Source organism: Crinia signifera, chromosome 6 (assembly GCF_055691185.1).
Source record: "Crinia signifera chromosome 6, ASM5569118v1, whole genome shotgun sequence".
In the NCBI taxonomy this organism is placed as follows: Eukaryota; Metazoa; Chordata; class Amphibia; order Anura; family Myobatrachidae; genus Crinia; species Crinia signifera.
Window position 1 is genome coordinate 234,228,115 of NC_139222.1, and position 72,089 is coordinate 234,300,203.

General features: G+C 43.2%; 3 protein-coding genes and 1 non-coding gene across 5 annotated transcripts in view; 1 reads left to right on the top strand and 3 right to left on the bottom strand.

The window, feature by feature from the left end:
* Nucleotides 1-8,717: 8,717 nt before the first annotated feature.
* UBE2D1 (ubiquitin conjugating enzyme E2 D1) lies at nucleotides 8,718-30,575 on the bottom strand. Its single transcript, XM_083149101.1, has 7 exons — nucleotides 30,347-30,575; nucleotides 15,344-15,407; nucleotides 15,203-15,234; nucleotides 14,129-14,206; nucleotides 11,502-11,607; nucleotides 10,855-10,948; nucleotides 8,718-9,638 (listed from the first exon to the last, which is right to left on the bottom strand). Exons 1-7 carry the CDS (start codon nucleotides 30,368-30,370, stop codon nucleotides 9,593-9,595), a joined length of 444 nt encoding a protein of 147 aa, XP_083005227.1. The 5' UTR covers nucleotides 30,371-30,575; the 3' UTR covers nucleotides 8,718-9,592.
* Nucleotides 30,576-51,622: 21,047 nt separating this feature from the next.
* LOC146014186 (5S ribosomal RNA) lies at nucleotides 51,623-51,741 on the bottom strand. Its single transcript, XR_014447139.1, has one exon. It is a non-coding gene; the product is annotated as a 5S ribosomal RNA (ribosomal RNA).
* A 2,156-nt stretch (nucleotides 51,742-53,897) lies between these two features.
* Nucleotides 53,898-65,174, bottom strand: DNTTIP2 (deoxynucleotidyltransferase terminal interacting protein 2). 2 transcript variants are annotated; one of them, XM_083149103.1, is made up of 7 exons: nucleotides 64,968-65,174; nucleotides 61,997-63,870; nucleotides 60,008-60,146; nucleotides 58,315-58,410; nucleotides 57,143-57,307; nucleotides 55,705-55,814; nucleotides 53,898-54,440 (listed from the first exon to the last, which is right to left on the bottom strand). In XM_083149103.1, exons 2-7 carry the CDS (start codon nucleotides 63,862-63,864, stop codon nucleotides 54,347-54,349), a joined length of 2,472 nt encoding a protein of 823 aa, XP_083005229.1. In that variant the 5' UTR covers nucleotides 63,865-63,870; nucleotides 64,968-65,174; the 3' UTR covers nucleotides 53,898-54,346. The 2 variants fall into 2 exon arrangements, with proteins under 2 accessions (XP_083005229.1, XP_083005228.1); XM_083149102.1 differs by lacking the exon at nucleotides 64,968-65,174 and adding an exon at nucleotides 64,826-64,961.
* Nucleotides 65,070-72,089, top strand: part of TFAM (transcription factor A, mitochondrial) — a 13,036-nt gene continuing 6,016 nt past the window's right edge. Inside the window, exons 1-3 of the mRNA XM_083149104.1 lie at nucleotides 65,070-65,366; nucleotides 68,894-69,078; nucleotides 71,367-71,437. Coding sequence (XP_083005230.1) covers nucleotides 65,290-65,366; nucleotides 68,894-69,078; nucleotides 71,367-71,437 — 333 coding nt within the window. The 5' untranslated portion in view covers nucleotides 65,070-65,289. The remainder of the gene's footprint in view (nucleotides 65,367-68,893; nucleotides 69,079-71,366; nucleotides 71,438-72,089) is intronic.

A 72,089-nucleotide genomic window follows, 5' to 3' on the forward strand; every position in this document is an offset into this window, starting at 1 on the left:
TAGGTGAACACTTAAGGGGCATACACACGTTGAGATGCTGAGCTGAGCATCCATGCTGAGCATTCTAGGGAAGGATGACTTCCCTTGAACGTCCCGGTGACTAGATCGCCCATACACAAGTCACGCTGTGTGTATGGGTGATCTATGCTAACCAGTGTTCTGGGTAGCACAGGCTGGCAATTTGACTAGCTCTTGACTACATGCAGTCAAAATTTAGTTAGGGGATGTGCAGGACTGCGCAATCTCCATCGCTATGGGGCATACATATGGAACGATCCATGCTTATTTTCTAACCGGCTATAATCGCACCATGTGTTTGACACTTTCAATTATTGATAGTGATCACTAAGGAGACATTGTTAATTTGCTTTCATTTGTTTGCCATGCTAATAAAGTAGCCTGTTGTTAAAAGAAAATTACTTTGTGACCGTCATTTTGATGGTGTCAGAGCCAAAAGTGAAGCACGTAAGTAAGTATTTCAAGTAAGTAAGACCGAAGAGACCAAGCGGCTGCCAGTGGATGCCACACAGTCATATCTGAAAGTATGTGAAAGGTTATGAAAGGTTGCTGTAGAACTGAACAAGGAGTTCTGCAACAGGGAAGTTTGAGTGACTGTAATACTGCACACAAAGGGCAATATTAAATTGGTTTTCACCAGAATTTCAACTCGCTAGCCCCAGGCTAAACCTGAAAAACATGAGCTTGATATGCATAAAAAATCAATCACTTGAATAGTGCACTACAACCTCCCCTCATTTAGACGGGGGATCAGGTGCAATATAACAACTGAATACCACCTAAAATGTTAGATTGAGCTGATCTCCAGCACTGTGCTACCTGGGTCTGTGACTGTATCACTGCCTAAGGTAGGGAAAATGGCTCTAAATTGCACACTCTTCAGTAATGAAAGGTGCCATCTGCTGAGAATAAAGTGGTACACACAGAGACAGAGGGGGCGCAAATGCACTATGCGATCATTACATGACAATAGAATATATCATAAGAGGTTGTTGGTATATCATTGGCCAGTGATATTGGCCTGCCCACCAATTGTCCAGGTCACCTCTTGTCGAGCAGGTCCCCAACACTATGGGGTCACCATCTGGGGCGCAGGGAACCCCGAAACATGATCCAGCCAAGGACCCCTTCAGGGCATAACAATAGAGAATAGTGATAGTAAAGTGATGAAATTATAAGTATGACGGTCCCTACTATGTGTTCAGAGGTAGAGACTGGAGCAGCGTGGTGGGAATCACTACCGGAGATGACAGGCAACAGAGGTGTCTTGAGAGGATATTGCATGCAAGGTACCACATGCGATACCACGCCCTAGTGGATGGGGGCATTTAGAGTTGAGAACCACTGGTCTAGACCAACATTGTTGGTTCCAAATCCAAATATGACCATATGTTTTTGCAAGGGCTTCAGATATTGCCACTTTTAGGAGACTTTATGAAAGAATGAATGAATGAACACATTTTATACAGTATAGCCAGAGAAAGAGGGAAATAGATTTACAGAGTACATATGCACCATCTGCTTAATCTCCTTGTATGTCCTTGCTTATTTTATCTGGACAAAAAACACAATTTCTAAACAATAATTTGTCAGTTTAGGGTTTTGTTTTTCCATGACATCCTTATTGTCCCTTTCGTTTCAGTGATACAGATCTGGTTTCACTGCCAGTTTGAAGCAGTTTCAAACAATAGATTAATTGTGGTTGTGTGTAAAGCCCACAATCGGGCAACACTTTGAGATAAATCAGTTTACCATAAAATTCAGTCAGTTTTGAAAGATCACATTGTTTAATGATAAAAAATATATAATAACTAAAATTACATAAAAATACAATCACAGCCAATGACAAGATGTCTCCAATTTTTTTTTTATGTTTTAACATATAAACTCATTGAAAATGCTAACATGTTAAATGGAGGGAGGTAAGAAGGAAGTGGGGTGGGGGGAGGGGGTTGTGGAATGTACATACAGTCAAGTTATTGATGTAGTACATCATATAATAGAGCAGTGCGGCACTACTGTAGCAATGCCAGAGGCACATTAATAAAAAATGAATAACCGTAAATCACATACAAAAGGACACAAATAGCAGTAGGCTCTTCCTTAAGAAAATGGGTCCACCAATTCAATGAGATCCCCTTATTCAATAGTAATGCTTGCCAGTCTGCATGAAAATTGCATCATGTTTATAGCAAGATTATTATCAGATACACTATACAATGATGTGTAAAAGCTCCGATATTTGTAGGTGCCTCAGTGGTGTCACTATCAGGTGTGTGGGCAGCACCCAGTTGACACTGAAATGCTGACTCTTTCTCAGTGACAGAAGCCTGGTTCTGCAGTGTGACATTCTCCTGCAGCATTCAGCTCCTGTCACAGAGGCGGAGCAGGCACTAGTCTCCAGGGTAAGGCCAACATCTCTGGAGTGATGCAATAAGAATATCTGCAAGGTTACATACCTGGTGACGTTTCTGAGGTACAGAATCTTGGGTGCCAATGGACCTCTCTGTTCCATAAATGCTTGAATGGGTTCATGTTGGCGTGAACGTGGGGCCTATGCCATTTGTCAGAATTGTCCAGATCATTTTCCATAATTGTGGGGGTACATAAAGTCCTCAAAGATGGTCACTAGCATTGCAATGCTACTGGTCAATTACATGTTCAGGTGACCCAGTGGATGAAACCCATACTACAGTACATATAAACACACCTCACACCATTATAGAACCACCAGCAGCTTGCATGGTGCCTTGTTGACAACTTAGTTCCATGGGCTCTATGCTAATCGCAAACCCTACTATCGGCCCAAAACAACTGGAACCATGACTCACTGGACCATAACGCATGTTGCCAGCCCTTTGGTGACCAATTAGGATCATCATGAGCCCAGGTGAGGTCCTGTGTCCAGTCTAATAGCATTAACAGGGGCATTCTGGTGGGTCTTCTGCTGCCATATCCCAGGGATGCTGCACTAATCAGGTAGATATGCAGCTGGTACCTCCTGCATTTAACACACGTGACAGTAGATCGAGGAATGTTGAACATCTTTGGAAAAGTAATATCTCATTTGTCGCGCATAAACTATCATGTCCTTTCACCACAGCTTTGTGGTATAACCTACAAGCACCTTTACATACTGCTCTGACTTTTGGCACTTCAGATAATACTATATTTGTCAATCTTTTCTGCAAAGGATTGTGTACAACCAATTGATTGATGAATTTGTGTGGTCACATGTTCCAATCTGATGGAATGATACAACATATGTACAATGCATTTTGCGAACATGGTACCGCAATGATAAAGCGTGCTGTCATGTGGAGGATCCTGCAGTGTGTATGTGAAAACAATACACCGTATTGGCCCATAGCTAGATCGCAGGATAATTCAGGTTTGTACCCAGCTGTATTTTATGCTATAATCCAGCTGGTTTCATTTTATCACTGAATTGTAAGACTTGTAACAAGGGCAGGTTGGGCTAAGCTTGTTTGAAGGGGATAGGGTAAGGAAAATGAGTAACACTTCCACTAACAAAACACATATTTCCACAATGAGTAATTGCTAATGACCTCATAAACTGCATATATTTACCTACATATCATATTCTTGTTTTCTGATGCTAAAATAAGAACTCTACATTATAAACGGCTCAATGAATGATTTGCCTGTGGCAGAGTTTGCTGATGTGAAAGGCGTGATTACCAACTGACAAACTATAAACATATGCGGTTATAACAATAGAAAAGCACACACTGACCTTCTACCTAGATTTACAATTATAAATGACCACCTATTAGGACAGATGTAAGGTCCAGTTCCACCAAAAGGGAAGAAAACATTTGGCTAGATAGACAGACAATAAATCGACAGGGTCAAAAGGTCAGGATTAAAAAAGATGGACACTTGGAAAGATCAACATTTTACATTTTATTGGTGTCAGTGTCGACATCTGGTGACATGGACCTTCAATTAATGTGACACGTTGCTCGCTTTGCTCAGCACACTTTACAGATCCAATTGCAATCCACGTGGATTATAAAGTATGATAAAGTCCAGAAAATAAATAATCTACTAGGGATGATGAATCCCGGGATTGACATCCTTAATAAAGAAACAACCCATCCCCCGCACATTCTCTTTCATGGGCGAGATGCCAGGAGCCGAGGTACGGGTTGCGTTTTTTTTTTTTATTAGTGATGTAAATCCCAGGACTCCTAGGATTGAGCATTTTCAATCCTGGTTCCGGGATTGAAAAAAATGCTCAATCCCGGTATTCCCGAGATTGACATCCCTAATATAAAAAAAACGGTACTTATGTAATATCTGGGCTTTTTCTTATGAGACCGCGTCCACTCAACACGCTTCGGGCACGGTGGCTCGCCACACTATATAAAATCAACTCCATGCGTAGTTGGATAGTAGGAGTATGAAAAAATGGGGTGCATTTAACATGGGAGCCCAGATAATACATAAATACCAAAAAAACAAACCCAGTACACCCCCCCCCCCCCCCCCACACACACACACACACACACACACCGACCGCCCGCACATTTACTTACATGGGTAGGCATCTGGAAGCAGGGCAGACAGCAACGGTGCCTCTGGGAGCAGGAGGGCAGCCGCAGGAGAGTGGGAGATGCGGCCAGGACTCAGAGGTGTGGTCTGGAGCTGGGATGGTTGTGTTATTGTTGCGGCAGTGCCACCTGCACAGCGTGGCCTCTGACTGTCACAAAGTGCAGAGCCGCACGCCAGGGTCGGGAACAGCTAGGCAGCATACGATTGAAATCCCACCAATTTTGAGCCACATACTGGGATCCTGGAATTAGCCACCCTACTGTCAAACTATTGACAGTATATCTAGAAACTGAAGTTCTATTAATCAAAACCAATATATACTGTATGTGTTTTGAGTTGTACAGGTTGTTTATAGATTTCTTTAAATATTTTGACTATACACTGACAGGCAACAAAACTGAAGTGCCACTATGTTACAAGGTATATTGCATCTAGTGACAAGTCTAATTTAGTAGTGAAAAAAAAAGGGCTGTACTTTTATCGGTCGACAGTCATTAGGTTAACATGCTCAAAGGTCGACAGGTGTCTAGGTCGACAAATGCGTTAGGTCAACATGGGTTAGTTCGAGATGTTTTTTTTCACTTTTTTTACCCAAATGTCAACATGTACACTGTCCACATTGTACTCGCTAAGCTCGGCACACTATTTTATTCTCCCACCACACCCTAGCATGAAATACCGCCTGTCGGCACAAAAAAGTGAAAAACCCCATGTCGACCTTTTGATTGTCAACCTAACGCATGTGTCGACTTAGACACCTGTCGACCTTGTCCCCTGTTGACCTAGACTCATGTCGACCTTCTGCCATGTCAACCAAGACACCTGTCGACCTACCAGCATGTTGACCCAACAGTGTCGACCCATCGACCGTATCCCCTTTTATAATTTAAGAAAGCATCACAAATCTAAGACACTTGTATCAAGCTATTAAAGATGTTTTGTTATTCCCAAACTCGCACAAAGGGGGTCAAACCAATTACGTATGAGTTTAGATCATGAATGCGTGCACCCAAGAAATGCCAATTCCTGGTACCCGCTGCAAGGTAGCACAATCTACCTACAAAAAGCAACCTTGGAATAGTACACAGTACCCCCAAAAAAAACTGGCAAGAGACAGCAGGACCATGTAGCAGGCTGTTCGATACTAAAAAGGTGGTCCTGGAGGTTCATAAAATATATACAACTTCTGCTTTTTTTTGCACTTTTCAGAGCTTATCTCTGACTTTCTCGATTTTCGAGGTGAGCTCGCCTGATTTGTGGTTTCATTTTGCTCTGGTCGAGATGACCAATTTTCCAATTGTCGAGAACATTTGGGTGAGATTTTTCTGGATATTTTCATCTGCCTATTTAATGTGGATTATTGTTTAGGTGCTCGACTGCTTCAAGCCAGTTTCTCACCTTTTTTTTTTACTCGCCTTTCAGGAGTCGTGATAGGGTACTTTAGATTTTCAAATCTGCCCAAAAGCATGCCCATTCCAAAACCACAAGATTTTTTGTTTATGCAACTCTTCCCAGCTCATATTTTTTGGATTTTTTAATACCATTCATTCTGTGGTTAACTTTACAAAAGTGATTTGACTGTTGTGCAATTGCAATGCATACTGTACTTCAGATTTTCAAAGTTTGTTGCTGGAGCATCTATTTCAGCAGCCTTCCAGAAGCATGCTTGAAGATTACTGGATATTATGAAACAGCTTATGATCAGTATAGTAGTTTAATAAATCGCACAGTACATATGCATCTCTAGGATAGATTAAATTCCTTATAACCTTATACATTTCAATGCTATTGTAATATGGGATATACTATTTAACTATTGTACTGAATAGTTAAATATGGAAGCTTGACGCTCGCTTAAATGGTGTTTTTTAAAACTTGTTTCTTTCCTTTGAAAATGTTGTCTGTGCACTTTACAATTGGAGACAAAGGTGATTAAACAAACTGGGTAGATACAAACCGACATGTAGGAAGAAGGGCCATGCTCACAAGCTTACATCTCAGGTGAAACGAGGAAATGCCACCAATCTACAAGGTACATGGGTTTATAAAGTATCTGTCCAGGCGAGAAGGAGAGATCGGCACACCTTCAACTCACCTCATTGGTCAAACATCAACAGGAGGAGTCACTGATGATTGACACTGAAGGAGGCAGAAACTCGGATCGTAAAGCTGCATTAAACAATCAAAACAAAAAATGCAAAACTCGACTAATCTGACTATTTCTTATGGGATTGAACACCCCCAAGTCTCTGGAAAGAAGGAAGATGAAACACTTACAGTAAGTATACTTTTGCTTGAGTTTCTCACAGTGTCTTCTGTTGGGGATAACTAGCACAGGGGATATTGAATACCCTAGTCAAAAGGAAAAAAATGTTTACACTTATGTATAGTGAGTTTTGAAGTGGGCGACGAAGGTTACACAAGCTACAGGTGACCTAATATTGAGGCATCACTCTAGACCAGGCATGTACAAACTGTGGCCCTCCAGCTGTTGTGAAACTGTGGCCCTCCAGCTGTTGTGAAACTATACATCCCAGCATGCCTTGCCATAGTTTTAGCATTCCCTGATAGCAAAACTGTGGCAAGGCATGATGGGACTTGTAGTTTCACAACAGCTGGAGGGCCATAGTTTGGACATGCCTGCTCTAGGTACTTGGATAGGTGCCCTAAATGGATATTGAAATGTAAAAAAGCACAAATGGGGAAAGCAAACGACCTCCACCCAGGGTTGAAAAAACAAAATCAAATATGGACCCAACATTTTTTGGCCAACCACGTAACTTATCAAAAGTAGAATATGTATAAAAAAAATTTCACACAGTCAAAGTACACACTGTAGAAGTGTAAAAAATTATGTTCTCAGAAATAAACCATTAATAATTCCATGACAGGCTGTTCAATCCCTTTTTCTTTTAAGAAATAATAAACAGATATTGGAACTTTTAACTTCTAAAGTGTCACTGTTGTCAGGCATAGATTTCTCTTGATGGCATCTCTCCTGAGGAATCAGACTGCTGTCTCATTAATATCTGCTGAACAGTCATCAATTCTTTAGTAACTAGCACGTTATGAATATCAGTCATTAAGTGCCTCAATGTCATCATGTTTCCTAGTAACAAGAGCAATTAATTCCCTTGAATAAATCTGTTCAAACTACAAAGAATGTTGGTTAGGACAAGGCACACTTGAAGTGTCAGGTAAGACGCCGTACTTATCCATTTTGGAGGTTGCTAAAACTTGAGGCTCCAAGAGAAAAAACCCTGAAATTATCTGGCTAATGTTTTTCATTTTTAAATATCTGGTAAGCCTAGTTGTGTACATTACTGGTTCCCAAAGTACCCCCAACAGTTCACGTTTTCCAGGTCTCCACACAGAATCACAAGTTAATAATTAGCTCCACCTGTGGATCTTTTAAAATGTGTGAGTGAATAATAAGTACACCTGTGCACCTGTTGGGTGACATGGAAAATGTGAACTGTTGCGGTATTCGAGGACCAAGGTTGGGAACCAATGGCATATATGTTAGCAAATGAAAAATTGCCTATGTACAATATTATTGCTTATCTTATCCAAAAATGGAGACTGTCTTCCAATTAACCACTGCAGTTTGACATCGGAAACAGTATTTAATCTATCTACAAAATCTCAACACTTGACTATAGCATTAAATTTGGCAATTTCCAGGTGGAGGTATAGACAAACAGTTGTGCACTGATAAAATTAAATATGATCATTCAGATATGATGTAAAATGTAATGTCAAAATTATTCAATATTAATACCAAATCCCCATAATGCAAATGACAGGGTTGAGAAAGCACCACTCTGTTCTTCCAAAAGGCACTGAATGATAAATGTTTAATACAGAAAAACCATAATTTTTTGGGAAAAGCAACCAACGACACGATTTGTTACAAAATACTAAAACAGAGCTAACATTTTGGGAAACATTCAAAAAGTTTACTTTAAAAAAAATACACAACTTCGACTGTCCTAGTTTCTTCAGATGACCATATAATAAACTTTATTATTTAATAAGGGGTTTGCTTCTGAGGGATGAGACCAATATGAAAAGTCTTAACTGGAATTTCCAAAGCAGAAAAATCAACCTCCTCAAAGAAATAGTAGAAAATGCATCTTTTATTTGTATGGAAAAAGTGACAGTAAGATTTGTAAAAGTGATTTGTAGTATATATTGCCCATATGAAAAATCAAACTAGAAAAATAAAAACGCGAAGAGCAAGAAATAAACAGATACATGTTTTTCTTCTTAGCAGTGCAATTATTTCACATTGCAATAAACTGGTCAAGTACGCAACAGAATAAAAAACAAGAACACAACGGTTTCCCTACAATTAGCATATTAAGAATTACAGTGCAAAGATCATTTGTTTTTAAGAAATCTGCAATCATTGTTTCTATGATGGTGGGTGCTAAGCGGCTTCTTTTTTTCCTTTAGGACTAGTCGTTTTACCTTGACAATACTGTGCATAAAAGAAAAAAAAAAATCAATCTAAAAATGAGTTTACTTACAAAGTTAAATAAGATATATTTAGACTATACAGTAAAAAATACAAATTAAATAGTGCTCTAACAGAGTGAAATCTGAACACAGATTTACAAAATGAAAACCAACTGTTACATATGAAGTATTGATCAAGTTCATTTAAAAAAAAAAAAAATCTAGTCTGTCGAGTTGCTTTTAATTCTGCATTAGGATTGCGTATTGGAATAACATGCAGCGATCCAGGTGTCTTAAAAACAGCATCAAATGTCTTTTGCAAAGTACACAAAAACTTAAATTATACTTTTATTTTATCTTCGTTTTTTTTGGAATTTGTTTTTCTCTTGAGAAGTATTTAAGTGTACAAAAAAAAAAAAAATCAAAAGGGTCTTTCACGGTCTCTATAACAGTAAACTGTGTCCGGTTTCTTCTAATTTTGAAAAACCTAGAATTTACAGTACACTGGATTATACGAAATCATAGTTTCACAAGTTTACATTGCATATTTCTGAGTCCATTCTCTTGCTATTCTGTTATATCTGCAATAGAGAGGGGGAGAAGAGGCATTCAATAAGAACATTAGTTATAATAACTATTACCCATGAAAATATAAATGTTTGGTAGACAAGCAGCATGTGCTAATGGCTAATATTTTTAATCATGAGATACCACATATTTAGAAAGGTTCCATATACTTTAAATGGAAATCAACTCCCTCAGTAAACAGTAAAATAGTAGAAATAGCAGCGCACAAAGAAAAAAACCTGGAACGATTGGATTGACTTTACATTTTATATTAAACATGTTAAAAATATACAATGTAATTATTATACCATTAAAACAAAATTTGCTATTTGCGAGCAATAAAATTGCTTCTACATTAAAAGCAGCACTGTCCTGTCTGTTCCTATTATGCCTGAAATATTATGAACCGTCTCTGGATTGTTTATAAGTACCATCGATACAGGACTCTGAATTTCATGCAAGTAAGTTGAAAAAAAAAAAGTTAAGTCAATCTAATTGTTCCAGAATTATTTTTTTAGCGCTGCTTTTTCTACTATTATACATGCTCTTTCTTCAGGTTTGACTAAGTCTGTATTTTAAGCTGCAGCTACCATCAGTAAAACCTCCATCTAACCCCACATCCTCTTTTGGAAGGTGGGATTAATTATATATCTCCCTCAGTACATTGGCATCGCTTTTTTCACCTTGCTCAACAACTTTCTATTCCTTTGTGCAAGGAGCAGATAATATATCCATTCCACTCTGATAACTAACATGCCAGAGCAATGCAGGCCATAAATCTAGGACCAGATTCCACATCCTGACAAAGTGTGGACATAATTGATTAGAAAGTCTGATCTGTTTGTCAGAAGCAGCCACAGATAGTTGAATTCAAGGACGTTTTCGCCAATTTGCAGAGTTTCCGACACTCGACAGCCAAAACATAGATTTCTGGCTGTCGAGTTACAGTCTAACAGAACTGCCTGAGTTTCCAACTGTCAGGACAGTGGGAATCCCAGATTCGATAGCCCCCCCTAGAAGTAACTTGGTGTTATATAGCACTATTGAACCTTAAAAAATATATATATTTAAATAATTATAATAATAATAATAATAAAACCATTAAAAAAATATATATATATATATATACTAAATTTTCTATCCGATACCACAGTAATTATATTATTATTATTATATAATGACAAATCACGTATAGCAAACTGCAGATGTACAAGTCAAAGAGCAACATACTTTTCCTTGTCTGTCTTGTAGGTCTGTGCAATGTCTGGTACTAAAGGATCATCTGGGTTTGGATCACAAAGTAAGGAGCATATGGACAACAAAACTGCAAAGAAACAAAAACATTACATCTCAGCCCTGTTATTTGACGTAAATACGATTACAGACGCTTTAGATCATATCACAAGTCTTCAAATGTAATCGCTGCACATTCACAGGAACACTGCATATTAACCCCTTCAGTGGTGTTTTTTTTTTTTTTTTAGGGAGCGCTCCCCACTGGGAGAGTTTTTTCTGGGGGGCGCTCCTTTAAAAAAAAAAAAAAAAAAAAAAAAAAAAACACCACTACAACCCCAGGGTCCGGGTAGTGCCACTGGACTGTCAGTCAGCCACTGCCCGGCCCCCAGCAACCAAGCGGTGTGCGGCGTGACGTTGCAAGGTCATGCCGAACACAGCCAGGGGAGGGAGGCAGGGCCAGGCAGCAGGAGCCGGGTAGCCGCTGAAGCTGAGTGTGGCGCTGATCTCAGCGCTCAGCAGGGCTGAGGAAGCGCACGCAGTGGCACCCATTTAGGACACATTGTAATATGCTACAGAAAGTAACCCAACAGAAATACCAAAAGGATTTTAAAAGAAAAAAAGTAAGCAGTTATGAAAGTTACCTTTAGAGACAGTTAGTGCTGGAGACCACTGTGACCGCAGAATATCAAGACAAATACTTCCATTGCTGTTTATATTTGGATGATATATTTTTGTTGTGAATGCAACCTAAAAAAAATAAAATAAATACAAACATTTAAAAAAATAACCAAATTTAAAATGGTTACTTCTGCTGAAGCAAGTATATTTACTCATTTTTTGTAATGGTTCATACACCTATAATCCTCAAAATGTGAAAATAACACAGGTACTTTTTAAATAAAAATAAAGAAGAAATAAAAAAGTGGGGGTACTTGTGAGTTATCTGGGCGCCCGATTTCTAAATCGGGTCGGATCGGGCACATCGCATCGCATCGCATGCGACCATCGGATGCGATGCGATGACCCGATTTTTCCATAGGAATCAATGTTAAAATGGACTGAGTCCATTTTAACATGGAATTCAATGGGAAAAAGGGGTCCTTTTCATACCCCTACTATCCAAGTGGGCATGGAGTTGGATATAAACCTGTGGCGAGCGTAGCGAGCCACCGAGCCCGAAGCGTGGCGAGCGAAGCGAGCCCCGCGAGGGGACGGTATTCTGTGTCCCCTCGCGGGGCTCGCTACGCTTCGGGCTCGGTGGCTCGCTACAGGTTTATATCCAACTCCATGCCCACTTGGATAGTAGGGGTATGAAAAGGACCCCTTTTTCCCATTGAATTCCATGTTAAAATGGACTCAGTCCATTTTAACATTGATTCCTATGGAAAAATCGGGTCATCGCATCCGATGGTCGCATGCGATGCGATGCGATATCGCATCGCATCTGATTGTATGCCTTAACTTAAGGCATACAATCAAAAAATCGGGCGCCCAGATAACTCATAAGTACCAAAGTGGGGGATATGAACCAGGTTATAAACTTGTGGAAAACTATTAATTTAAAAATATGTTCTATTTAAATAATTCGAAATACTCAAAATAACTATTTAATTTTTGAACAAAATGGACTCCAGATGAAGATGTGAATACATATGTAGAAATTCTGAAAACTGGAAAATGTACAAACTTTCATACCCCACTGTATACAGTGCACTGTGTTAGCCAGCCAGTTCACAAGCAGAGTTGTGTTTAATCCAGCAACACTATTCATGCAATATTTCCAACAGGATGTATGTAGTAATAGGGTCTAAGAAGTGTTACACAATCTCACACTCTTTGTTTAGAGTGGTACTTGTGTATTACCACGGTGCCACGCTTCAGGTTGGCGTTGATAGTGGGGGTGGCGTTAACAATGGGGGTGCATTTAACATAATGATCACCCATCAGGGTGCCTGTACAATTAAAAATCGGGTCGGATCGCATGCGATGCGATGAATACAATGGAAATCTTGGGCGCCGTGATAATACACAAGTACCTTTAGAGCAGGGCTGGGCAACACCGGACATCCAGATGTTAATGAACTACACATCCCAGGATGCTTTGCATTAGTTTTGCTATGTGGCCATGCTGAAACTGATGCAAGGCATGCTGGGATGTGTAGTTCATCAATATCTGGAGGACCGGTGTTGCCCAGCCCTGCTTTAGAGTTATTCAACTTTAAGCCTGCGACTGATGTCACAGTGTTCAGTACTACCAGACCTGGATAAAAGATCAACGCTCAGCCATAGTGCTGGTTTCTACAATGGCTACACCCTTCAGACTGCGCACCCAAGTGATAGGGCAATTGCAAGACTTGTTTTCCACCAGCTGCATCGCCCGCCCGCCCACTTCCACCACCCATTAGGCTCCCCCCCCCGGATTTACCACCCACCAACCTGTCTGGCTCCTGCCTTCACCACCCATCCTCCTGGCCGCACCGCACATGTAAGTAAATATCGGGGTGGGTTTTATTTTTTTATTAGGGAAACCAATCCCAGGACTGGGCATTTTCCAAATCCCGAATTCCAGGATTGAAAAAAAAAAAAAAATGCCCCTGGATTAGCATCCCTAGTCACAAAGCATACACACTTACCGACCAAAATGCCTAGCCACAGGAGCTGGTTGGCTGTACAAACAATATTGCATAGTGTGTACCCAGCCCAAATAGACAACTGCTAGTAGTGATCAAATTTAGGAATTGTCAAACAGTGACGCTCCCCTTGAAACATACAGATATCAATGGGGGTAATTGAGACCTAATGGCTCTGGCCGAGTAAGTCTCTGGTGGCTGAGCCAGCAATGACTGGTGAGCGGCTTACGAACGTTTTTTTAACATGGCTAAAATAGATTTGCAGCTGCACAGCAAACACATGAAGTTGCAAGGCCGGGATTTCACTCTGGTGAGGAGTGTACCCCAACCCAGGCCGCTGCAAATTCGTGGCCATGCGATCAGGTCTGAATTACCCCCCAATGTTCCTACGTTGGTAACTGCATTTGATCAGTAGAACAATGTTATTTTCCAATTGAAGGCACATTCCTAAGTGTCTTCATGTCTGTTCCACAACACTGTTCATGGAAACTTATAAGCTTTCAACAAAAGTAAACAGCCATGGGTGTACCTGACCAAGTAATACTCAGCTATGGCCATTTATTTGTAAATGATTGCAAACATATTTTAGACTGCTTGGACAGGTTTATTACACAAACACACAAATATAAATTCCTTACCTTTGGTGGTTTGAAGGGATAGTCTGTTGGAAACTGGATTGTGAGAAAGAAGACCCCTCCTTGATAAGGACTGTCAGGCTGAGATACAAAAAAAAAAAAAATCCTGAATAAATAACACCTAGCTGATAGACAGTGGAGACCACGACAAGTAAATGAATGATTCAGGAGGCACCTAATCCTAGTGAATTAATAAATATTGGTTCAGCTCACAATCCACCACAAGTGCCATTTACTAAGCAGTTGCTGTTCCATGTACCCAATGAAGTCTCCGGAATGGAACACTAATGCAGTGGTGTCAAACTCATGGCCCTCCTGGAACTATATGTCCCAGCATGCCCTGCCACCATTTTAGCAATCCATTATATAAAATCTGTAGTAGGGCATGCTGGGACGTATAGTTCCAGGAGGGCCATGAGTTTGACACCACTGCTCTAAGGGTAGATTCTGGGGCTACCTGGACCTATCTATAAAATAAATTGTCCTTATATTTCACCCTTAGGGCTCAGTTATGTGGTGGTGTTGTGGACATAGTTGTAGAGCAGTGGTTCTCAACCTTAGTCCTCAAGGACCCCCAACAGTGCACGATTTCCAGGTCTCCACACACAATCAAAGGTGAATTAATTATCTCCACCTGTGATCTTTTAAAATGTGTCAGTGACTAATGAGTGCACCTGTCACCTGCCAGGTGACCTGGACAACGTGCACTGTTGGGGGGTCCTTGAGGACCGAGGTTGAGAACCACTGTTGAATACCACATGTTTTATTCGGCAGGGCAGCCAGCTGCACTGGTTTTGACTATCATTTGACCATAAATAATTTGTTGTTTCGGTGCTGGACCACCTACCGGAGGCACCCCTGCAAGGTGTCCCACAGCCCCCTGGGCCTAGGCACACAGGCTGGGAACCACTGGACTAGAGTATAAAGCAAAAAAAGGAAGCACTGGCCTGAACTGATTTGGAGGCTATGCTTTATTTCCAGAGTGAACTAGGTGGGGAAAACCATAATTGCTATAAAGGATTGGAATATACACATTCTGATGCAGCATGGTAACGTTACATCATACTACATACTTACAGGTCCCATAATTGTTGCTTGCCAATGAAACACTGCAAAGAGGAAATGAGAATAGTAAACATTACAGCCAACAACAGGTTAAACAATAAAAAGGTATAAAGTAAAAAAAATAAAAAAAGAAAGGGTCAGCATTCAACTTACTGTCATCACCCACTGGTCCAGCAGAGCATTGAGCAGGAGGATCACGTTGCAAATCAGTCAACTCCTTAAAAATGGGAGAAAAGAGGCGGTAAAGTAAGCAAATACATACTAAAAAAGGGTTCTTAAAAAAAACACACCACTACAACCCTGTTTCAAGAATTACCCTCATTTCGCTACTGTGACTGAAGGTTTTAGATCACGCGTCTAAATCAAAGACAGCCTTAAAGCCTGGCCTGTGGGGGTTCCTCAAGGATTGCTTCAGGTAACCACTGCACTACGATCATGTAAATGACAAAATGTAGGGATGTTCAACTTCGTACAATACACATGCCAAAACGGTCATTTAAACTGGTTTCTTTCCTTACAAATTCCACAGAACAAAAACAAAACTTAATTACAGCATAAACCAAATTATACCTGTAAAACTTGTTAAGTGACTGAGATAGGGACTTGTGACTATTTATTTGTTAAAAGTAGCATCACTCAAAATTAACCCGTGCACCATCGCTCATACTAAATACTCCATAACAGGAAGCTTAAAAAGACTTAGGGCGTCATCTTTAAAATTGGGAGCATTCTTCCAAAATTATGAGTACACCTAAAAACAATGTTTCCTTATACAAATGGGCCAGAAGTAGTTCCTTTGCAGTAGCAGTGTTGCTAGTTACAGATGTGCCCACATACACCTATTCTCAGGTACATATAGTATCAATGAGTACTCTATAGATGAAAAGTGATTGGCTGCAGAAAAACCGTAATCCTAAATTCATAGAACACAAAAAAGGCCGTTACCATCTTCTGCCATGAGAAATTGTGATTTTATGCTAACATGGGCAGAAGCTAACCAGTGCATAGGGACGGTCACCGCTATCGCATAATTTCCTATGAATTGCGTATAATTGCTGGTAGATGGGTACCACGATCGCAAATCAGATCATGTTGCAGCGTCTGAGTGTCTCCACGATGTGCAGGCCGAACTACTCGCAGGCAGCTCTTCGGTACCAAGTAACATGACAACGGGTAACTGGACACTCACAAATAGCCATTTGAACAGCCATGACACTCACATTTATCTCACCCCTCCCCATTCCTACCCCAAATGCTAACTTCCTGTCACCATGATTCAATTAAACACGATCACCTCAAGTCTGCAAGTGCGTGCCTATATATGCTGCATTTATGGTAACTCCGGAATCACTGTCAGAAGTCAGTGAGTTGGGAGCAATATCGCGCTGCAAGGGGGGCAAGTTTGACCGCAGTGGTCAGCCTTTCTAAACACATAACTGCAACCTTGCCTCCCTCACTTATTTATTTATTTGCAGTTTCTTATATAGCGCAGCAGATTCCGTTGCGCTTTACAATAGTAGACAGTGATAAAACAAACTGGGTAACAGACAGACTTGGTGGTTAGAGGGCCCTGCTGCAAGCTTACAATCTATTAGGTATATAGAAGGGAAACACAAGGACGGGCATCAGTAATAGCATAGCAGTCCCAACAAGTTACAAGTCCAGAAGGGAAGCTATATAATACATAAGTGCCTCAGAGGGTTATGCGTGTAGAACTTAAATATGATAGGCTTGTCTGAAGAGGTGAGTTTTCAGGGAACGCTTGAAAGTTTGGAGGCTAGCAGAGAGTCTAATTGTGCATGGAAGAGCATTCCATAGGATGGGAGCAGCCCGATGAAAGTCCTGTAATAGTGAATGGGAGCTAGTGATCCGCTCAGATGAGAGACGCAAATCTTGTGCAGAGCGGAGTGGTCGAGATGGGAGACTTGTGGGAGTAGGTTAATTGAATAGACTCCTATATGCAAAGCAAGTCATAAACTTAAGAAGAATTACACAGCACTGGAATCACTGCCTGCGGGTAATGCCAGGCATATGGCGTAAAAACAAGGTGATTAAGGACACATCTGTTTAAAAAGCCTGTGTTCTTTTTCCTGGTTAAAAAGCCAGCTCCAGTCAACAGACTTCTGGAATTGGGCATGAGAAGATTTCTCCCATAAAATTAAAATTTCTCAAATACGGCTATAGTTCTGAAAACCTACTAGTAATAAATATTACTAGTTATTTTGTAAATGGCAAATTACAGGATTGAGCAGCCCATTAATGACATTACACAGACTATTTTAAAATACAATTATGCATGGGTTATTGTTATAGATCCTGTGAGCTGTATCAGGCACTCGTACTGGTTACAAATGAAAAGGGAGAAGTGGTGAGTATTTCATCATACTTTCTTCTACGGTCAGAGTGCGGAACCTGCATTATCCTTTCTAGATGCAATCACCATTTACTGTACATGACTAATAACTGCCTCAAAGATTATCTACTTCGCTAATAGAGGAATGACTACCAATGGATTCAGACAACCCTCTTCTACAGATAATGTGCACAGTACAAGGAAATAACCACTGGAAATTAATTTCATTATTTGGCCATACATAGAATTTCAATCGAATGATTTTCTCTGTGCAGGCGCATGCTGTTAGATGCATCATATGGAGAATGAACAAACCAAAACAGAACGGCAATGTACACATATGTAAGAAAGATGCATGTGGGTACGTAGAGATTTGGAACAATGGGTTCTAATGCTGGGCCTGCCTATGTTCATTGTACACATTATAAGAACATGCTGAAAGCATTTTAAGCCCAGTGTGTAGAATGCTTAGACTTCAGAGCACTTTAAAATAACCTACATATGAAGATATCCTATACCAGTGGTTCCCAAACTGTGTGCTGTGGCTCCTTGGGGTGCCTCGGGACCGATTCAATTTATTTAATCGACAAAACCAGTGCTGGTGGCTGCCAATCATAAAATGTGTACAATCAGAAGCAAATCCTGCCCTTTAAACACATAAGTGAACCTAAGAAGCACATAAACATAATCTACTTCATTTTATATTTTTGGGGGGCCTAGTGGTGCCATGGAAAAATTCTCATACTCTGGAGTGCCGTTATTTGTAAAAGGTTGGGAACCCCCTATCATATACAGTTAGAAGTTAAGGAACATTTAACATTGTATCCTTAATTTCCAGGAATTGGTTTGATCTCCACAATACAATTACAAACCAGCCATGCTGTAACACGACACATCACATCCACAAGCACTGATGTGGGAAAAAGGCTATTAGCAGCTTCACACTTCCAACCAACACATGAAACTGCAAATATATGCAGTGCAGCACTGACAGTCTGCACAGATACAGAAAATGTGCACTTCAGCAAAACACCCCAAACCTGCACGGGGAAGACTTTATCACTAATGTATGAATGCTTTTGCTTTTATTGTGTAAAGAATAGTAAAACAGCTTAACATGAGGGGAAGAGTGCAGTAGAAAGATAAGACAATATAATGGGTATAAAACACTGGTTGTACGATTACGAAAAGAAGGTAAGCAATGTACACTAGCGTGGGCCAGTTATATTGAATGCAGCATTTTCTCTACTGTGAAAACTTAGAAACAGAAATTGCAGTTCTGAGGGAGCTGCATCAATTTAAACACAGGTATGGACAGATGTTAAACTGGATGCATGTGGGTGGTTTCCCCAAAACTTTTTGATTATTTTATCATCATCCTTTATTTATATGGCACCACAAGGGATCTGCAGAACCCAATTACATAAATGAATAAGCAAAACAGTGAATAAAACAGAGGACAAGTACAGGGTACATAGTCGCATCAGCAGACAAAACTGAAATAAGTATTAGGGTAGCAAAACACTCCACAGGGTTTAGTGCTGTCCAATATGGAGAAGGAAAAGCACATGAGGGACGGGGGCCCTGCTGGTGAGCATACACTCTACTGAACAGGGCACTTTCAGTTATAATGCTCATTTCTGTACTGTAGTTACTTTGTATTTAGCTTTTTTCACCCCATCTTACAAAAAAAAAAAAATAGAAAGGCGACTCCAATTCTGCGGCTAACTGATTCCCTGTGGGAAGTTAAAATGTCGCTGATAGCTGGAAAAACAAAGTCTCTTATAAGTGCGCTCTTTTGCATGGATCTGAGAACTTCTCAGATGTAGTTTGATTCTTTTAATTTTTTATTATGGACAGGAAAGAAAAAAGAAAAAAAGAAAGAAAATCCAGACCAAGTGGAATCTGCCTGATACCTACAAGTCCGCCACTATCTCCAATCCATTGTGCCTTCCGGTACTCTCCATACATCTCTAACGCCTTTTGAACGCCTCTGTGCTAGTGAATCCCCACCCTCCCACATTATCATATATAATCTCCTACTGGAAGACAGGAGCCTTCAACTCCCATACTTTACTAAAACTTGGGATCGAGAATTGGGCGAGGAGGTTGGAGCAACCAATTGGGGAAAAAACTTCTGTTTAGCACATGCTTGTTCCTCTAGTGTCGGTGTCCGGGAGACCCAATACAAATTGCTGTTGCGTTGGTACAGGTGCCCAGATTCTCTCTAAGATGGGCATCGGGGTTCCTAATATTTGCTGGCGGTGCTCTGGGGCTCCAGGTAACCCATTTCATATATGGTGGCAATGGCCCCGCATGCTTCCATTCTGGTCTGAGGTTCTCAAACTCTCTGCGAATATTATGGGGGAACCGGTTCCTACTGGCCCACTGTTTTGGTTGTTCCAGCTTTCCCCTGCACCTCTCTCAAGATATAAAAAATCCCTATTATGCCATCTCAATAATGCCGCTAAGTCGGTCATCCCAGTAAGATGGCGCTCTTCCTCCCCTCCAACGGTTAAAGACTGGTTCAGCAAATTAGACTTTTATATGGAAATGGAAGATATTTTGTCCTCTGCGGACGACAGTAATGCAGTATTCAGAGACACATGGTTCCGCTGGATGGGCTTCCAAGACTGCAAAACCTTTAAGGACATTATTGCACCCCAACCCTCTTAACCAGCCCCCCCCCCTCTTAACCAGTATAGTAATCTCACAACAGCAGAGATTTAGAACCGTGTAAAAGGTGCGTTTACACTAGACCAATAACGATATCGCTCATTTTGCCCCTTCTGAGCGAGATCGCCTCAAAAATCGACAAGTGTCTCACTACAAACAATGAACGATATGCGCTCACACGGGTCATTAACGCCTCCCCTTCCCAGCCTGTGCATCCAGCTCAATTTGACATATCTCCAGCATGCTCAGCAGAGGAACTCTGTGACATCACTGAATGATACTGTTAATGATATTATTCAGTGTTTAGCACCATACCATAGATTAGTTTATGCCACCTCCGATGTGAAAACTGCTTTAACCCTTTGAGTGACAACTGAAATCCTCCAAATAGGAGTAAAAATTGCTAAGCACACATTTTTAGTCATCATAATGACCTGTAATGTTTACCTTACATAGAAGACATATTTGAATTCTTAAAAAAAAAAAAAAAATACCATATATATATACACACACACACACACACACACACACACACGAGTATAAGCCTACTTTTTCAGAACATTTTTTATGCTGAAAAAGCCCCCCTCGGCTTATACTTGAGTGAAGGTCCCACTTAATAAGTTTTCCCAGTTTTTCGTTGTAAAATTAGGTGCCTCGGCTTATATTCGGGTCGACTTATACTCGAGTATATACGGTACACAGAATTGGCACTCAAAAGGTTAAATTTACAGAGGCAATCTAGCTATAGAGCAATCTTGTAATCCCTCACCTACAGCATTCATCTGGTTCACAAACCAGACACTGTGCACATACACAGTATCCGTTTCCCTAGAGTCTCTCACAAATGTTACTACTCCAATATGCCAGGGAAGTAACAAGCAAGGACAGTGGTCATCAGTACTGCTGTCCATGCAAGTTACACTTTAATAAGTAGGATAAATGAATAATAATTAAAAAAAACAATTTTAGTCACATGGACCATTAATAATCCTAGCAGTGCTGCAATTATTAATATACAGGCACCTGTATTTAAAAAATAAATAAAAAAAAAGGGAATTGAAAGGATAGCTTAAGTTAAACACTAATAGCATATGTGTGGGATGGTAACAGCATGATAACAAACCCTATTTAAATATTCAAAAGGTTTTTGAGGACATATGTATTAAAAATATCTTTTTGAAAACATACTAAAAAAGGGTTATACATTTAGGATAATGTTCTTCTAGTAAACACCTATTTGAAAAGCTGCCAAAAAAACACAAAAAAATTGATATTAAAGGTTTCTTTTCCAAATCAAGAGTATTCGGTTACAGGATTTTAAACCATTTCGTACTGACTGATGAACCGATTGACCATCATCACTTGGGAAGATACGATGGTGAAAGCCCTTGACTGAAGAAAACCCCCACTTATTTTTATTTATTTTTTTAAATGCAGGTACAAAACAATACAAAACATAAGCGTTTCCACAGGAAAGACTGAAAAGGGGAAACGGTCACCTTCATTCTCCGCGCTACCATTGGAAGCTTACCAAATTAGCAGAACTCTGTTCTGTGAAATGTGAACTTAAATAAATGACAGCTCATTGGATGAAAATGCTGGAAGGTAATGGACTCCAGAGTAATGAAACCAAAAATAGCAAGGTCTGCACATCCTACAATGAGTCACTAATGTAGCAGTAAAACAGAACAGACTTGAATAATTGGTTAGAAGGCAGTACGGTGTCCTAATCAGTGGGGCTTGTTTTGCATATAAACACCACACACAAAAGGGTTTATTTAAATCATACCAATGGATCCATATACCAAAATTGATACTTAGTGAATGACAGAAAATGTAAAGTATATATTTCATTGTTTCCGGCTTTCTTTTAACTTTATGTCATTTAATTTTTTACTCCATTTCAATGTATCAGGCCAATGAATCAAGTGAAAAAGTGTCCAATCATGTAATTTCTTATGATCCCAATAAGCGGTCTTGTGCACATCAGATCTGGGGATTGTCACTGCTGCAACAAGGATTTATCATATCCCCAAGTGGAGGTTTAGATAGCATGCAATACATCGTATACAAAGCGACTGCATATGATACAGCAGCCAGGGGGCTGCCGGGCCATTTGTAGAGGCGTTGCATGCTATACCCAAGGCTAAAGCTTAAGGTGGTGATTACCTACTGTAAGAGTGACTACATCAATGATGTTTCAACAGATAAGAATGCAGTAAGAAATAGCTATGCACTCCTGTTAAAATAATGCAATTATGCACTGGAATTTTCTTTGGCGTGGCAGAGAATATTGTAGAACACAGGTAAAACATGGAGGCAGGGAAGGTGTGCACTCTTTGACATTTTTATAGTGTTCATTATAGCAGCCTGTGGCCTCCAAAATGCATGCAGTTCCTCTTCCCTGCTTGGGATGTCGCTGTCTGCTTTGGTGCTTCTAGCACAGTGTGGTCTGGATTGAGCTACAAACCAGATTGTGCTAGAAAGACCACAGCAGATAGCATCAGCCCAGGCAGAAAAGAGGAACTTTGCGGGTTTTGAAAGGTGCTAGAATCGGCTCAAAGTAGGTTCTTGGCTACTTTGCTTCTGGAACTCTGTCAATATAACGGATGGTAGTGTGTGTTTAGGGGGCCACACAATTTAAATTAATGAACTATTAGTGCAGAGATGGGAGGGTAAACAACTGGGTACTACTTAGATCAGAAAAAATAAATGACTGGGTAATTTCAAATCTGGGCTCGATGTCTGGGAGGGTTTTGTTTGCCTGTGATACCTCATACCCAATTAAATTCCACCCAATGTGTTTCCTTTACCAATATGCTGTAAAGTAGACTAGACATTGTAAGTAAGCGGTGCAGGAACGCATGGGGGGCGCATGTTTTCTTCTTGGTTCCATTGAATGGGCTGTTAGAGGCACCAGTGCATTGTATTGCCCAGAGCCTATAATTCTGTTCAGACACCCTGCCCCTGTCTCTACAGTCCTAGATCCTGTGGCTCCCTCTCCAGTATTTAATTATTAGTCTTTTTCTATTTAATTAAGGACAGTATTTTAGGTTCTCTGTACCACTTTTCTGTATTTACATTAGTTATTTGTGTACAACAGACATAACACTGGGTCTTTGTGGCACTAAAAATAATATATTAATACAGAAAAGTGGTACAGAGAACCTAAAATAACTAAAGTACTGCCATTAATTAAATAGAAAAAGACTAATACTAAGCTACTGGAGAGGAAGCCACTGGATGTAGGACTGTATACACAGGGGCAGGGTGTCTGAACAGAATTATAGGCCCTGGGCAATGCACTGGTGCCTCTAACAGCCCATTCAATGGAACCAAGAAGAAAACAGGTACTTGTTTCCTATCTGGGCGCCCAGGTTTTCTACATACGGCACCGTAATGAAATCGGATCGCATCGCATCGGATTCGGTACTCGATGATGTACGATGGCATACGATGCTATCCGATCCGATTTCATTTTAAATCGGATCGCATCGCATGCGGTGACGCGATCAACCTGATTTTTACATTGGAATCAATGTGAAATGGTCCCTGAGACCCGATTTTACATTGATTTCAATGTAATAACCCCGCAAACCCACGATTTGTATAGGAAACCCCCCCTGATGGTTTAAAATGCGCCTCCATTGTTAACGCCACCCAAGTATTGATGTCAACCCGAAGCGTGGCGAGCGCAGCGGTACGCGTCCTCCGACTTTTTCATACCCCCACTATCCACGTCGGCGTGGAGTTGAGAATAGAATAGTGTGGCGAGCGCAGCGAGACACCGAGCCCGAAGCGTGGCGAGCGCAGCGAGCCCCGCGAGGGGACGCGGATACCTGTGAAGCCCGCGAGGGGACACGGATACCTGTGAAGCCCGCGAGGGGACACGGATACCTGTGAAGCCCGCGAGGGGACGCGGATACCTGTGAAGCCCGCGAGGGGACACGGATACCTGTGAAGTATCCGCGTCCGCTCGCCACGCTTCGGGCTCGGTGGCTCGCTGCGCTCGCCACACTTTCTATTCTCAACTCCACGCCGACGTGGATAGTGGGGGTATGAAAAAGTCGGAGGACGCGTACCGCCGCCGCTCGCCACGCTTCGGGTTGACGTCAATACTGTGTTTCTGTGCAGATGTGACAAGGGGAGGGCTTTGAAGGGTAAATAAATACAGTAGTGTTACAGATGGGCCATCCTATGGGCCAACCATAAAAGCGGGAACGAAATCGGATCGCATCGCATCGTTCAATATCGTGTATGTGCATTTGTGGTATCCGATGCGATCCGATTTTTATACGGAGATTAGCATGGTGCGCAATTAACGTAGCGGGCGCCCAGATAGGAAACAAGTACCAGAAAACATGTGCCCCCATGCGTTCATGCACTGCTTACGTACAGTGAATGCCTGTTGGCAATCTGATTGGTGGATAGCTCCAACTGTTCATCATTAAGCATGGCGACAGTCAGTTTCAAAAGTTCAAAATGCGTCAACCTGTCTGAAAACATGTGGATTGGCAAAAAAGCCACCAATCCACGTGCTTTTGTTGGAGACTGGGCCAAATTTGACAGGTTTTGGTCAATTTGACAATCTCGATCCAACTTAAAAAAAAAAAAAAGTCAATTGAGGAGAAGAGGTGGGGAGGAGCAGCAGCTCACCCAGTGCCATCCTCCTGTCACTAAACCGGTCCTAGCGCCAGGTGAGCAGTAGACAAATCAGATAGTCCAACTTGGCCCGTATCCGACAGTCCAATTAAGCCGCAGACTGAATAGGTATGGTCGGATCCAGTCCGACAAATGCCTGTCGGAATGGATGAGACTTTTATTATACCCAATAGAATCTGCCCTGTCTCACCATTTAAGTGATCAGCACCCACCCTTGCACCAAGGCCCCTGGAATTGTGTGGTCCCTTGCAGCTGTCCAGTGTATAGGCAGGATGTAATGAGATCAGAGTCTGGAGGCTGTGCACGATGCTGGCAAAACTCAACTTTTTTTTTTGTTTTTTTTAAAGGGGTAATCAATTGCAAAGGAAAACTATGCCTTGTAAGTGTTTGCCCCTTTAAAAAAAAATCAAGAGAATGTCCGAGATTGGCCGGCATACCACACGGACGCAAAACTTGGAACTCATTACAGCCATTCCTATATGTTAAGATGACCTTAGACAGGAATTTTTGAGAACCACCACTATACACTCCATATCCGTTTCATTCTGCTAAGCAGGCTGAAGCTTTTAGATTAACCCCTTCCCGCCGCATGTTTTTGCCTTCCTGACAGAGGCCTTTTTTTCAAATCTGACATGTATCACTTAAGTGGGGATAACTTTTTTTTGCTTTTACTTATCCCAGTGATTTTGAGATTGTTTTCCCGTGACACATTGTACTTTAAATTAGTGGTAAATTTTGGTCGATACAATTTTTTTTTTTTGTGAAAAATACCAAAATGTCGTAAAAAAATGGAACATTTTGCTATTTGCAAAATGTTACATTTTCTGCTTGTGAGACAAATAATCATACCACTCAAAATAGTTAATAACTAACAAAGACCATATCTATACTTTATTAAAAAATCATTATTTTGGACACTAGGGGGCAGCAGCGTCTAAATTTTACACTACACGCAGTTTAACGCTGGTTTTGGCTGTTCACTTTTGGACAGCCAATCGCAGCGATCGCCCAAGACGGGGGGCAACCCTGCCCCTCCTGGGCAATGAGGGAGGATGTCTGCTGTCAGGGACAGCAGACATCGTCCCTCTGTCACCGCGTCTGTAGACGCGGTGGCACTTTTAAGTCATGACGTATATATACGTCATGTGTCGGGAAGTACATCCCGGCCATGACGTATATATACGTCAAATGTCGGGAAGGGGTTAAAAGCATTCAGATTTTACTTGAAGTTTTCAATACTACCTTTTTATGCAAGTTCAAATTCAATTGCATGTAATAAAATAAATACTGGGTTAATGCACAAGACATTATATTCCATCTTCCTTTCGGAAATAAAATTGAGAGAAATACAAGAGTTCGGAGAATTGCTTTCCTGACTGAAGGATGATCAGGAGCCCTAAAAAAAAACCTAAAACAAACAAGAAAAAACACAAAACATTATCCGGTACTTATGTATTATCTGGGCTCCCATGTTAAATGCACCCTATTTTTTCATACCCCTACTATCCAACTACGCATGGAGTTTGTGGCGAGCGCAGCGAGCCACCGTGCCCGAAGCGTGGCGAGCCCCGCGAGGGGACGCGGTCTCATAAGAAAAACGGGAGCCCCGATATTACATAAGTTCCCATTATCCTATATAATGTAAGGAAATTACATGTGGGGTGTAAAGAGATGTTTGTCTACCCTTCTGGAGATTGAAAACTCCATGAAGCCCCCAGTGTGTTATGGTAACAAGTGAATTACCACCTTTAAAGAACAATTCTACCATATAATGACTTTCTGAATGCTCTGAGCCGAGGCTGCTACCTCCTCCATAGAAGTGATAGAAGTGAACAGGACCCAGGTTGCTCGACCCGAGTTACCTGTTCAGACTGCCTAGCAACCCGGGAATAACACTGTATTTATCCCGGGTTGGATTGCCAGACACAGGATATTGGACATGGCCCTTTCACATGCACGCCGTCCTGGGTCGACCTGGGTTACTTGTGCAGTGTGGAAGGAGTACAATACAGTTCTTCAAGCTCATTTAAATGGCATATACTCTATTTGTGTGATAAACTGTGGTTTATTCTGCTACAATTATATGATTTAATTATTTTAAGTTCCTTACTCTGTGGCTTGTATGTTTTTATTTTTTTATGTTTTGTTGGACGATGGAGGATATAGTTAGTTAAAACCATGGTGCAGATTGCTTAACCATCTGAGTGCCAAGGGAATTTGTCAAAATAGGTGTGAAAATTGCCAAGCAAACCATTTTATTAACTCTAATGCTGTGTACACACGGGGGCGATAATCGCTGGGAATATGGTCGCAGGCGACCATATTGCCAGTGATTGGAGTGCGCACCAGCGATAAACCGCCGGGTGCACGCTCCCGTTTTCTGCCCCATTGTAATCGCTGGTCGCTGGAGCTTGCTCCAGCGACCAGCTAATTACCTCTGCGGCTCCCCCAGCAGAGGTTCCTTTTCATCAGCGACCATCTCTGGTCGCTGACGAAAAGGAGACACTGAGCAATATACTGCTCAGTAATATATTGGAAGCAATGTATCTCCCCCTCGTGTGTACGCACCTTAAGTGCCAGTGATGCTGTGAGATCCCTAAAATATATGTTAAAACCACTAGCGCCACTCACAGCAACTGTTCTTTTTTTCAATATCTAAACTTCAATTAATTAACTTGGCTGTATTTGTAGGCTGTTTTATCTTAAGATTACATCTTACCCATTCTGTAAAAAAAAAAAAAAAAAAGTCTGTCTATCTCTAATGGCCTCTTCTTTATTTTGTCCAAGCCAAATAGTTAAAACTGCCCAATCCTGTTTGTACTCCCCTTAGGGCCGATATATTTGTCTGTACTCTGCAAAAGGTGTGTACAGACAGTGCGATTATCGCTAGCGACTGATTTTGAATAGAAAAAATGGCGATTTTGTCCAAGTTCAATAGGATAGTCCATAGGCTCCCAAACGCGGTCCTCAAGGCACCCCAACGGTCCAGGTATTAAGTATATCCATGCTTGGCCACAGGTGACTTAATTAGTAACTCAGTCAGTCTGATTTAACCATCTGTGCTGAGCCATGGATATAATACCTAAAAACCTGGACCGTTGGGGTGCCTTGAGGACCGCGTTTTGAAACCTCTGGCCGATAGTCTGATCTAGTCAAAATTGCCTTGTCTGCACAGTCCACTTTGCTAAGCAATATGGACTTAAAAGGGCCGCGCATCAATATCGCCTGCAGGAGAAACTGTGCAATTTTAGCTAACCTTCTAGGTGGTTTTTTCACTATCTAGTCAAAACCAAATGCCAAAATCGCACCATGTGTATACCCCTTAATGGCAGAGATGAAAACTCACCAATACCTTTAAATAGTGTAATCAGTGTCAGATTTACTGAACATTAAGTGAAGGATTCTTAAGGTCCATACACACTAATACGAATTGCTATCAATACAATATTGCACACAACTTTCCTTGAACACCTGGACAAACGATCTAGTACATGAGCGATTCCAAAAAAATAATTGATATTGTCAGTGGCTACATCCAGGAGGGCGCGGTCATTAACAACACATACAGATCTTCCTGCTTGTTCAAATGATCAGTAGAATCGACGAACGACCGGCAAGAAAGCGCACACCAGCATCATGGACGATGTAAGTGATATTAAGTTCTGAACCAGTCATTATCATCCACATTGTTTATAATGTGCTCCAGTGCGTACTCAGCTTAAGACAGACCATGCCAAATAAACATATGAGCACACAATCATTTATAAAAAGGTATACTATTATATACACCCTATAATGGGTGTTTAAAAAAGGGATAATATCCAGAGTAAGTCATTGGGCACATTTATACAGCTGTCCGCTCAAGACTGAATATATACTATAACCCCAGCAAAACTGTACTAACATTTTTTTCAATGATCACTACTGAAAAAAACAACCGATGACCCGACAACTCCTTCCCCTTATACAGTCCCTCACTTAAAAAGTACAACATTCATTTTCTTCAATTACACCCATCAATATAGACTGGGAAAATGCCTGGTACTCCAACATTATAAGACCTGCTTCATAATCCATTTCAAGAATAGATGAGAAGCCAGCACTCACAATCCACTCAATAATGTAACTGAAAAGACATAAATCAAGATTACGCATCGTTTTCCAAAAGCTATGACACACCAGGATGTCAGCACATATTTCAGTGACATGGTGCAGATTCCTGGTTTTTCAAGGGTTACTCACTACACATTTCACAACTGCAGAGTGAATCACATGAGCTGCTAGGGGAATCACAGTGCCTCTGGCAGGTTGAGTTTCCCAGTGATCATATAAGTCAGCAATAAAGGCATGAGGAAATTGTCAGACGGTAGTAGGCCCAGACCAACGCAAACAATGCAGAGTGTGCTACTGACAGAATTGTGGGTGGGGGAAGCAACATAGTATCATTTTTGGTGGAAATGAGCCAGCATTTTTGAGAAAAAGAAAACCTCAGGTGTATCTATACCCAAACTGCCTATGTAAACAGATATCTCTAAGGAGTGGTCATCTAGTATCTAACAAGCATACATATAATGGTTGTGTCACTTCTGTTTTTTTGACCAGGATGTGACGTTAGGTGAGGACAGAGGCTGTCAGATGCCCTCACAGCATTTTATATTTTATCTGTAATTTATGTAGGTATAGGTTATGATATTTTATTTTAGCTGGATTGTACCATTGTGGGCTCCCTTCGCTCGCCACACATTTATATTACCCCTCCAGGTATATGTGGATCCAGTGCATGATGGGAAAAATAAACAGAAGTGGTTCTAGCTGCAACCTACATATATTATAATACATGTACATAGATCAAACCTTTAAAATTGCAATATTATTTTAAATAATAGCTATGGGGGCTCATCCCATAAATGCAATACATATCATCGTAAGCATACGCACCATTCCCATTCACTCTACACCAGCATCCTGGAGCATAGGGGTACCTGGCACTTCCTAGGGTCCCCAGCGCCCACGTGACACCATCATATGAACAGCTTCACTACAATGGTCAGGATGTGTCACCCCAATAACTCCCATTATGTGAACTGCTGTATAAAAGGACACAAGTCATAAATTGCCACATAATAATGTCACAAGTACCATGACCTAAATCAATACAGCTATTATTACTGGGTTCAGCCGGCTCTGAGTCAGTTGTAGTGTAACAATGGCCCCAATAACCACAACCCCTGTGTGCATAGATCCTGTGTACATACCAGAAACAGTAAATCCTCTGTGCACAGAGCCACCCCCCGCATGAGGAAGGGGGTATTTGTGTTACATATAGCGCTGCTGGGAGATCAGCAACACTCTACAGAGCATGACAAGGTCCAAGTCATCAAGCCCAGGGGCCCATCCGCTCGCTGTAGGGCCCTGACATGGATGTGGCTGTCAGAGGCCCCCATTGTTCCCCCAGCCGCACTTACTTTCTGTATTCTCTTCAGCGCCATTGAGCCGGCTGGTGCAATGGCGGGAGGCCGGTGGTCAGAGGCTTCCGGTCCCTGTGGCGGTGCTGTGGGCAGATGGGACGCGGGGCTGGTGGCTGTCACTGCGACGGCGGCGGCTCCTGTGCTGCTGCTTCTGATACTACTGCGATCACTGGCGGCCCGTGGCCTGACTCACTCTGGGCGGAGAGGGGCGGAGCTAGCACGGCAGCGCTTCCTTTCCTGCCGCTTTTAGCCGGTGACGTCAGCTGGGAGCATGGCGGACATTCTAGGTTCTTCCGCCCACATTTTTTTTCTTCATCAACACAACTTTATTGATATACATACTAGATTGTAACCGAGCAGTTATTCGTCTTACCTTATTATGGTTGGATAAAGGAGGAATATCAATTAAAAGGCTGAGGGGGTAATTTACTAAGATGGGAGTACTAGTTCACATGAGATGTTGCTATATGAATCTTCATCAGTGATCTGGTTTAAAATTTCCAGATTTTGTAATGAAAATTTGCACTGACAATGTGCGCGCACACACACACACACACACGCACGCACGCAAGCACACGCACATAGCATACCTCCCAACATGACACAGGAGGTTATTCTGGTTGACAGCTTTGTGGGTCATCGCACCCCCCCCCCTCGCATGCTGATTTCTTCGCACACATGCAAATGGGTGTTTAGCATAAACATCCATTCGCAGCCTTGCCTGCTGGGGTGAATTAATTTGATGGTCCCCGAATGATTTCTACAGCACCTCTCTGGTGTCTTAGATCTGCGGGTCGCTGTACGGGAAGAGGGCGGCAACTGACATCAGCTTATAATGTTTAAGTTCTACATGCATAACCCTCTGAGGCACTTATGTATTATATAGCTACCCTTCTGGACTTGTAACTTGGTGGGACTGCTATGGTATTACTGCTGCCTGTCCTTGTGTTTCCCCCTATATCCCTATAGATTGTAAGCTTGCAGCAGGGCCCTCCTACCTCCAAGTCTGTATGTTGTTACCCAGTTTGTTTTCTCACTGTCTACTATTGTAAAGCGCAACGGAATCTGCTGCGCTATATAAGAACCTGTAAATAAATAAATAAATAAAATCAGCTGCTGTCAGCTGCCTGCCCTGCGTCACTGGCGAATTTCCATGGGAATGCCCAGTGTTTTCATGCCATGAAATGCTGGGCGTTCCCATGGGCGTTACCACGGCGCTGCCCCATGCCACCCCCCCCCCCCCCCCACACCCGCACTGCTGTGTGCAAGAGGCCGGCGAATAATCAATTTGCTGTGGCCGCTCACTCGATGTGGCTGCACATGTGCATAAATGTTTATGTGCACACACAGTCGCTAATCATCGCTCCCCTGTGCGAACGTGCAGGGGAGTGATCAGACCAGAATAATCTCCACAATGCTATGTTTCCGGACTTCAGTGCCATCACTTGTTTTAAACAGGGTAACTGATAAGTAAAGTGTTTCCACACAGTAACAGAGCATTGTGTCCCTCCTGGAGAGGGTCATGTTGGGATGTATGCCTATCTCTAGTGTTCCCATGTTCCAAACCTTAACCATTCCTGCCTACTTTTTTTCACTCCTCTCTGGGAGAAGCCCAGAGAGGAGTGAAAGGGGGGCGGGACGTGGCTACGTGTTGGGGGCGGAATTAAGTTGATGTCACCAAGCCCCAACCCATCACAGTCAGTCGCGGCAATTTGGCAAAACCACGGATTGGGGGAGGGGCTAAAATGGTGCTAAATAATGCAATTTGCAACATTTTAGCTACGCCCCCCCATGGACCTATGAAATTCAGAATTTTATGCAGCGGAAAGGGGAGAGCAGGGGCTGTGGGGGTGATGCAGGAGAATTGCCCACCTTCCCAGAGGGCTGGGAGAAGGACAGCTTTGCAGGAGCCTCCCGGCCATTCCGGGAGGGTAGGCAAGTATGACCTTAACCAACCCATTGACTAGAGTTGATGCAGTGAGTTCCATTGCTTTGGTGTCCATCACTGGGACCTTACTGAACTTCTCCCAGGTCATAAATTTGCCAGGCATGTGTAGTGGCAGCTGATGTGGCCTAATTTCATACTTGCTTACTTACCTGGAGTGGCCAGGAGGCTCCTGAAAATCAGGGGGCACTCTCGGCCCCCCACGGGAAAGTACGCAAATCTCCCGAATATGGTTCACCAGTGCCCATATACCCCTGCACCTGCCCCCATCACCCTGCAGCCACCTGTGAAAGGGGCAGTTAGGACAGGGCTGATGGTATGATTCGCATTGAATCACATCATTGTAGCCACATTACCCACTAGCCAATGCTGTTAATGTCGGCACTGTACAGCCAGGGGCATGGCTACGGTGACGCAGGCATACAACTACTACCCTCCCCCCCCCTCCTACCACAGCCTTCCTCACTGATTCACGCCAATCCCCACCCCCCTTTTGACACATCCAGTCCCCTTCGTCCACCACTGTGCTGTAAAGTCAGCAGCTGTGCATCTTGTTAACTCAGGGCACTGTATGGTATAATGTAAACTAGGGCTCCACTGTGGACATAATACTATCATTCATAAAATGAACCAAGGTGCTACTATGAACAACTAATGTGGAGAGCAGTGTCGTTCTAGGGGGCCCTTCGAAATGTTGCTATGAGGCTCACAAAGTTCTGGCTATGTCCCTGCTTTAACTGGTGGGACTACAGACGAAATTCACAGAATCTGGGACCTATGCCATATTGCCTACCTTCCAGGATGGTAAGAAAGTCCCCCCGCTTTCCCCAAAAGGTCCTCCGCACCTCCCTTTTGCCGCCAACAGAGTACAAGTGGATCCGATTACACATTTTGCGCTAAATCGAGTTATCATAGCCCCACTTATCGCTATACAGTACCTACTTTTCTCCACGGTCTAGCTGGGGTGGAGCCATCATGATGTGATCATGGAGCCACACCTCCCGGCCAGCCCACATTCCCACTTGGCCATGTCCAAAGTTGGACTGGGACATGAAGGGCCCATCGGAGGAATGTAGTGGTAGGAACCAATGTTAAAGGTGTGGCCAAACTCCACATGGGTGTGACCAGCTACCACAGAGGCTAACCATTAGAGGGTGCATGGTCTGGACCCCTTGATAAACATATATATATATATATATATATATATATATATAAATAGGGAAAGAACGGGCACTCAGGGTCTTGATAGTGGTGAAACAAAGACTGTTTATTCAGTCGGATGGTCCGTCTACGTTTCGGGGTCTCCCCCTTCGTCAGGACAGGTAATAGGTATATATAGTAAATACTGTTAGCCCTTGCTCTATAGTCCTGTGCAGTATGAGGTAACACATGTTTCATGTGTAATTCAACTATACAGGCTAGAATCTAATCACTAGGAGAGGAGGTGGAGCCCCAGGCACTGTGGCCCACTAGGGGTAACTTCCCTTTAATTTTTTTCTCTACTCTTTCTATTTCCTTTTCTTCCCCTGTGTCTCGTCCCCTTCGGTACAGTTGTTGATAATGATAAGTGCTATAATGCTTTTTGCTATGCACTTCACTTTTAACAAGTTGAATAGTTGAAAAAATTTCTTTAATGCAAGGGGCATTAATTGCACGAACAAGAGACATTGGCCCTTATTCTGGTTCACTCGCAAAGGCAAATTCTTTCTCAAATGCAAAAAAACGTACGCACTGCAGGGGGGGCAGATGTAAGATGAGCAGAGAGAATTAGATTTGGGTGAGTTATTTTGTTTCTGTGCAGGGAAAATACTGACTGCTTTATTTTTACACTGCAATATAGATCTCACATTGAAGTAAAACCCCACCCAAATCTAATTCCCTCTGTACAAGTTACATCTGCCCCACCTGCAGTGCACATGGTTTTGCCCATTTGAGAAGGAATTTGCCTTTGAAGGTGAATCGGAATAAGGGCCAATTTGTATTATATGTCCAATAACCCACTCAAATAGAAGTGGTGGCTACTCTCCTTTCCGTACATGTCATTTTACTTTAAGATGACCTTTATTTGATTTTAGTTAGGAAACAATAGTTCCACATTGTCAATTCGGCGACTATATATGCCCCAAATTCTAGATATGTGCAAATTTTTTGAAAATCTTTGAATGTTTTGAAGAAATTTTAAAAAGGGTCTGTCTTAATCTTAGAGGATTTAATATGGTCCTAAAACCTATCATGGATAGATCCTCCTCAACTGTTCAGTTGAAACCTTCTTCTTCCTAGCATCATATTTTTGGTCTCGTTTTGTCGGAATATGACTTTGTTGGAGTCTATTTGGCTGGCAAAGAACCCAATGGTTCGTGATCAGGTATTTACATGTAAACCAGTCATATTCCCAGATAGAATTAGCTGTAACAGATAAATGGACTTTGCAACAGTTTAGGGGGGCTTCTATTCCGCCCATGGCGTGGTCTGATCATGCACCTTTTAGTTCGCAATGGGATGTGGGCCCTAACAGCCCTGGTACTTTGGGGACTATTTATTATCGTATCTTGAATGCAAGCAAGCAATCTCCAGTACACTGTCCAAATACAGTAGTTAGAGACCAATAAGTCAGGAGACACTTCTACGTTATAACTTTTGTCATGCTCTTTAAAAGCTACTGTACAAGGTACAGCAATTCTTTCTGGGGCGCATCTCAAAGGTAACACATCTCAAGTCAACACAAAACAGATCTGGAGTCCCGAATAGTTGATGTAGAGCAGGCATGTCCAAAGTCAGGCCCGGGGGCCAATTGCGGCCCGTGCTGTCATTTCAAGCGGCCCACAGCCTCCAGCTGGAAGCGGGCAGAGCATCAGATGTGGAAAGCACAGCAAAGGACACTAAAGGTGGGGCCCCGGCGAGCGCGCCTTTACCTTGCTGTCTGCTGCAATGAGGAAGTGCCGGCCACCACAGTCAGATGTGTTTGGCTTCCTACCCCTGCAGCTTCAATCATATGTCACCCTACTCCACAATCACAGTGACAGCAGTGTTTGGGGAGGGGGGAAGCAAGGGGTAAGCTTGCTCCCGTATAGGGTGGCCAATCTCGGGATCGGGATCCGCGGGATCCTGGGATTTGGCCCCCAAAACACCGGGATTTCAATCCCGGGATTGGAGTTTCCAATCCCGGGATTTCGGATTAGACTGCGCATGCGCAGTCTAATGCCGGGCAGCGTCTGAGCGGGTGCTCAGCAGCTGCCCGGCTTCTCCCGTCCCGGGCAGTGCGGCTCTGCGCAGCGTGGCGATGTCAGAGGTCACGCTGCTCAGGCCGCACAGGCTGTCTGCCTCCATCCTGTCCCCAGATCAGCCCGCCCAGCCGTCCTGTCCCCGGACCAGCCCGCCCACCCAGCAGCGGACCTGCCGGCACACCGGGCCACCAGCGGACCAGCCCGGGCTGTCCCCGGATCAGCCCGCCCAGCCGTCCTGTTCCCGGACCAGCCCACCCACCCAGCAGCGGACCTGCCGGCACACCGGGCCATCAGCGGACCAGCCCGGGCTCCATCACCCCATATTGCCCACCCACCCGGCCGCACCACGCATCTGTAAGTAAATATGCGGGGCGGCCGAGGTGGGTTTTTAATAGTTGGGAAGCCAATCCCGGGATTGGGCATTTTTCAATCCCGAATTCCGGGATTGAAAAAATGCCCCGGGATTGGCTTCCCTACTCCCGTAACATGCAGAGTGGAGGAGGGCAGCAGCGGGAGCCCAAGCATCTCCTGTCCTTGCAGTGCCTGCTTTGCCTCTCCACAGAGAAGGGAGGGGTGAGTGGGGGACATACAGTGAAGGAGGGTCAGGCTGGGGGACATACAGTGAATGAGGGCAGAGTGGGGTACATAGTGAATGGGGTCATACAGTGAATGGGAGTCATACAGTGAGGGAGGGTTAGACTTGGGGACATGCAATGAATGGAGGCACTGATGGAAATTAAAAGAAGGGGGGCAGGCTGGGGAACATATAGTGAATGGGGACATACAGTGAAGGAGGGGCAGGCTGGGGACATACTGTCAATGGGGGCAGAGTGGGGGACCATTCTGATGTGATTAATGATTCAAAGAATGTCAGGCTGAATGGTCGGCCCCCACACATTTTCACCTCACCAAAACTGGCCCTCATCGCAAAAAGTTTGGACACCCCTGATGTAGAGGCTAGATATAAGCGCTCTCCCTCTAGTAAACTTTTACAGGAGATTCTTAAAGCCAGGAAGGATTAGATTGTACTGGATTTAGCAAAGGTCCATAATACCTTATTTAAACGGAACCTTTTATGTCCAGGTTGATAGCGCAGGTAGAATGTTGGCATGGAAATTGAGGAGGAAACTGGCAAGGGAGAGAATTCAGCTGGTTTTCAATTCTGGTGGGATTAAAATCATGGATCCGTTGGAAGTAGCAAATATGTTTTTGCAGATTATTACTCTAAACTGTATGATTTAGTGGATGATTCATTAATCCCCCCAAATACTGTAGAGGACATTGATACATTCTTCAGTGCTCTGCACCTTCCCTCATTTGATGGTGAATCTACCCAGTTGCTAGTACCAGGTTAAAAGAAGAGGTCAGGGTGGCTATTTATTCTCTGCCGTTGGATAAGGCTCCTGGCCCTGATGGCAATATTAATAATTTTATAGTAACTATGAATACCAATACAGAACCATGAACCATGCCTGCCTACCTATCATAAGAGATATTGAGACAAAGTTCAAGCATAATAACATTAGCAAATCAGAGGTTGACGAGACTGGTTAATATACTAAACCTCTGATATATAGTATATTATTCAATTTACTGGAATATCTGTATACTGAACTGACTCTGGGCACAGAGCCGACAGTCAATTCAGATCTTTAAATAAAGCTACATTGTATAACACTTGCTAATTGAAAGGTTACAATGAATACATATGAACAGACTTGATCTTTGTGAGACAATAAAACCTATTACCCTATATAAAATCATAGGACTGATTAATCAGGCATAAAAAGGGACCAATACAGGTCTAATGAATAGAGTGCTGGGACTCACTATTAAATCCTTGTATTAAAAGGACCAATAATTAATATACAGTAGATTGGGTCCCTGACGACCAACAGTGATCCCACAGGTAACATCGGTCTCGATGTACTGATGGTAGTCACATACTAGATTGTAAACTCCTCCGAGCAGGGCCCTCTTCCCTCCTGTTGTCAAAGCTCACTTCTCTTCACATTTCACTCACAGCTCTGCTATACTCCAGCACTCAGTGACCATCTTCGTCTGCATACTCATCTCCATCATTGGCCTCAAGCCTCTAGTTGTATGTTTATTAAGTCCTCACTACTTATATTTAAGCTGTAATGTGTATTGAACTGTGGCGCTCTTTATTTGTACTCTATTTTTGTTATTTATTCAATGTTATGCCAAGTTTTGTCTCTCTGTACTGTTCCTTTGTACAGTGCTGCGAAACACTTGTGGCGCCTTATAAATAAAATTATAACAACAATAATAATAACAGATCAAAACAGGGGCTAAAATCAATAAAATTAAAATTGAATTAATTGAATGAACTAGAAGAAAAATAACACACACACACACACCAAGGTAACTACACACAGCCATATCACACTTTGGGTGAGATTTAATAGGATGAGATATTCAGAAAGTGAGAGATTTGGGAAGAAATCTCCAGTTTTTTTTAAAGCAGCAATCATTTACACTGCAAAATCAAACTGGTTTTGCAGTGTAAATGATTGCCGCTTTAAAAAATCTGTAGATTTCTTACCAAATCTCTCACTTTTTGAATCTCTCATCCGATTAAATCTCACCCTCAATCTTTCTTGTACAATTCTTTATATTTAACATATTTTGCTGAAGTCAAATATATTTTATGAAAAGTTAAAACAGGAATTTTGGTCTTACCTGTGTGGAAGTCTAGGTACACACACGCCATTTTGTGATAGTATGGCCGCCATTTTGGTTCGCAGAGTTGCGCAAATAAAGTTTCCATACCCGAGTATGTGTGACAATGTGGACCAGAAGAGTAGACATACTATCACACATAAATTCATAATAACACACTTACACGAAATGAAATATAGTTAAAAGGTTTAGAACGCCACACATAGCTTAGTTAGCCCTGCACACACCTGTCTATATCGTGTTTAGTACCGTTCCGCTCAGTTCATTATGCAAAGTATTCCGGTCATTGCGAATATGTCGCAATGTACATTGCCCGATAGTTATGGACATAATCCATATTCCAGAGACAGTTTCTGTTGTAAGTAGTTAACAAAGGAAACTAGCTCAAACCGGTTCTTATCCTTGCTGACGCCGAAACCACCAAACAAAGGACTCTTAAAGTTCACTCCCCTGCACCTGGTCAGACCAGGTACAGCGTCTAACCTCCAATCACAGTGGACCGGACATATGATCTCTGACCAATGAGAATGGCCTTTGACCTCCCCCTTCTGACCCTATAAGATAGGCGACCCGGAGCAGGCTCGGTCTCTTCGGCACATCTACTTTCCCTGGACCTTCCTACCGGACTATAGTTCATTCCTGAACGATAGTGAGCTCTGACCGGACTGCGCTTCGCTTACTAGATGATCACGGTAAACGGTTGCATTTTCACGGTATTTATTCTTATAAGTATTGTTGGCTGATTGTGTCTTGTAACTGTATTCTTTCCCCTTAGTAGAGTCTGTTTAGTATTCATTGTTAGTATATTGTATTACCTGTTATACCTGTTTATTCTTATTTCTGTAACCCCCTTTTTGTCCGTTAGGGACTTAAATACAAACCTTTTTATGGAGTTCTAATCTCCTTATTCCTATTCAGTGGTCGTGTCTGTTTATTCGCATAGTAGCGATAAGGTACATTGCGGACTCTGTCCTTTAAGGTATATTCGCAGATTAGAGACAAAGTACTGCGAAAGGATCTCGTAATAAGGTATTGGTTCTTGGTGCAAAATACACAATAAAAGGTACGCTACGCTGCGCTACGTTTTGTTCGCACGTAGTTAGGTATAAAGGGTAAGCAGGTTACGGACACATTACGTAACCTGCACTTTTCACTCATTGTCTCTCTGGTCATAATCAAATCGTCATTAACAATTGAGGGCTCGTCCGTCCGCTCCACAGTCCAGAACTCAGTACCAGGCGTGCGACTCGACCTATACCAGCAAAAGGGTGGAAGTATTTATTTGTTTCCATTGCTGGATAGGCCGAGTCCACGGCAGTGCGGGGTTCGGGAAGTGCTAGCGCTGAACCCGGAGTACAATAAGTGAAAGCCACGTGTTTTAAAGCATACCATACCTAAGTGTTTAGTAAACTGTACTTCTGCCTGCCACAAGTAGTTTAACGGGGTATAGTGTCTTGGGCTGCTTGTTTATTATAGTATATGTACCACGTGCGATAAGGTTCGCACACGTGGAATCTGTGTTTATTATAGTACATAGAGGATCCCCTCTGTGCAAAACTATAATTGTTTATTGTTAGTTACCGCAAAAACAGGGACCACGCCACGTGGCGACAAGTCCTGGGCCTTTTGCAGTAACGTAAAGCGTCTATTGTATATTACGCAAGGTGCGCGTGCACGTGCCCACATCGGGAAAGTTTCACATCTTTGTACGTGGTTTACGGATTAAGTACGGGATTTATTTCGCATCTTGATACGTAACTCTCGGACAGAGTTAAGGGATTTATTCCACATTTAGGCGCAATTACTGCGTATAGCGAAACACGAGCGCAACCTTGCAAATACACTATAGAACACGTGGGTGGCCGATTCATTGGCGGCCTGTGAACAACGCACGTACACACGTGGCTGTTCATTGGTACTGCACACGCAGCACACATAGGAACTAAAAGGTGAACAGTATTAAACCACTAGCTTTATTTAAACAGTATAGTAATATACTGCGAATAAGGCGGTGATTAATAAAAGAAAATAAGTTTTTTTCTTTTTGTTCATTTTTCATAAGCAAGCAACTCAAGCATTATTTTAATAGATTCCTATAGTTTATTATAAGGGATTTATACCTGCATAAGTATCTAGTGACAAGCTACCAGCCTGGGAAAATTTTCTGTACAGAAATATTTCAAAAATACGCATAAGACCAAGGTGTAACTAGCGCCCAGTGTGAAAAATAACTGAGGCGAACGGGTGTGTGACGGCACGACTCAGCGCAGTGTAGTCCAGTGTAGGACAGTCCAGTTAGGACCGGGTTCACGTGACGACGTGCCCATAGGAACTGCCCCTTCAGTGGAATTGATTCCGCTAGGAGGGTACAAGAAGAGATATCGGAACGCACTTGTTTCCGATTAGCTACTTTAGAAATCCGATTTTTGGGGGTATAGGAAAGCAAGTTTGTTATACCCTGGAAAAATTGTGCCGCATCAAGCAAGTTGGCAAGAAGTTCGCTGCTAGTTGAAAGACTTGGTGATTGAGTACGTTACCTCGCATTGTGGGCTCTTTGCTTGATTGCGTTGAAGTGTCGCTGTGTGGAGAAGTGAGTGGTTGGGGAGCTCTCAACTTAAATAACCCACCGATTATCTATTAAGCTGTGAACGTTTATTCCTGTAACTATGGGTAATAACGGGTCACGCTGTGATAACGTGCAAGATAGGGAGGAAGCAAGCCGGCCAAGAGGATCGGCTGCTTTTATTATGTGCAGGAAGCACGGTGAACTCGCAGTTGTTTACCAAAATAAATGGAGAAAAATGACACAAGGCAGCAAGTTAGAATTTCCCAGTGTTGGTAGCTTCGATCCAGAAATCTTATCGGCAGTAAAAGATGAAATATGCCTACTCTCCAGTCGTAAGGAGAGAGTGAAGCATATAGATATTCTTAAATTGTGGCAGAAGGAAGGACAGGAACAATGGGGAATCAAAGGTCTGGCAATACCGGACACAATCAGCCACAATAAAAATGCAACCGTTGCCGCAATAGAATCAACTCCCCCACCCCCATATGTGCCGAAGGGGTTAATGACTCATAAGAAAGACATGAGTAATAATGTATCCGTTACTAACTTGTACCCTGTCTTACCCCCTTATAAGGAAACCCGAGAGGAGAACGAGCAGCTGTTGGCACTGGCCGTCTCCCATGCCCTTAACATGCTAGAGGGAAAGGCGCAACCCACTGCTGGGGTCCCAGCACAGGAGGAGGAGACGGCTGATGTCAACAGCATAGTATTAGACACAGGTAAGTACACACAACACAGCACAGAGATAGTTGCTCCTGGGATGTTGTCCAATGGTGCAGGGGGGATACAGATCCACCCTCTGCACACAGTGGAACCTCCTTGTGGACGGGGAGACGAGGATGAGGTAATGCCTGTAAAGGATAGTGACATACACAATACATGGACACGATTGGAACGTCATTCAATCATCAAAAATTTCCCTGATCCCAGCAAAGATCTGGCAAAGTGTCAGAAATTTGTAAGGGAGCGAGGAAATTCAGATGAGCCCACCAATAAGGATTGGCGATACATGTTGAGAGCTTGCCTCCCTTCACATATAGATGTCCAGAAGTTCATTCGAGACAGTGGTGTGGAGGGCGATAAGATCTTAACTGAACAGGGCAACCAGGAAAATATACGCCTAATAAATATACAATTGGGTGTATATTTCCCAGGGACAGTTGAAAATACCCTAGGGTTCACCATCACACAGAAAGATGGTGAGTCCACCAGCGGATATTTCAACCGTGCTTTACAGGCGTTGCCAAAACACTCTGGTATCCCCAGCCCCAGGGACAACAAACATCTTAAGGGAGGGATTGTCTCTGTGCTGATACAAGGTCCTAGGGAAAATCTGAGAACCAACATAAAAACCATTCACCCCAACTTCAGACAGATGTCAGTACGCACTTTAAAGAAATCTGCTGTTGATCTGGACAAACAACTTATGACAGAAAGACAAAACCAAATGGTATGTTTCAAATGTGGAAACAAAGGACACATAGCCAGACATTGCAGGGTAAGTAACCATAGAAAACATAACACACATGTAAGTAACTGGGAGACACGATGAGGGAAGACAAGTAGGTCTCAACACATAGCCATAGCCCCACCTAGTAGCCAACGCTGCCCTAAGCATGACACACATATGCAAACAGGGAGTAGGACACACATACACCCCACATCCAGGTAACATAAGACAATATCTGAGGGAGGAGCCTCAGATATGGGTAAGTGGAATAGTTTAAATATAAAGGTTTTTTTTTGTATCTAACCCGTTAACAACATTCCCTCCTGGTCTAGGTTGTGTCAAGCAATTAGTAGCAGCAATTGGGGTAACAGGAAAAATACAGCATTACCCACTGACGAAACCAGCAGATGTTACAAGCGGGCCTCTGCATACCAAACATTTTTTTTGTTGGCTGCAGCGGCCCGAGTAACCTCCTGGGTAGAGATTTACTATGTAAAATGGGATGTGTCATCTATTGCACCCCTGATGGGGTATTTCTAGACACTCCTAGAAATCTTACACAAGAAGTGCAAGATATGCTGGACAGTCCTCAGAGGCTAATGTTGTATTCCACTGTTATAGAGTCAAATCCATCTAAGGTAGCTAAAAATTACAGCACAAATACCGAGTTCCCTTTGAACTAAAGATGGGAAGGACACAGGATCAATGGCAACCATAGCTTCAATAGAAACCCTGTTAAAAACAGAAAGTATAGCGCCCCAAAGTACAGCCTCACCATTCGAAATCTGAGGTTGAGCTGGAAAAATACCCAGTGAAATAACAAGGTTCCCAAAAGAGAACTTTTAGCTAAATACCCCTAGACACAGCCCGTAGTCACAACCACACTGGGAAACAGAAAGAAAGGGAGGGCTTATGAATCAGAACAGGAGTTGAAAAGGGTAAGAACCAAATAGTTGAGAGTCAATTCCCCCATAGTGCTAAATCCTGGCATCATCAAAATAAAAGAAAAAAAAATGTTTCTGTTGAAAATAAATGTACACATTACTGTCATTAATATTTTCTACCCTTTTTGAGTTTTTCTCTCTTTTCTTTTTTTTTCCAATTTTTTTCTCCTTCCCCTACTCTTTTGTTCCAGAAACCCACAAATCATAGATAAATAGTTCGAAGAATCTGTCGCACTCCCAGCAGAGAAATACCATTGTGAATATGCGGTACCCTGTAAAGCGAGTAGTCACAATATAGATATTTTTCAGTAAATCTTGAACAAAGTCCCAATAACTTTAAGCATTACTCCTAATGTTACCCAGGGCAACCACAGCCACCATCTTGTGAAAAACAGTCCAAGTAATGCACAAAGCATTCCCCTTCTACAAAGAATGAAAAGGGTTGTAAAACGCATTTACATATAAATAGGTGCAATCACAATACCCATGTCTTCACAGACAGATGTGGATAATCAAGAAGGAGAAACAGGCCTGACTACAGCCTTTTGCCATGGGTAAAACTGACACAAGAGACCATGTGATTTAGAATATTAGACCTGCTGAGGGGGCTACAGATATAGTGACGTAAGAAACCTGGTGATGCCAGCCTGACCAATGTCGTACTGCAGTGTGCAATTAAACCCTATTACTTAAGCACTTCATACTTGTCTACACAGTGTAGTTGCCATAGCACTACTGGTAAACAAAACTGAGAATGTGGTGTTGGGGTGTGTTTTAACTGTTTATGCTCCTCATATAGTCTGGACACTCCTAAAATTCTGCCTAAACATGTGAAAAATATTCATCAGCCAAGTTCACTAAATGGGAACTTGCATTGATGTTACCATGTAAAATGGGTAATATTGTAAACCCAGCAACACTCTTACCAGGTGTGCCCGCCAAAGGCACAAAGGGTGGAGTGGTGCTGAGGTTGCTGGAATGGTGGAATTTAGTGGGAGCCGAGACGAATGTGATTGCATGACATGTTTGAGTCAGACCTTTTGCAGCATGCCCCCAAAGGGTGGTAACAACCCATTGGAAGAGGTAATTCATTTTTTTTTTCGTTCTTTCCACAACACCGAGAGGGAAAATTGTACACTGGCTATACCGTAATAGATGGAAAAGGCATAGTAGAGGCTGAACCCATTGGACGTCTCACTCAGCAGCAGCAGTCTCATTAATAGTACTGCGAACTGAGAGAAAAACAGCCAATATTCATGCCAACTCCAAGTATGTTTGTTGGGGTAATACAAAAGATCTTAGGCCCTATGGCGCATCAGATGTTTTGTTTCAGTAGCTGGCACTCCAGTGGCGCAAGCGTTGTAAGTTTAAAAGATTCTCGACAGTCACACAGCTGCCGGACAGAGTGGCTGTTATCAAGTGTAAAAAAAAAAAAAAAAAAAAAAAAAACCACATCTTCAATGAGGATTCAGTGTCACTTGATGATGAACATGCTGGCAAGGCAGCTGGGTGAGCCATGCGCTCTGCGGATAATGTTTGTGTTCCCCCTATAAATGTCAGTATATTCACATAGTAATACAAGATTTGTGTCCCCTGCAGGAGAAGCAGTCTGGAAGCCGAAGGGATGTGGACAGGAATAGAAAGATGGACAAGGTAAACCAGTGACTCTAAGAACATGCCAAACTGTCAGGACAGAGATAGCCCATGGCCTGACTTGTCTTGACAGGGAAGGTATGTGGAAAAAAAAAAAAAAAAATTAGTCCAAAATTACTGGTGTGCCCACAGACAGGTAAGACGACAGAATCATGCCTTACTTGTCTGGGGGAAACAAACTGCAACGGCTGTTCCCACAGAGCCATCTCCACATCCCTCCTCCAGCAGGATCCTCTGCAGGTAATACAAAATTGGCTTTGTACAGTCCACTCTAGAAGCATTTAAGTTATTTATTTATCTATTTTTTTATGTATATATATATGTTGACGTTTGTGTGTATAGATATGGCAGCCCAGAAACACCCTTGAGTATGCAAATATATATAAAAGGTTTAAGTCATGTGTTAACCTTCAGGGACTGATGGTACACCCCATAATCTCTTTTTGTAGTAGTAAAATCACTCTCAGAACTCCACCTCATTGGTCCACATCGAAACATTGCTTGGCGGGCAGCCACAGGTTATGGTAATCCCACAAGGAGATCCTAGACCACAAATGCAAGTGATGTATCCACACCTGGAAAACTGCAGCAAAAGGACTTTGTTGACACCTGTTGTGAACTGTCATAACCATGAACCAGGAGATGTTGTTGTTGTTTCCCCTGCTTTGCCATATACAGGTTGCTTGATAGACCTTTGGAAAGGACCACCCCAGATCTTGTTGACCAGCACTACCTCAATAACAAAGTCGCAGAGAGAGATTCGGGTACGTTCGTCCTACTGCCAAAAGAACTGAAAACCGGAAGGTCCCTACACTCGAGGGCGAAAGAAAGAAATAAATCGCTAAGAGACACCATTTCGGGAGGACTGGAGAGCAGCTAAGGTCAAGCAACCTGTACAAGCTACAAAAAGGGACTGTGACACACCCCACTGGTAACAGGTTGAAAGGATCACTAACAAAATTTTTCCTTTCTCAGTTTTCTCTATTGTTGTGGGTCCTATTCTTGTCTCCCCCCCACTATCCGTTCTTATCCTCAAAAGCAAGGATACCGCCGCCGCCCTGCTGCCAGGCATTGGACGGACGATACAGAGTTCTGAGAGTGTGTTACCCGTCCCAGCTTAGGTTAAGGTAGAATCTATAAACTTGACACCTTACCCAGGACCGGATGTTTTAATACCATCATACTTAAAAGCATACCAAAAAGAGAGACAACAAAGAGTTCAAGGGTCTGGTGTCACAAACGATACCTACCAAAGGATGCCCTATTTGTGAACGTGTATATGTTGTAACCACCCCTGTTTTTATTTTTATCCCTAAATTGTACATTATCCTTCGTGACCCTGAGTAGATTGTTCGATAAATGCGGCCCATCGTTTATCCATGATCCTGGATCGGCCGAGAGCAGATGGTTTACTCCCCTTATATGTTTATTTCATGTATCCCAATTTCTCTGTTTGGATTATGAATTTCTGTATTGTCGTGTGAAATGTTTTGTAATGTAACAGTTTTATATTTACTGTTAAAGGGTGGACTGTGGAAGTCTAGGTACACACACGCCATTTTGTGATAGTATGGCCGCCATTTTGGTTCGCAGAGTTGCGCAAATAAAGTTTCCATACCCGAGTATGTGTGACAATGTGGACCAGAAGAGTAGACATACTATCACACATAAATTCATAATAACACACTTACACGAAATGAAATATAGTTAAAAGGTTTAGAACGCCACACATAGCTTAGTTAGCCCTGCACACACCTGTCTATATCGTGTTTAGTACCGTTCCGCTCAGTTCATTATGCAAAGTATTCCGGTCATTGCGAATATGTCGCAATGTACATTGCCCGATAGTTATGGACATAATCCATATTCCAGAGACAGTTTCTGTTGTAAGTAGTTAACAAAGGAAACTAGCTCAAACCGGTTCTTATCCTTGCTGACGCCGAAACCACCAAACAAAGGACTCTTAAAGTTCACTCCCCTGCACCTGGTCAGACCAGGTACAGCGTCTAACCTCCAATCACAGTGGACCGGACATATGATCTCTGACCAATGAGAATGGCCCTTGACCTCCCCCTTCTGACCCTATAAGATAGGCGACCCGGAGCAGGCTCGGTCTCTTCGGCACATCTACTTTCCCTGGACCTTCCTACCGGACTATAGTTCATTCCTGAACGATAGTGAGCTCTGACCGGACTGCGCTTCGCTTACTAGATGACCACGGTAAACGGTTGCATTTTCACGGTATTTATTCTTATAAGTATTGTTGGCTGATTGTGTCTTGTAACTGTATTCTTTCCCCTTAGTAGAGTCTGTTTAGTATTCATTGTTAGTATATTGTATTACCTGTTATACCTGTTTATTCTTATTTCTGTAACCCCCTTTTTGTCCGTTAGGGACTTAAATACAAACCTTTTTATGGAGTTCTAATCTCCTTATTCCTATTCAGTGGTCGTGTCTGTTTATTCGCATAGTAGCGATAAGGTACATTGCGGACTCTGTCCTTTAAGGTATATTCGCAGATTAGAGACAAAGTACTGCGAAAGGATCTCGTAATAAGGTATTGGTTCTTGGTGCAAAATACACAATAAAAGGTACGCTACGCTGCGCTACGTTTTGTTCGCACGTAGTTAGGTATAAAGGGTAAGCAGGTTACGGACACATTACGTAACCTGCACTTTTCACTCATTGTCTCTTTGGTCATAATCAAATCGTCATTAACACCTGTTATTTCTGTTTTTCTGAAGCCATGGTGGATCACTGGTACCATGGGATATTCTAGGTCCTCCAGACCGGGCACCAAGGAGTTAAACTTCTGAGAGTGCAGCTGGGCTGGCCTCCTTAATACCCTGCCCTGCCCCAGGCTAATCAGTTTACTTACTACCAAAGCCCAAGGAACAGGAAAAGGCGAAGCCGACCCACACACAAATACACCACAACACCAGAGTCTTGAAGAAACAAGACAGAGATACACTCAAACACAAAAGATAAGAGCGAAGGGTGGGCGCCCAGTGATCCACCATGGCTTCAGAAAAACAGAATTAACAGGTAAGACCAAAATTCCTGTTTTTTCCTTCAGCCTTTGGTGGACCATTGGTACCATGGGACGTCCTAAAGCAGTCCCTCAAGGGTGGAAACGCTCCCTAACTGCACTGAGGACTCCTCTGCCAAATGCTGCATCAGCAGTGGCGAAGGAATCAAACCTGTAAAAACAGATAAATGTATGTACAGAAGACCAGGTAGCTGCTCTGCAAATCTGCTCAGCAGAAGCACCCCGAACCGCCGCCCAGGACGCTACTACCGAGCTGAGTAGAATGGGCTCTAACGGAGACCGGAACTGGCTTACACAAGAAAAGATAGGCTTGACGAATGGCCGTTCTGGATCAGAGGCTGGCCAGCCTCTCTTACGCCCATCATAAAGAATAAACAAAGAATACTTTTTCAGAGAGCCTTGGTTCTCCGAACATAAAGGCGTAATGCACGCACAACATCTAAAGTAACTAAATCCGAATCCTTGGAAGAAGAATTAGAAGGCAAAAAAAGCCAGGACAACAATCTCCTGGTTCAAGTGGAAACTGGATACCACTTTTAGGAAGATAGTCCAAACGAGTACGGAGTACTACCTGCTCTTCGTGGATAACTAGAAAAGGTGTCTTAACTGATGAAACACCTAAGTCCGAAATCCTCCGAGCCGAAGCGATGGCCAGGAGAAAAACAGTCTTCCACGTCAACCAATGCAAAGTGGCCTCCGCCAAACGCTCATCTGTAAAGCCTTGAGAACAATTATCAAATCCCAAGCGTGAACTGGGGAAACATAAGGAGGCTGCAAGTGGATGCCAGACGCAATCCTGTATCCAGTCCCTCTTGTAAAAAAGTCAATAACCTTGACAAAGAATATTGCCTAGGAGGCAAATGACGCATTAAACACCGGGCAAAATAAGTCCGCCACACCCTGTGGTAAACTCTAACTGTAGACGGTTTACGAGCAGAAATCATAGTATGAATAACTTGATCTGAAAAACCTCTAGCCTTTAAGACCAGCCGCTCAACCGCCATGCCATCAAATTTAGACGAGGAAGGTCTGGATGAAGACAGGGGCCTTGCGTGAGTAAGTCTGGCCGAAGAGGTAGACGCCACGGGGGTGCGCTGAAGAGATCCTTGAGATCTGCGAACCACGCTCGCTTTGGCCAGTTGGGTGCAACCAGAATGGCTATTACCCTTTCCACCTGAATCTTTTGAAGAACCCTCTGAAGCAGGACAATCGGAGGAAAGAGATACACCGTTTGAAACGGCCACGGAACCGCCAGTGCGCCTATTAGAAATGCACCGGGTCTCTTGTGGGTGCTCGTAACAAAGAACCTTGTGGGTTTGCCGTGAGGCCAAACCCACCACACCACCAACTGGTGAAATACCTCTGAATGGAGGGAAGGCACATGCAATGTGAATGGAGACTGTCCTTAGATATAGGAACGTCCGCACTGAGTCCTGAACAGACTCTCTCTTGTCCTGGGGAGGAAAACCTGTTGCGACAAGGTATCCAGAAGGGTACCCAGGAGAATCATGTGCTGGGAGGGAATCATGCTGGACTTACGCCAGTTGATGAACCATTTGTATCCCTGTAAAATTGTTACTGTCAGATTGACATGTTCCTGGAGACTGGACTGAGAGTTTACCATTGGAGAATATTCAGGTATTTAAATCCCTTGCAGTCGCAAATGGGCTGTCATCACTGTCATCTCCCTAGTGATCACACAAATTGTGATGAAGTGACCAAAAAGGCAAAACTCGGAACTGGAAGAGTTTTCTCTGAACAGTGCACCTGAGGAATTTGTGATGGTCCTCACGAATGGCGATATGCAGGTATGCATCCTGCACATGCAAGGAGGCCATTACCAGGAACAGGGTGTAATAGAACATGGTGCCCTGTTGATATAAAGGGACCGAGATTACAACCCCCGCCGTGAAGAGGGAGCAAACGGCCCTGCGGAGAGCAGTAGCCCTGTCAATGTCTACAGGCAGACTTGTTGAAAAATAATTGCCTGGGAATGTACCCTTTGAAAACAGAAGAGTAGATTCTGTTGATCGATGTGTCCCATGCGGTTTGCTGTTAAGCCCCCTGGTGAGAACAAACCCAGTCAGGCAGGCAGATGGTTTGTACTTCTGCTCTGGGGCCTGCCCAGTCTAGCGAAATTACCTCATCCTAGGCTTTGGGACCGCTGAGGGTAATAAGGCAGTTTTTGGAAGCTGTCCTATTTAGGTATTGGCCACACGAGTACTGTCCACGAGGACTATAAGATCTGAACATTTTGCACAGCGCCTATTCCCGCAGCCAGGGGGCTGGGGGCATGGCTAGAGGCTCACAGAGCCTCTGGGTCGTGCCCCCATAGCGGCAAAATGGGGGCGTGACCTCGCGGGAGAGCCGCAAGTATAGGCCACGCCCCCGAAATTAGGTCCCCTGAGCGCCGGGGAGTGCTGACCTGGCGGTGATGTTCATATATATCAGCAGCGCTGTGGGAGTCGGGAGGGGACGTGGTGCTGGGTGCGGCGAGTGCTGCTGGCTGACCTGGCCGGGCATGTGATAACGAATAGCAGCAGCGGGGACGGGACGCGCAGTGGCGGCTATTAGATTTTTAAAATACCTGTCAAATGAACGGCTGTTCTCTGATTGGCTGAGAGCTCTCGCAGCCAATCAGAGAACGGCCGGTCAATTGACAGGTCATTTGACAGGGGACATCCCCGCTGCTGCTATTTGTTATTACATGCCCGGCCAGGTCAGCCAGCAGCTCTCGCCGCACCCGGCACCCAGCACCACGTCCCCTCCCGACTCCCGCAGCGTTGCTGATATATATGAACATTGCCGCCCGGCCAGGTCAGCACTCCCCGGCGCTCAGGGACCCGCTGCCCGCCCCACTGCTCCCCCGGTGTCTGCATGCATATGCCTGTCAGGTGGGCAGGCATATGCATACAGGGAGGTCGGACGTGATCGCGCATCGGATCAGATATCACACACCTGCGATTTTGGGCCGATTTCACCCGATTATCGGCACAAAGTGCCGAAATTGGATGAAATTGTCCCAAAATCGGATAGTGTATGGGGGCTTTTACAGAGTATACTAAATAAAAAACACAGATAACCTCAATTAGTGAGAAAAATAGGGTAAAAATTAACCCCTATATAGGCATCTACTCTCAACAACCAGCACCATGAGGTGAGGAAGGAGGAATATGCAACCTGACACCAGGACAGTGCAGGACAGGGAGGCATAACACTCAGCGCCAGCAGTCTCTCCTTCAAGTCTCCTTCCGTGCAGCATGCAGGATAGGCAGTGTCTGACTAACACTCTTGCACACCTGTTTGAAACAGGCACCCGAAGGAAGGAGAGAGGCGGGAGTGATGTCAACCAGGCAGGAAATTTGAAACAAATTACCTGCACTGGGGCTGGGGGTGGAGCTATGGGCTGCTCAAAAAAATAACCCCCTCCCGGAGCCTAACCAGGGCTATATGCCCATATAGGACCTGCAACAGGTCAGCCCTGGTGGCCTAGAGGGGAGACCGAAAGAACAGGACCCCGCTGCCGGAACCGCCGGCGTTGCCTCCTCCGCCAGCGGTGGTCGCCGCTATAGGTATGCAGGAGCCCCACACCGGGACTCCGCTTACCTGACTGAAGCTTCCAGACGCTGCAGCGGCTCCCCCGATGCCTTGTGGAGATGCTGAGGCATCTGGCCATGGAGATCCAGCACAGCGTGCTTCCTTCTGTTGCAGTGCACTGTGCACAGCGCCTGCAGCAGGCAACCTACAGCACCTGGTGTTCCCATGAGGTCTCCCACAAAAGTACTAACCAGGCCCAACACTGCTTAGCTGCCAAGTTCGGATGAGATCGGGCCTATTCAGTGTGGTATGGCTGTAGGTTGAAATAAAAGAAAAAATGAAGTTTAAAACCAGGGCTGAAACAGCCCTACTCCTACAAATGTGCCTGTTCCTGAGGCACCAAAAAAAAAACTGATTAGCCTGGGGCAGGGCAGGGTATTAAGGAAGCCAGCCCAGCTGCACTCTCAGAAGTTTAACTCCTTGGTGCCCGGTCTGGAGGACCTAGAATATCCCATGGTACTAGTGGTCCACCATAGGCTGAAGGAAAATTTTTATTATCGTTTCTACTTAGTGCGCCAAAAACGGACATCCTTTTGTTCTCTTTTCTTCTACCTGCAACACATGCACTGTATGGGGTCCTGAGGGCAAACTTTGAGAACCTGTGAACCACACTGTATGCCAGTAGCAGGGTAGGACAGAGAGTGTAGTAAAACCTGTGATTTATCACATGCAGTTCCAAGGGCGCTGCAATCGGAGGGAGCCAGGAGCCGAGCGGGGTGCAGGGGAGGCTGCACGCAGAGAGCCAAGAAGGGGACACAAAGAGGCAGTGGGCAGCATAGGGGAAACCGGGCGGACAGAAAAAAGAAAACAAAAAAAAAAACAGACAAATGAATGGGCAGCCAGTGATTGGTTGAGAGAGCTCTCAGCCAATCACTGGCTGCCCATTCATTTCTATGAGCATCCGCTGCCCGGCTTCCCCTATGCTACCCGGCTGTTTGGACCCACTGCCTCTCTGCATCCCTTGCCCGACTCTCTGCGTGCAGCCCCTCGCCCCGCTTGGCTCACGGCTCCCTCCACCTTCTATGTGCGCCCACCGCCCGGCTTTCCATACGCCGCGTTCTCCTGCCGCCTCCAGGCTGCACTTATGATTTACCAATGTGCACAGGCCCACGCACCGGGTTGGACAGGATGTCTGAACATGCGATTCGGCAAATTTTACAATCCGAATTGGGTGAAATCGGGCCCAAATCACACAGTGTATGGGAGCCCATACATTCATTACAATAATGTAAAATTGACACTGCAGTCCATACAATTTTCCAGACTTACTTGGCTGTTCTGCAGATTCAGCTGTAGGATTAGTTGCTCTGAGTAATACTACGCACCGCTGGGCAGGTGAGAATGGGAGACAAGGTGTGGCTGGAAGGCCGCCAATCAGCCTTTAGCCATTGTGCTATGATAAAAACTAAATACCTGCAACATATCTGCATCCTACAGACACTGTACCTCAAATATACTGGGGCATATGTAATAGGGTCAGAGTTTGCCAGAGGGGAGAGATGCTGGACGATCTTGGACAGGTCTTTAAAGCAGCAATCATTTACAAAACAAACTCGGACCCCAATACAGATGTTCCCTTGTATCTGCTTACACTTCTAATACTCCAAGGCCCTGGGAGAACACTGCCAGCCTTTATACACTTCCTATGCACCAATAACTTAAGACAGCACTCTGCCGGCATACACTGTACCACAAATACTCTGTCATCTGCGTACACTTTTTACACTGATAGGCCAGGACTGCACTCATCTTTTATAGACTGTGGCTGCATCGCTATATTCCATTCTGCAGATCACCGCACAGCAGCACAAACTTGGATTACACACTCTTCATGTACTTACTGCCTCCAAGTGCAGGACTCTGTCCCCAGGCAGCTTCTGCAGAAGTTTGTAACTCTGATAAACATGCTGCTCTATAGAGACCCACCTAACTGGCCAGGCTGTTAAGGAAGTGCCTGGAAAAAGGGCCCATTCTCTGGCTATGAGCAGGATGAGCCATGAGTTCTGCAGCAGATGTAACACAATGACAGGGAAGAGGCGCACCTAGCGCAGTGGTTCCCAACCTTATTTCTCTCTAAAGACGGAACCGAAAGTGACGCAACGTGGTTCATCTCCACGGCAATGGGGACTTCTTCCACCATTGGGAGATTCCTCTTCTTCCCTCATTATCAATATTAATTTCAAGTACCCCCAGGGGTACTTGTACCCCAGGTTGGGAACCACTGCCCTAACAGATCCTGCTGGTGTACACCTTGGGAGAATACAAGGAATTCCTGGGTTTGGACTGCTGCCCAGGCACTATCGTGACTGGTGGAAGTGTGTGTAATTCCAGTATTATCCCATCCAGGATGTATAGAAAACCTAGCTGTATCATTGAAAAGAGAGAGAATTGTGTAAAAACTACCAAAATGCCACGAAAACAGGTTAACCAATATAAATTTATTTTCTTATGATCAGAGTCCACACCTTGACATTGAAGGTAAAAATAGAATGGATCCATATATAGTACAATCACACTAATGGCTGCCTTACATTGTATTAGGATGGACTGCATTGGCTTTAACAAGCTTAATAATTTAAGTGACAATCAGGCACAGACCTAATTAAGGAAATTTGCTCAAATCATACTATTTTCGGAGCTTGATTTTCCCTGTGTAGTCCCCTGGTCTCTAAATGCCAAACATAATTGCTGTATGTAAATATATGTGTAAAACTCCACACAAAAATGAGGCTTAATGTGGGTTTGATGAAGCAGTAGATGATCTGAGCTAGCAAATTACAACACAATAGCACTCCACACAGCCTGCCACTCCGCTGACGGACAAGAGATTCCACGGTGATGTACAAGTGGGGAAACTGAGAAATAGTTATGTGTGAAATGTCTTCTTTTTGCGTTTCTTTTTGCCTTCTGCACGGGCAGCCTTTTCAGCAAGGATTTCCTGGTACTTCTTTTTATTGTACCTGGGAGAAATAGAAGGAATAAGGTGTTAGGATAGTTATGTATAGCCGATTTACATATTTTCAATAAATGAGCGCACATTCATATTTTTTATTAAGATTTGAATAGTAACTACAATTTTTTTTAAATAGGCTTGGAATCAGAAATACAACCATTAAATGTTCTACAGAGAATCACATATATAAATACTTAACACTTTAGACATCACAATATTTCACTAAATAGCATGGGAATAGTTTTCATGGTACCAGGAACGTAGTGGTGAATGTATCAAACCATCAAAAGAGCAGAGAAGCAGACAAATAAAGAAGTTGCCCTTAGCAACCAATCAGCATCTATTAAGTACATTCCATAAATGATCGGTAAAAGCTCATCGGCTGCTTCTTCATTCTTTAGAAAGCCAACTTTGCCTAATGTTCTATTTAAAAAAAAAAACCTTCACTCTCTCTTTGGCCCTTATTCTGATCGGTGCGGCCCGATCAGAATATGCGGCCGCAACCGTGCAGGCGAATCCCCGCCTTCCATACGGATCGCCACCTGCCGTCCGTACGCGGATATGTGGCGATCCGCATGAAATTGGACGGGGATACGCCTCCTCCATGGTGGGAGCAGCCCCTGCATTCGATGGTCGCCGAACATCGAATGCAGGGCCGCACGCTCCACCAGGTCCCGCAACACAAGACCACACGGACACTTGTCCGTGTGAAATCTTGTATGGGGGCGGGCAGCTGACATCCGGCGATGTCAGATGCCCGCCCCGTACCCACGCGTCACGGCCTCATTACCATGCATACGCCCCGCGTTTGCATGGGAACGCCCATGAAACGCGGGGCGTATGCATAGGGTAATGAGGATAAGTAGCCCCTCACGCCCCTCTACGCCCCCTGTGCGGCATATAGAGAATCCTTGCGGCGAATTCGCCTGCACATGCGCAGAGTGACCTCTGCACATGCGCAGTAGATAAACATCGGCGGCCCGTACGCAAGCGGGAATATCCGCATCGATCAGAATAAGGGCCTTTATCTTTAAAGTAAGTGAAACCCCAAAAATCAAAGAAAGCAAATTAATATATACAAAGCAATACTGAAATCTAATCTATGTTCCAGCAGAGAAATAATTCAGGTTTTTCAAATCTACCCAAGATTCCTAAAAAAAAAAACCTTTCATAAATCATTCTGAATAGCGTATAGCAAGGCGCAAGTCAAAGAATAACAAAAACCTATTCTACAAAGTAATAAATGGAAACTATTGACAAGTCAAGGTTACCTTCTAAACTCAGCATCTGCAAGAAGTTCTTCCACAATGGTCCTCTTTCTCTGCTTCTTGGGAATGCGGGAATGGTAGTAGTCTATAGGGTTGTCCACCACCGTACCAACCTAAGACAAAAAGTGAAATGGAAACTGGTCAACACTTAATACGATCCTTCAGCAACCATTGCTTCACATTCCTGGAAAATGCAGTTAAGCAAATAATTAGAGAACTGCATTAAGGTGCAAAATCCAGCATTAAAGGTGGACTAGAATATTGAAGAGGTGAGTGGATGAAGGTGACTATAACAATTTTTCCAGAAACGTTTTTTTTTTTTTTTTTTTTTACTAGGGATCATAGTAACAGACCCATTTTAAATGTTAGTACTCTAATCACTGATCTGTTTGCTGGCTAAAAGTGCTATGATTGTTAAATCAGTAATAATGTATCTTTAACTCAAAGTGGTAAATTTGCTAAGATGGGAGTTCTAATGAAGATGGGCTGTTGCCTGCAGCACCCAATCAGATTCTCTGTTCTATCTTCTAGAACAGTGATGGTTAACACTCCAGCTGTTGTTGAACTACACATCCCAGCATGCCCTGCATCAGTTTTACTATTTGGCCATGCTAAAACTGATGCAGGGCACGCTGGGATGTGTAGTTCAACAGCAGCTGGAGTGTCAAGGTTAGCCATCACTGTTCTTGAACATAGAACAGAGAATCTGATTGGTTGCTGTAGGCAACATCCCATCTTAGCAAATTTACCCCTAAATATCTCGGTTTCACCTCAATGTAACATAACGCAATAATCCACTCTTTTCTTCAATTAGAACCTAGCCTCATTATCTCTAGGAAAGCTAAACCGTGCAAGTAGATGTTCAATGTTTTTGTATCTTGATCTCCTCCTCGCCCTTCAATATACTCCTAATAGAATATAATTTGAAAAGGCAAGCTCAAACCAAATGTGCTTAACTTCTATTGAGAGACAGCGATGATAAAAAAAAAAACGTATGCCTTATGCTACGAATAATATATTGAAAAAAATAAAAATGTAGTGACTAAGCATACATTTGACATGCCTTAGGGGGGTATTCAATTCCCACAACTATTCCCGTCAGGGTAAATAGCGGCAGGTGCCTACACAATTCTGTTGTTCCCGACAGCATTGAAGAGGCAACTTGTCAGAACGCATCAGACTTTAAAAGCGTTTTTGGCGAAAATCGCCGTGGATTTTCGAGATCACAGCCAGATCTCAATAATCCTGGGATGTTTTCGCAGATGCCCCCCCCCCCTTCGACAATCAGCAGGTGGGTCATAGAATTCCACCTGCCGATAACCTGGCAAGCGGTATGTTGTACCATGAATAAGGAAAATATTAGAAAGATTTTAATCAACGCCGCCTCCAATCTTACACAATTTGTTAGGTACATCTAACAGATTGACTGCCATATCCACACCTGGAAATATTTGGGAAAGCCATCTCGGTCATTCTTTTTATAAAAATGTTTTGGGTCCATGGCAGATCTCATTTTCAAAGCCTTAAGATCGTTCTTTAGTTCTGCTGTTATTTCTGGAGCTTTCATGTCAAACCAGCCATGTCCAGTCGTTTTCTCCCGTTCTTCCTGAAATATACAATATACTCAATCATAAACACCTATACGTTTAAAAATGAAACCAAGTGTCAGGATACAAACAACAGGAACAAATCATCACATGGATAATGGATGAACCGGAATTTATTCACTCCGGTCAATGAAGCTATATGTATATTATAGACAGTGTACACATCGAGCTCTTAGCGCACCCCTAAAATAGTTCGGAAAGCAATAATCAATAGCATTCTGCTTAGCATACAACAGCAAGTTTCAGAAGGTAAAATGCAAGAGAAACATGTATAATGAATCTTGCCATATAGTAAGTGTTCACTAATAGTGCAACACATGGTGCTAGATGCTCCACAAGTAGCGATTGTTGGATTTACTAAATGTATCATCTGTGTCTCATTGTAGCAGCATTCGAAGCCACATATAGTGTTCTGGGAACGTGAGTATTTTGTCACAATAGCATAAGGCTTAAGATTAAGCTGAACTCTGTGTGGTGCATGGTGCAGCTGACTTATAGGCCCTTAGTCTTTCACCTGATTACCCAAGTTAGTGCTCTGATTGCACACTGCTGCTACAGGCAATTATAGCGTCCAGGTGAATTGTGCATTGTCCCGTTATCTCATGAATGATGATAAGATGCACATTTGTGGGGTTGATGCATAGCGCAGCTAAATCCCCCCCATCCATTACTGCGACTTCTCCACTTCGAGAAGTTGCAGCAGAAAGCCCTTGAGTCTCCCGGGAGGATTGCATGCAATATTTCACATGTGGTAATTTGGCATGTAAGTTCGCATGCAACTCCATTCCCCTGCTGCCGGGAGGCTGGCTGGGTCAAAGGTCGGACCTGCATCAGGTTCCATCCTTGGCCCCTCTCCACCAGAATCAGGTGAAAGGTGGCCAATTTGGACTAGTGTTTGGCCACTTTAAGATGCACAATCTTTGGTTGATTTGAGGAAATAGGTGTATTTGAGACAATGGTAAAAAAATTACACGGACTCAGATGATGGTCTACGATTACAACTCACCTTGCGCTGTTTTTTAAGCTTGTTCAGGCTCTCCTTGTATGGTGGGACAGATTCTTTCTTTTCAAAATCAGGAGTGATGACACTTTTCTGTAGCAGCTAAGAGACATTAGAACATGCATAGTATGAGGGCAAAGATGTCAAACTTGATCATAGTAAAATATCTAGTAAGGAATGATATAGGTCTGTGAATGGGGCATATTTTAGACCATTATAATTTGTGATGACCATACAGACCAACTTTCCTTTCATAATCTGAGCAACCATCCAACTAAATCAGTCCGTCCGTCCCCCCCCTCCCCCACACACACACACACACAGTTAGACAGGGCGCAGCAGAATGCGCCAGCCAATCCCTTTATACACCTCTATTCACCTGACTTCTGAACCAGCCCGGACTCATCTATTCATCCGTACAAATCTGTGACCTGCAGAAAATCCACCATGGCGTCGAAGTGTGTGTACGTAGCTATAGATAGATATAAGGTGCGTACACATGTACAGATTTTCTGTCTGATCTATCTGGTGGGAACAAAAACCTGGAAATGTAAGGGAGCAACTGACAATCAAAAATTTCCAGCCAAATGCAGGAAAACAGAAAAAAATATATGCTTTGATAAATTTGTTATATAAGAATGATTTAAACAATGTGTCTGACTGATCACTGTCTGTTTTCCAGCGTTTGGGAACAATTTTTTGATTGTCATTTGCTCCCATACATTTCCAGGTTTTTGTTCCCACCAGATAGAGCAGACAGAAAAACCTGTACATGTGTACGCACCTTCACTCCTATATGGACTGGGGATATTGCATACCAGCGTCTTCTATCTCTAGGGTGATGTTTTTATGCTTGCATGTATTTATGTATATGGCACAGTGCGCACCATTGTTGTTTTATGTATTTTTTATGATTTATTAACACTACAGTTGTCTAGGTAGACAATCCAAAGGTCGATAACTATTGGTCGACTTGAGTGTTTTATGGTCGACATGATTTTTTGTAAAAAAAAAAAAAAACCAGACTTGTTTATACTTTACCATCCACGTGGGCATAGTTAGACTAAAATAGTGTGCCAAGCGCAGAGAAGCCCTATGCCCGAAGCATGGAGAATGTTGCGAGGCAAAGCGGTACACTTAAACTCATGTTGATCTTTTGACCATGGCCCCTTTTTGATCATGTCGACAATTAGTAGATGACTTTTTGATTGTAGACCTAGACACTGTAGCTCTTAAAGATCTAACCCGTACAAAGCAGTGTATACATACAAGCACAATTGCCAGAGGTTCCTTCCATGTGAATATACTGTGTATGTGAATATAGTCCTTTTGGAATAATAGTGTTCTAGTTCTAAACCTGCCCCCACACACGGTGCGATTCTCGGATGCAATATAAACTTTTTCAGTTCAAATCACATTGTTTATTTTGCAATGCGCGCTCCCATGTAGTCCACATTGCAAGGCACTATAGTATGTGTAGGTTGGCATTTTTATACTACATCGCATGGCGTCTAGTTCAAATTGCACCCTGTGTAGGGAATTGCATGTGATATGTACTTTACATATTTAAAATTACATATTGCAGTCTAGTCCAAATCTTATGAAGTTCAAATAGCACTGTGTATAAAGTCCAAATTGCACCTAGCACACATCTCACTATGTGTGGGTGCCACAAAAGATTACATAATAACCTCATTACCTCATCTTTCTTTTTATTTTCTTTCTTCATTTTATTAAGGAAGCTTGGGCCAGGATTTGGCTTCTCTGCATCAAAGTTGATATATAATCCTCCCATTTTTTTAATGTTAATTCCTGTATCTATACTCGTTGACAACACACTAAAAAAAGAAACGATTTAAAAAAAAATTACAAATAAAAAACACATTTGTTTAAGGTTTAAACTAGTATTTAATAAACAGTTTTTTAAAAAGCAAAAATATAAAATTGCAATGCAATAAATCTTAGGAGGAATACACCCCATTTCTAAACGATCTGACTAAACGATCCACTTAAGGTGCCCATACACTAGTAAGATTTATCTTCAGATCTGGCTGGCTGGAACAAAAACATGGTTATGGATGAGTGACAGTTTGTCAGTTTTCCAGCATTTCCAAGCAAATGGTCAACTGTCATTTGCTCTCATCCATAACCATGTTTTTGTTCCAACCAGAGAGATCTGCAGATAAATCTGCGTGTGTATGGCTACCTTTAGAAATGGAGCATTGATCGCTTCGTATGTAGAGATCAAGTTCATCACTCATCCGGGAGGCCAGCGTCACCCTGTGTGTACAGGGCTTAAGCAAAGTTTGTTCCTAAACATCAATCAAAATTATTTGTTATTTTTGAAAATTGTTAAAAATACTTCTAAACCCACATGCGCCTACATACTATTGCTGGGTACACACCAGGACGACTAGGGCCCGATCCCATCAATCTAGATCCAATTCCGACCAATTGGATGTAGATTGTGTGCTGATTGGGCCCTTTTCTGTCCTGGTGTGGACCGATACCGATCCGATGCGCGGTCCCGCGGGTCGGTCGGTCGTTATTGAGATCCTACCTGCTGCAGGTAGGATCTCACTGACGACCATACAGCCGGGTGCGGGTCGGCATCGGATCGGACCAGCTCACGGTGCACATCGTGAGCGGGTCATGCCCCCCCGCATCATCGTGAGCAGGTCGGACGAGACACTGACGACCCGCTCACGATGTGCATCGTGAGCGGGTCGTCCTGGTGTGTACCCCACATAACTTTTGATTTAAAGAGACAGTACAGCAAGTTCTTGTAGGAACCGTATATTTCCACTAGGAATATTGGGGCATGGGATTTCCTACATCTAGCAGAAGCATAACCTGCCTTGACTACAGAGACGTGCTTGTGTCTGGTAATCTTCATAAAATAGCTTAAATTTAAAACTAACACAACATGAAACCTAGAATTACGCATAATACTACTTACAATATTGTTTACACAAAGTTAACCTCTCCGCCAATATCAGATATCAAACCGATCCTTTTGGCAGCCCCTATAGATTTCAGGCCCTGTAAACTTACTTTCATTTTTATTAACCTAGTCACAGTATGGAAAGCAATGCAGAGGTCCTTTTACAACGAAAAAACTCATATAAAGGAATTATTCATAACACACACAGTATCAGCACTTATCCACTCCCAATCTGTGCAGCCAAATAAAGCATGCAAATGCTGGCATAATAGAGTTAATACCACACTGGCCTACAAATTTCTATGTCACAGTTCAGTTATACCCCGTTCTCACTGCAGGCAAATTCCCAGGTCTAGCATGTCCACCCGGGAATTTGCCTTTTAACATGGGTTTTTCTGCAGTGTGAACGGGCCGCATACCCGGATCTCATACACGGGTAAAACACTTATTTTTTACCCGTGTTTGAGATCCGGGTACGCAGACACAGGTTGACCCCTTCACACTGCAGAAAAGCCCGGGTTGAAAGGCAAGTTACCAGGTAGAACTTCTTCACCCAGTCTCTGCAGTCCCCAGCATTTTAATGCCGGGAAAAATATTAATTATATATTTGTTTAAAAAAATCCTATAATCAGCTATTTACACCTTTTAAAAGCACAATACGTCCCTTATACCCAACTTAGTTTGCCTTCTGCCAATTTGCAGAAATCCACTTTAATGCCAGCCAGAATGTATTTGAATACTTACAAGCCTCTTTTGGGGCGATTTAATAACTCTTCTTCCTCATCCTCATCAATAAAATCATCCTCATCATCATCAAGTTCAGACAGCTCTTTTTCACTTTCTCCTTTCTCTACTTCTTGGTGACTTTCCTTTGGTTCCACATAATATTTTTTAGTAGAGTCCAAGCCAGGAGCCTTGTCAATGATAAAAAGACCATCTTCCATTACATCTGGTAACGGCTGAGTGGATGCCTTTTGGAGAGGTCCTTTTTCCACAAATGGTGAGTTGTGCTCTATGGACTCCATCTCTAGGTCCTCTTCTATCCCTATGACTTCTTCATCACCCATTTCACTTTCCTCCTCTACCCTTTCATCGTCTCCGGTCTCACTGTTACTATCGAGAATCAAAAACACATCTTTATTTTTGGTCACACTGTCGTTGTTGTCGTCATCAACATCATCAACATCATCATCTATTCTATGAATTTGCTCTTCATCCATTAAGTCTTCTGTAAGGTCAATCATTTGGTCTAGAACATTTTCCTTTTCTGTTGGCTGCGAGACGCACAACTCAACCGATGCAATCTTAACAGGCAAGTCAACGTCCTCTTCTCTCACTGGCATGTCATCCTCTTCTGGCTGTTCTACAGCCGAAACCTTATTTAAGGTGAGTTTACTCTGAGAGTCAATGACAGAAGACTCTGCAAAAGCATCATTAGGACTTTCTGAATTATTTTTCAAACTCCTACGAGGAGAAGATAAAATATTCTGCCTGGCTCCAGGAGACAATTCTCCTGACATTGTTACTCCATCTAAACTAAGGTTCTGTTTTATCAACTTCCCTTGTTCTGGACTACTATCACTGCTGTTTTTAGTGGCACACTTAACCTCATCTGAAATCTTATCTGAGATTTCCTTACTGGGAGAGACATTGGCAGAAACTGCTGCATCATCACTCTGACTTACTGGATGATTTCTTAAACTCCTACGTGGAGAGGATAAAATCTGCTGTGCCACAGAAGGCGCAGTCAGATTACGTAAATACGGCATCTGCTTTTTGAGCACCTCTTGTGCTTGTTTGCTATCTCTGCTAGTTTCATTTGTGCTCTCATCCTTGCCTGAAATTTCTTTACTCTGAGATTCGCTAACAGAAACTAGTGTATCGTTACTTCTCTGGCTTACTGGCTGCTTTCGTGAACTCCTTCGGGGAGAGGATAACATACTTTGCTGGGCCACAGTAGTCAAATCTCCTGACACACTCAGTTCGTGCAAAGTAGGCCTCTGTTTCTTCAGTGTCTCTTCTTGTATACTACTGCTGCTAGCCTCATTGGCACACTTATCTTCATGTGATTGTAATTTGCATTCTGTTTTACTGCTGAAACGCCCAGCAGAAGGCCGTAAAACATAACCAGAGCTACAGGATTCATTATCAGATACTTCTTCTTGTTGGTATTCCCTGATAGGGGAAGATGGACATTTTACTGGAGATTTTTTTGCAGATCTTGTGGCTATACACTGAACCCCTGAGACTGAAGAACAGTTTGATTCTGCCTCAGAATGATCCAAAATAGATTCAGATATCAAACCAGACTTTTGACTTCTTGTACTGACTGAACGTAAAGGTGGCCTTCTAGCCCTGGTAGAAACAGATGAACAACTTGATTCAGCTTCTGATAGTTCTCCTTCTAATGACTCAATGATTGGTTCAGTAATCAAAGCCGACTGGCGGTTTCTTAAAATCCTGGGCGAATTTGCCACGTTTCCAAGGTTTTGCCTACTGCGAGATATTCTTCTGGTAGGATTGGAAGAAGTAGATTCCGCTTCAGAAACATCAGCATTTGACTGCCCACTACTTCTTCTACTTCGAGTCACAATCTGCTTAACATCTTCCATCGTGGCCTGAAAATCAGCAAGAGACAAACTGTTCATAAACAATTTAAAAAAAAGTTCAGCTTGAAAATAGCTACAATGCGTTTACAAAATAGTAACAAAATGTTGGAGATGGTGCTAAAATACCAAAACACATATTTCTCTAAGCACTTTGGACAGCTGCTGGGGATAAACAAAGCATCAAAGAATGAATAATAAAAATAGGGGGGGAGGATATCAACTCAAAGTGATGCCTGTTATTTAATGCAATCAGGCCAGGGGCGCTTTAAGAGACAGGAGACCATGTGCAGGCTCCGAATGGGCCCCATTCAATCCAGCAGTACAATAGACTGGCAGTGTGCCAAAGTATACTGCACATGCGAAAGTCTAAGAGCACAAGGCGCCCCTGCTACATTCCTGCGATGCGATAAAAAGCTAGTACAAAAAAGTATGTGCAGCACATACTTTTTGTACTGTGCGATGAGGTGCCGCGGGAGCGTGCACCCCATCGCCGGGATCGGTGCATGTGTGGGCACCTTTATACAATTGATAATCTTATAGGGGGCCCATTTAACATTGAAAACACCCATTAGGATGCTTACACAATTTTAAATCGTATACCATTGTATATGGCATACAATGCGATGGTATACAATTTAAAATTGTATAACATCGGCTGCCATCGCATAACATTGCATACCATTGTATGGCTTATGGTCTGCGATGAGATGGGCGCCGTGCTAGGAAACAAGTACCGTAATCCCATAATGTAGTAAGATGAGGTTCTACAGCAGCTGTAGAAATACGTAACCCAGCATATCCTGCTTATCCTAACACACTACAATGAGTCTCTAGGAGAGAAACAGAGTGGTGACTAAACTATCCTATAACTCTAGAATGAAAACTGCACCTAAAGCACCATATATAGAAGCCCCATCCCGGTGTGCTGCCGTGTAGAGTACAGAGACGGGCCCAGCGTTAGTACCTGCTCCTCCGCGGCGTTCTCCTCACCCTCTTCCTGGTATTGCACACGCGTTCCCCCTCGCCTGGTTGCCACCATCTTCCCCCTAACCCCGACCAGCAGCAGCAGCAGTTCCCAGGCTGACTGGCTGCTCGCAGAGACTCACGTTTTCCGGAAACCCCTGGTGTCTGTGCGCCGAAATCTCCACCCGGCAGGAAACAACAGCCGTGTGCAAGCGTTCCGCCAGCAGCGCTGTCACATCCCCAGCCGCGTGCTGTAGCCTTCAACCCCCTCCAGGGTGACCCGGCACCTGCCCTCCTCCCATACAGCATACGGCCGCGCCTGCGCTATGCACGGGGACCCCGCTGTTGTTAACCTAAAGCAGAGCCTGCACCTGGCGGATTGTAATTCATACGGAAGTGACGTACGATTCTCCCAGCATGCAGCGAGGCTGAGCGGGACTGGAGGATCGGTGCTGTGCGGCGGACATGGTGCTCCTGTTCTCCAGAGGTGTCGGGCTCCTTGTAAAGTCCTTGGCCGGGTACAGCTGCACACAGACAACAAGGTGCAGCTGGAGGGGGGTACTGGGGAGTCATTCACCACATCACTGGTACTAGTGCATCCAGTCCTAGTACCCACTTTTACATTACCACTGATACATTACCAGTAAATCATATTACATTACTTGGACATCACATTAACACTGGTACACATCCCATTACCAGCACAGAAATTACAGGTGCCTTGTGTCTGTGATCTACTAATGGGCCTGATCGCAAAGCACATTTGTTCCCTAATGGATATAACTATGTTGCACTGCAGGTGTTGCAGAGAGTTTAGGCCCCCCACACACTAGCTTGACTTGTATGAAGGGCAAGTCAGACACAATTTGCCTTGAACTTCCCTGGCAGCATCTCTGTAGTGTTTGCATACAACTTGGCACTTCATTTGCCATTTTTTTTTACATGCGATAAATTGTATGTGATTTATCACATGTAAAAGGACTGCCGGTTGCTGCATTCTGAACATAATTGGGCGTTTGGCCACAAATGATAAAGTGTATGTTAATAATATATGCTCACTGGCAAAGGTAATTGTGGCCAGGGCATGGAACAGTTGGATTGCACTGGTAAACTACAGTCAGACAAGAAAATATCTGCACTTAAATAGAAACACTATAACTAAATACGAATTAACTTGGCACCGCTGGATTTCCTCCAGCTTTGATAAATATATTAAGGAATAAGCACTTTTTGAATTTAAAGTATAGGAGTGTGAATGGGATGAGCGCGGGGAGGGAGGGGAAAAAAAGGGGGTAAAGATATGTAGTTTGTGGGAAGCACATTTTATTTATCTACACTCAGTAAGAAAGTTAGAATCACAGACACATAAAGAGAAGTAAAGTAGATACCTACTTGGGATTCACACTAATGGGGAAAAACGGGCACGGTAGAAGGCCCAAATAAGTGAGACATAGTGCATGGCGTGAATCAACTAACTTTATAACCAATGTCGTTATGAAATGTATTCCGTTACCAATGCAGCGCCAGTTGTCTATTGTGGTGTGATAATTACACAAGCAGTTTTCTTTTCGGTGATTTTAACATGAGATAAGCACTATAATTATATCCAAAATTAACCCTGCATCGCTGGATAATACCCAGCATCAACACAGACAACGCCAGGAAAGTGCCTAATGGGGCTACAGTCAGTGAGTAAGCTATAAGCAACGATGCCTAAAGGTCCATACACACTGGGGGACTTTGAGCTGAAAGTCGCTCAAAACGTCAGCGCCGGGCAGGGGGAAAGCCGCTCAGTGCATACACACTGAGCGGCTTTCCCCACAGCGATGTCACCGCTGTCCATACACGCTGGGCATAGTCGCCCAGTGTGTATGGACCTTAATTGTCAGGAAAGCATATAGTCCAGGCTTTCCCAACCACGGTCCTCAAGGCACACCAACAGTGCAGGTTTTCGTTATATCCATTCTTCACACAGATGGTTTAATCAGAATCACTCAGGTAATAATTAATTCACCTGTGCTCAAGCCTGGATATATATACAAAACCTGCACTGTCTGTGTGCCTTGAGGACCGTGGTTGGGAAAGCCTGATATAGTCATTCATGACCCACATGTGTAAAAGGTATAGCCCAAGCCGGCTGAGCACAATCATCAAGCCTAGTATGTCCAAACAAGTTTGATACCTAGCCCGGTCTGAACTAAGTAACAAGGTAACCAATGCTATTTAGAAGCATATGCCTTCAGTAATGTAGTGTATGTATGTCTGTGTAATGTCCCAATGTTATATTGTACTTTACTGTCTTTTTTTTCTATTGTGCAATTGTATGTAAAAGTGCTAGTTGAAAACTTAAATAAAAAGGAAATATAAAAAAAAAAAAGGACTGCATTCCACAACAACCATGTAGTTGTACAAATGGTATGATAGTTGCCTGGGTGACGAGATCACATACTCACCTGCTGCAGTTATCCAGTGACACCACAACGCTTTAGTCAAAATTTATTTCTGATTGATCTGGTTTTGAGCACATTTTAGGTTAATCACATGGCTAATGGGATGTTGCTATGGGCAACCAATCAGAATCTACTTAATTATTTTGCACCTTCTAGAAAATCATAGCTAGTATCTGATTGGTTGCCTATAGCAACATCCCATCTGAAATAGAACTCTGATCTTATTAAATTTTCCTGTTAGTGTGCATCCAGGTATAGGGAATAGGTGGGGCATTGATGTGTTGATTGTAGCAATGTGTGGTAGTTTAAACAAAACCTTCCATCCATATTAGGGATGCCAATCCCAGGGCATTTTTCAGTCCCGGGATTCGGGATTGAAAAATGCCCAATCCCGGGATTCCTGGGATTGAGTTAGTCAATGTACTGTCAATCTTTAATTTCTCCTCGTGTCACTTACCAACAAGCCGGGGGGGGGGGGGGGAGCTGAGGTCAAGAGGCAGGCACTGCTGTGGGGCGGAGTCAGGCGGCAGTTGTGAGCCGGGCATTGCGGTAATGCAGGCTGGAGCCGGGTGAAGCGGTGCTGCAGGCCGGAGCGGTGCCGCAGTTGTGAGCCGGGCAGAGCAGTACTGCTGAAGCCCGCTGGAGCTCTTCTGCAATATGAAGCCAGGCAGAGCAACAGTTGTGAGCCGGGCAGTTTGGCAGCTCGAAAAAGGCCGGTGTGAGCGCAGCGCAGCCTCTGACATCACGTGATGCCACATACTGCTGCACCGCCAGTGTCAGGTGCAGCATCTGAGCGGTGTTAATGGTGATTAAATATGACCAAAGAAACAATAAGTGAATAGCGCAGTTTACGTAATATGTCCGTAACCTGCGTACCCTTTATACCTAGCTACGTGCGAACAAAACGTAGTGCAGCGTAGCGTACCTTTATTGTGTATTATACACCAAAGAACTAATACCTTAATAAGAGATCCTTTCGCAGTAATCTGACTCTAATCTGCGAATATACCTTTAAGGACAGTGTCCGTAATATACCTTATCGCTATATGCGAATAAACAGACACAACCACAGTATTAAAGTAAGGAGATAAGAACTCCGTAAAAAGATGTATTTAAGTCCCTAATGGACAAAAGGGGGTTACAGAAATAGAAAATACAGGTATAACAAGTGATACAATAGTCTAACAATGAGTATAATAAACAGGCTCTACTAGGGGAAGAAAAACAGATACAGGATACAATCAGCCAACAATATAATAAAAGAAAGTACCGATAGTATGGCTACGCTTCTGGTCCACTTTGTCACACAGACTCGGGTATGGAAACTTTATTTGCGCAACTCTGCGAACCAAAATGGCGGCCATACTATCCTAAAATGGCGTGTATGCAACTCGACTTTTAACAGTGGCTGCTTAGTGTTGCCCAGCTCTAGATTTGTACATACGCAGGTGAATCCCGGGATTGGAGGCTCTAATTCCGGGATTCAAATCCCGACAGTTTTTGGGGCTAAATCCCGCCGATAATTAATAAGCCACTCAGAAATCTACAACATGTTTCAGAAATGTACTTACTTGCTCTTTAATGTATTAAAATGTAATCATCGGGTGATTAATTTACAGATGTAGCAGCCTCTCTGGAGCACTTTCAGCCTTGCCCCATTTGGCATCAAGATGTTTCTCAAGAAACGTATACCCAGATGAGTTTAAGAAACTTCCAAGCCGAGAGGATTATCCGAAACGTCCTCTGACATCCTTTTTTCGTTTTATTGCTGAACAGCGACCAAGCATACTAAAAAAGTTTCCTGGTGAGTTATGAAACATACTGTACCAGAATTTGTAGTAGTTCAGTGTGATGTTAGTGCTGATGTACTGATTTCTAGGCAATGTAGTATTTACAGCGCACCTCTGCCTACAAATGTACAGATGCTTCCTGGAAAGCCCATAGAGACTATCCTCCTTCGATATATACTGCTCATTGATTGATTCTGAGCAAAGTAAAGAACAACATATAACTTTGCACCTACAGGTATACAGTCGTGCCTCTCTTGGCACCCCATGTTGCGTAAGAATCTTTAGTATCGGTCCTCCTTTTTTTTTTTTTTTTTTTTTTAAATGTATCGTAGTCACAACGCAGTGTGACTAAGTGGCAAGAAGAGACACTGCTGGGTAATCTGTATATATAAAAGGCTAAATTCTTATCACCTCTGATTTGAAGTACTGCCAGTGACCACTAGAGGACACTCGGCGGTCCAACTTACTCTATAACAGAAAGTGAAAGCAAAAATATCTGCTTCAAACTTTCTGGATATAGAAAGAGGAGGCTGCGGGGACAGAGATTGGAGGTAGAAGCAGATAGGGACTAAGGCTAAGCCATCATTTTGATGGGGTTTTAACTAGTTTGATAGGACGCTTGTATATCTGTGTGTGACTGAGTCTCTGTACACAAAGGGGGTTATTCATGTAAGCACGGAGGACTGGTGTTGTGTGTCTGCGCATGTGCAGACATAGGATGCTTGCACCCATGGCAAAGTTTAGGTTCATGGGTGTTCCCATAAGAATGCTTAGCGTTCTCATGGTAATGAGGCCGTGACGCGGGTGCAGGCAGCTGACATCACCGGATGTCAGCTGCCCACCCATATCCATCCTAGCGTGCACGCATATGGAAGTGACTTGAAAGTCACTTTTATATGCGTGTACCTTCCACATCCTTCGATGGTCGGCAACCATCGAAAGATGTGGGTGTTCACCACAGCATGCAAATGGATGTTTATGCTAAACATCCATCCGCAGCCTGTGCAGGCAAACCCACGCTGTGAGGGGCAGGGGGGGAGGTCGGCCGGACATTCGCTGGGTGGGGTTTGGTGGACTCGCAAGGCTGCAAATTTGCAAACGAGAATAACCCCCCAAGTGCTACAATGTAGCAGCGGTGGCTTTTTCTTAATACAGGTTCAGTTCTGCTCAGTATACATACTGTCATACACTATAACAAGTGCCATATACAAATTATTCAGCACAGTCTCCTCATGAGTTCCAGTCACATTTCATTGCAATTACGGCACGTTTCCCAACAATAGCAAAGATGCGTGGGATCTGGCAGCTAACTCACCCCAGACATCTCACGCTAGATGCACAAGGACACATCTGTATGAGGAACTGCCTTGCTCTGAGAGTTAGATGTGGTACGGCCATGTAAATAAACAAATGTAATTTGCAATGTAGAAATGAAGCGGTCAAGCCTTTGTGGACTACATTAAAAAGCATGATATGTTCTAAAATGAAGAATGTGGGCGCTCCAATGGTACAAATTACCATTATTTAAAAGATGATTTTTATTAATAAAACCTAGAACAATGGGTAGGGTCATGTACCGTGCAGACGGCGGCTCACAAATGCCGCGGGTTTGACAGTAGGAAGTGATGCACAGCACCTAGCGTGTTGGAGCGGTTACACTCTCTCCGGCTCCACAGTCACACTGACGCTAGGCCACGCCCCTACACTTTCGTCACGGAGGACTTCGCCCTCCCTTTAATACTAATTCAGGTACTGTGTTTGGGATCGTCTCACCTTTAAAAGCCATATGGTACTTGGCAGGTGATCTTTAACCTAAGAAAAAAACACATGTTAGCTATGAACCAGTTGTTCGTGTAGGACTTGCAGTGAAATGGGGTCCCTTGGCGATGGGCTGCAAGCTTAAATGCATTGCTCAATTCATGAACTAAAACCCCATTATTTATTTAATTGATTATTTGAATGTTACGGTGAGTTAGTTTGTTGTAGTGAGTGCTGGGCCCCATGTGTTTGTATTTACTAGAGTGTGTGGTCACAGGCCACTGCACCCCAACCTGGGAAGTGGGTGCTGTTTGCACCCCATTCGTAGGAATGGCGAGTGTGTTGGTACTTCTGTATGCCTTACCTTGGTTTTTCCAGGTGAAAAGATATATATAATTAGCTCAGGTTTTGTTGTGCTTAAACGCTCGCCATGCCCATGGTGTGACCTGCATAAAAACACACACACACACATATATAAAATTAGATTGGTACTTCTCTGTTTTTCATGTCGGTTTTTTTACGCTGTAATTTTTTGGGGTTTCAGATATAAAGACTATTGAAGTCTCCAAATTACTTGCACTGGAATGGAAAGGACTTCCAGAATCTGGCAAAAAGGTGATTACTGAGTTTTCAAGTTGAATAATAAAATCTAAAGTTTTTTTTTTTTTTTTTTTACTGCTTTCCAGCCATTTATTTACATGGGGGCTTGACCCCACTTGGGAGGCCATAAATGTAAACCATACATTGTATAGCTATTTTAAGAATTAATTAGCATAAAGTTTACATGCAAACAGAGTTTGGCTATCCATTGAGGATTGCATGATCATGTGACATAGGTACATAGTCACAAATGTTTCTTAGATGAAAGTCCTGATTTAGGTTTATAAAATACATTTAAAAAAAAAACACTAAGAAATCTTCCCTCGCACACTCCAAAAGCCAAAAGTTTAGCACTTTTAAATTTTTTTTTATCCTAAATTTAGTGCAAGCTATTCAGTTGTTTGTGCAACTAGCCTTGTACTGTAATGACAACAACAGTCTTGGTGGAATGCATAGAATTAGCTGCTATAAGCAGCACCCAGACCCAAAGCCCTACATTGTGCAGATTTCTGCTCGCATCTCGAGGGTGAAAGCAGAAATCCACAATAAGAGGAAGCCTTTGCAGATGTTATCCAAAACGATTATATAACATATGGTCACTTTATACGTAAACAGTAAAACAATTGAATCGCCCATATCTGTAAATGAAATGCACCAGTTTCATTTT

Excerpts from the sequence above, each read along its gene's own strand:
- UBE2D1 (XM_083149101.1), bottom strand. The coding sequence starts at position 30,370 with ATGGCGCTGAAGAGAATACAGAAA. Across the intron at positions 15,408-30,346 it reads CGCTGAAGAGAATACAGAAA|GAGTTGACTGATTTGCAACG; the intron begins GTAAGTGCGGCT and ends CCCATTTTTAAG. Across the intron at positions 14,207-15,202 it reads AAGCAACAATTATGGGACCT|CCTGACAGTCCTTATCAAGG; the intron begins GTAAGTATGTAG and ends TTTGTATCTCAG.
- DNTTIP2 (XM_083149102.1), bottom strand. The coding sequence starts at position 64,900 with ATGGTGGCAACCAGGCGAGGGGGAACGCGTGTGCAATACCAGGAAGAG. Across the intron at positions 60,147-61,996 it reads AATCGCCCCAAAAGAGGCTT|TGTGTTGTCAACGAGTATAG; the intron begins GTAAGTATTCAA and ends TTCTTTTTTTAG. Across the intron at positions 58,411-60,007 it reads AAAATAAAAAGAAAGATGAG|CTGCTACAGAAAAGTGTCAT; the intron begins GTAATGAGGTTA and ends AATGTCTCTTAG.